General features: G+C 43.4%; 3 protein-coding genes and 1 pseudogene across 3 annotated transcripts; all 4 read left to right on the forward strand.

Annotated features, from left to right (window-relative positions):
* The first annotated feature begins 28,272 nt into the window (after window positions 1-28,272).
* On the forward strand, window positions 28,273-30,656 carry LOC123188339 (protein THYLAKOID ASSEMBLY 8-like, chloroplastic). The gene is made up of 2 exons (XM_044600390.1): window positions 28,273-28,707; window positions 30,024-30,656. Exons 1-2 carry the CDS (start codon window positions 28,342-28,344, stop codon window positions 30,411-30,413), a joined length of 756 nt encoding a protein of 251 aa, XP_044456325.1. The 5' UTR covers window positions 28,273-28,341; the 3' UTR covers window positions 30,414-30,656.
* Window positions 30,657-34,550: 3,894 nt separating this feature from the next.
* LOC123038361 (uncharacterized) lies at window positions 34,551-34,661 on the forward strand (annotated as a pseudogene).
* A 4,465-nt stretch (window positions 34,662-39,126) lies between these two features.
* LOC123185153 (uncharacterized) lies at window positions 39,127-39,655 on the forward strand. The gene has a single exon (XM_044597134.1). The coding sequence runs from the start codon at window positions 39,222-39,224 to the stop codon at window positions 39,567-39,569; it is 348 nt and encodes a 115-aa protein (XP_044453069.1). The 5' UTR covers window positions 39,127-39,221; the 3' UTR covers window positions 39,570-39,655.
* A 20,968-nt stretch (window positions 39,656-60,623) lies between these two features.
* On the forward strand, window positions 60,624-62,343 carry LOC123188340 (formin-like protein 3). The gene is made up of 2 exons (XM_044600391.1): window positions 60,624-61,355; window positions 61,669-62,343. Exons 1-2 carry the CDS (start codon window positions 60,686-60,688, stop codon window positions 62,073-62,075), a joined length of 1,077 nt encoding a protein of 358 aa, XP_044456326.1. The 5' UTR covers window positions 60,624-60,685; the 3' UTR covers window positions 62,076-62,343.
* Window positions 62,344-72,089: the final 9,746 nt, after the last annotated feature.

Here is a 72,089-nt window from a genome sequence, read left to right on the forward strand (position 1 = left end):
TTCCGCTGCATGATAATAGGTTTATTTCTATCGTTTGTCTTCGAAACTTACATGTTTTGAAGACTTCCATAAAAATCGCCTATTCACCCCCCTTTAGTCGATCACTAGCACTTTCAAATTTGAGCTGAATCGCCAGTTTATGGAGAATATTATGGCTCAGTTTCCTCACCCCAATATGAACCAGCAGCCAACCCAAGTGACTCTCCAGGATTTCATGCGTCTCAACACAACTGTGTACCGCAGCTCAACTCAGCCCCTGGATGCTGATGACTGGCTCCATGACATCACCTATGAGATGGAGTCTGCTGATGTAGCCCCTGCCAGCTATGTCACCTTTGCTTCCTTCTTCTTGAAGGGTCCCGCTGCTCAATGGTGGGACAGTCACAGGTGTACTCTGCCGGTTGGAACAATCATCACCTGGCCAGACTTCCAAGCTGCTTTCCGTGCTCGCTTCATTCCTCAGGGAGTCATGGACCGTAAGAAGCGTGAGTTCCGCAACCTCATCCAAGGCAACAAAACTGTGGAAGGTTATCAGCGGGAGTTTCTGGATTTGTCCCGCTATACTGAAGAAGACATTGCAACTGATGCACACAGACATGAGAAGTTCTGTGATGGCCTTCAAGCTGACATCAAGCTCGCACTTCTAGTGCATGACTTTGCTAATTTCGCCACCTTGGTGAACAAGGCCATCAATGTTGAAACTGGTCTGCGGGAACACCAGAGCTCTCACAGGAACAACCGTGACACAGGCTCATCTTCGGGCCCATCCACGCAGAAGCGTAGGATATGGATTCCCAACAGCATGTACCAGCCAACTGCACCTGCTCCAAGGCAGTCCTATGCTGTACCGCGTCTGCCTCCCCCACCAACCAGGCAGCCAAGGCTTCCAGCTCCACCACCCAAGCTCCTGTTCCCACTCCCAATAATGGTCTCTGCTACAAGTGTGGTCAACCAGGTCACCGTGCCAGAGTTGCAATCAGAATTAGAATCAACTGGCCCTCCCTACAGCTGGCCGTGGAAGCAACCAGCCTCGCAACAACAATGCCAGGTCTTATGGTCGTGTTCATGCCAACCACGTTGATCTCAGCGAAGCTCAAGACTAGCTTGCTACCGTGATGGGTACACTCCTCGTAAATTCAGTACCTGCATCTGTTTTATTCGATTCAGGAGCATCGCATTTATTCATGTCAGAAGATTTTGCATACAAGCATGACGTTAAATGTGAGGAGATGAACACTTCGGTATTGGTAAAAAACCCCGTGGGGGCAATGTGAAACCTCACTGGTTGGCATCGACGTCCCTGTGGAAATCAAAGGGCTGGAATTCTATGCCTCTCCCATTATCCTGAAGTCGTCTAACATCGACCTCATTCTGGGGATGGATTGGTTGAAAGCGCATACTGCTTCTATAGTTTGCGCCACTAAGACCGTCCATCTGCTACATCCTTCCGACAAAATAGTTACTTACCAGGCTCATCTAGTTCAGAATGACGAGGCACGACTTTATGCCTTGAATGCGTTGAACGCTGCACCACTCGAGGGCATTGAAAACATCCCCGTCGTTCGTGAATTCCAAGACGTCTTTCTGGAAGAACTTCCAGGGATTCCCCCTGCAAGAGTTGTTGAATTCATCATGGACTTGAAACCAGGCACCACTCCTATAGCCAAATGACCCTACAAGATGCCGCCACATGAACTCAATGAGCTTAAGGAGGAAATCGACAAATCTCTTGTCAAAGGTTTCATTCGCCCTAGTTTCTCTCCTTGGGGAGCACCTTCTCTCTTTGTTAAGAAGAAGGATGGGACGAACCGATTAGTCCAAGACTACCGTCCTATAAACCAAGCTGCCATTCAGAATAAATATCCTCTTCCTCGGATCAATGATCTTTATGACCAACTGGTTGGCTCATTAGTGTTCTCCAAACTCGACTTGAGGTTGGTTTACCACCAGATCCGTGTTCGTGAAGAGGATATCCCAAAAACTGCCTTCGTGACTCGGTATGGATCATACGAGTACACCGTCATGTCATTCGGCTTAACGAATGCTCCTGCCACTTTCTCTCGTCTGATGAACTATATATTCATGGATTACCTCAACAAGTTCATCGTGGTTTATTTGGATGATATCCTTGTATTTTCCAAGAACAAGGAAGAACATGCTGGACATCTTCGTCTTGTGCTGGAAAAGCTTCGAGAGCATCAACTCTACGCTAAGTATTCCAAGTGTGAATTATGGCTCCCTGAAGTAACCTATCTTGGGCACGTCATCTACAAGGATGGTATTGCCGTCAACCCTGAACGAGTTCAAGCTATTCACGATTGGACTCCTCCGAAGAATGTCAAGCAAGTCCAAAGTTTTCTCGGTCTCGCCAGCTATTGCCGTCGATTTGTCGAGAACTTCTCCAAGATTGCTAGGCCTCTGACTGATCTATTGCATAAGGGTGTCAAGTTCGAATGGACAGACAAGTGTCAGGAAAGTTTCCAGGCGCTCAAAGACAAGTTGACTTCTGCCCCAGTGCTTGCTCCACCTGATACTAAGAAGGACTTCGTCATTTACTGTGATGCTTCCCGTCAAGGGTTAGGTTGTGTCCTAATGCAAGAGCGTAGAGTGATTGCTTGTTGCTGTCATTCATGCTTTGAAGCAGTGGCGACATTACCTTCTCGGTAATCGTTGCGAGATCTTCACCGACCATCAAAGTCTAAAGTATCTGTTTACTCAGCCAGACCTGAACCTCCGTCAGTAGAGCTGGATGGAGACTGTTGCAGATTTTGACGTGGGTATATCCTGTACCCCAGGCAAGGCTAATGTAATGGCTGACGCCTTGAGCCGCAAGTCTTACTGCAACCACCTCCAGGTTCACAAAGTTCAGCCCTCGCTTGTTGAAGAATTCAAAAGGCCGAACCTTCATATTGTTCCCCCTGGTGCACTCGCTCCCCCTCCCCCAGAGTTCCAAAAGATGAATCTTCGTGTTGTTACTATGGGTTCTCTAAATACCCTGGCTGTCGTACCAGATCTCGTAGATGGTATAAAGACTATTCAAGGTTATGACTCTAAAGTCCATAAGATTAAACGCCATCTAGCAGAAGGAAAGCCCTCATTCCTCACTATCGCCAAAGATGGTGCCTTGTACTTCAAAGGCCGCCTAGTGGTGCCATGTTCGAGGAAAAACCTGGATAAGACTAAAAAGGTTATGAAAGAAGCTCATGATACGCCTCTGTCCATCCATCCTGGTAGTACAAAGATGTACCAGGATATTCGTCAAAGATTCTGGTGGTCTAATATGAAGCAGGACATTGCTTGTGATGTTGCTGAGTGTGACGTTTGCCGCCGTATCAAAGCAGAGCATCAAAGGCCTGCTGGAACTCTGCAACCTATCTCTATTCCTGAATGGAAATGGGACCATGTTGAAATGGATTTCGTCACTGGGTTTCCCAAATCGCAGAAAGGTAATGATGCTATTCTTGTCGTCATTGACCGGCTTTCTATAGTTGCACATTTTCTGGCGGTCAAAGAAACAATCATGGCTAGTCAGCTTGCAACTCTTTACATGTCCAGAATTGTTTCACTTCACGGTATTCCACTGGTTATCAGTTCAGACCGTGGCAGCTTATTCACTTAAAGATTCTAGGCAAGTTTCCAAGAAGCTATGGGAACTCATCCGTCATTCAGTATTGCGTTTCATCCTCAGTCGCAAGGACAAGTCGAACGTGTCAACTAAGTTCTCGAAGACATGCTTCGAGCTTGTGTAATTTCCTTCGGCAAGAAATGGGAGGAGTCTCTTCCGTATGCCGAGTTCTCTTATAATAATAGCTATCAAGCTAGTCTGAAGATGTCCCCCTTCGAAGTATTATATGGACGAAAGTGCCGAACCCCTCTGAACTGGTCAGAAACTGGGGAATGTCCACTCTTCGGTCCAGATATTATCCAACAGGCCCAAGAACAAGTCCACATTATTCGTGAGAATCTCAAGACTGCACAGTCACGTCAGAAAAGTCGGTATGATCGTCATCACAAGGACATGGTCTATCAACCTGGCGAGAAGGCTTATCTTCGAGTTACACCAATGAAGGGTGCTCACCGCTTCGGGATCAAGGGCAAGCTAGCTCCTCGCTATATCGGTCCCTTCACTATTCTCGAAAGGCGTGGAAAAGTGGCATATCAACTGGAGCTTCCGTCCAACCTTTCTCAGGTTCATGATGTGTTCCACGTGTCACAGCTCCGCTGTTGCTTCAAGACCCAATCTGAGCAGTGGATCATGAAGTGCTCGAATTGCAACAGGACCTCTCCTATAAGGAGCATCCAGTCCGCATTCTCGACCAAGCTAAACGCCGCACACGTCAGAAAATGATCAAGTTTCTCAAGGTCCAGTGGTCGCATCACTCTAAAGATGAAGCCACTTGGGAACGCGAGGACCGCCTGCGTGAGGATTATCCTGCATTGTTTCCTTCTACCTCCTAAAATCTCGGGATGAGATTTCTTGTAGTGGAGGAGTTTCGTAACGCCCGGGTAATCAAGCTACATTAAAACTCTGCTAATGATGACATGTCACTTCGTTTACTGTTGACAAACTCGCGTTGATTCGAAACCGATACAAATTCAAATTTAAAATCAAGTCGAACGATGAAAATTTTCAAACATTGACACAAAAATGTTCGGTGGGTGCCAAAAATTGCACTGGTAATTATGGTGGAGAAAACCCATTTTTAGGGGTTGCCTAAATATTTTAAAATGATTTAAAACAGAAAAGAAAATAAATAAAAGAAAAGGAATGAAAACAGAAAAACCAAAACTAAAAAAAAGGAAAACAGAACCCCCCCCCCCTGGGCCGAGTGGCCCAGCTAGTAGGCCGGCCCAACTGGGCCACAACCTAACAGGCCGGCCCACCCCACCGCCATAACCTCCCCCACTACCCACCGGCACTCCCCCACTCTCCAAAAATATCTCCCCCCTCTCCCCCGACTGGATCGGGGTCGAGGGAGGAGACTGCCGACTCCGCCGCCTCGTCCTCGCCTCGCCGCACGACGACCTCGCCGGCGCCTCCTCCTCGCCGGACTGCCCCTCTTTGCCGCATCGTCTCCGACCTCCACTCCGCGCCCCGCTGCCACTCCCCTACCGGCCCCGTGAGCACGCCCCGAGCCTCTCCTCTCCCACCTGCTCGCTGCTGCTCCGGCGCGGCTCTTCCCGCGCCACCGTGCAGCCACCACCCTCCTCCATCCCTAGCCGCGGCCACGTGCATGCGCGCCCGCCTCCCCACACGCCTCTGCTCGCGGCTCCACCGGCGTCCGCCACCGCTGCCCCTGACGCCGTTCTCCGGCCGCGCCCCGCAGTCGCCTCGCTCCCGCTCGGGCGACGCCGCGCTCGGGGCTCGCCCCTGTCGGGCGCCCGCACCCATGCCGCATGCCGCGCCTGGGCCGTGCTACGTTTTGAGCTTGCGTTGGTTTTCCCCGAAGAGGAAGGGATGATGCAGCAGAGTAGCGTAAGTATTTCCCTCAGTTTTTGAGAACCAAGGTATCAATCCAGTAGGAGCCCACGCTCAAGTCCCTCGTACCTGCACAAAGCTATAGCTACTCGCAACCAACGCGATTAGGGGTTGTCAATCCCTTCACGGTCACTTACGAGAGTGAGATCTGATAGATATAATATTTTTTGGTATTTTTGGTATAAAGATGCAAAGTAAAAAGTAAAGGCAAAGTAAAAAAGCAAAGCAAGATTAAAGTGATGGAGATTGATATGATGAGAATGGACCCGGGGGCCATAGGTTTCACTAGTGGCTTCTCTCAAGAGCATAAGTATTCTACGGTGGGTGAACAAATTACTGTTGAGCAATTGACAGAATTGAGCATAGTTATGAGAATATCTGGGCATGATCATTTATATAGGCATCACGTCCGTGACAAGTAGATCAAAATGATTCTGCATCTACTACTATTACTCCACTCATCGACCGCTATCCAGTATGCATCTAGAGTATTAAGTTAAAAACAAAGTAACGCCTTAAGCAAGATGACATGATGTAGAGAGATAAATTCATGCAATATGAAATAAAACCCATCTTGTTATCCTCGATGGCAACGATACAATGCGTGCCTTGTTGCCCCTTCTGTCACTGGGTAAGGACACCGCAAGATCGAACCCAAAGCTAAGCACTTCTCCCATGGCAAGAACTACCAATCTAGTTGGCCAAACCAAACAGATAATTCGAAGAGACTTGCAAAGATAACCAATCATACATAAAAGAATTCAGAGAAGATTCAAATATTATTCATAGATAAACTTGATCATAAACCCACAATTCATCGGTCTCAACAAACACACCGCAAAAAGAAGATTACATCGAATAGATCTCCACAATAGAGGGGGAGAACTTTGTATTGAGATTCAAAGAGAGAGAAGAAGCCATCTAGCTACTAACTATGGACCCAAAGGTCTGAGGTAAACTACTCACACTTCATCGGAGGGGCTAGGATGATGTAGAAGCCCTCCGTGATGACGGCCCTCTTCCGACGGAGCTCGGGAACATGCCCCAAGATGGGATCTCGTGGATACAGAAAGTTGCGGTGGTGGAATTAGTTTTTTGGCTCCTGTTCTGATTGTTTGGGGGTACGTGTGTATATATAGGAGGAAGAAGTATGCCGAAGGAGCAACGAGGGGCCCACGAGGCAGGGGGGCGCACCCTAGGGGGGGCGCCCCCACCCTCGTGACCGCCTCTTTTGTTCCTTGGAGCAGGGTCCAAGTCTCCTGGATCACGTTCGGTGAGAAAATCACGTTCCCGAAGATTTTATTCCGTTTGGACTCCGTTTGATATTCCGTTTCTTCAAAACACTGAAATAGGCAAAAAACAGCAATTCTGGGCTGGGCCTTCGGTTAATAGGTTAGTCCCAAAAATAATATAAAAGTGGAAAATAAAGCCCAATATAGTCCAAAACAGTAGATAATTTAGCATGGAGCAATCAAAAATTATAGATACGTTGGAGACGTATCAGGCATCCCCAAGCTTAATTCTTGCTCGCCCTCGAGTAGGTAAATGATGAAAAGAGAATTTTTGATGCGGAGTGCTACTTGGCATAATTTCAATGCAAATCTTCTTAATTGTGGTATGAATATTCAGATTAGAAAGATTCAAGACAAAAGTTTATATTGACATAAAAATAATAATACTTCAAGCATACTAATAAAGCAATTATGTCTTCTCAAAATAACATGGCCAAAGAAAGTTATCCCTACGAAATCATATAGTCTGGCTATGCTCCATCTTCACCACACAAAGTATTTAAATCATGCACAACCCTGATGACAAGCCAAGCAATTGTTTCATACTCTAACTTTTTCAAAACTTTTTCAATCTTCACGCAATACATGAGCGTGAGCCATGGATATAGCACTATAGGTGGAATAGAATGGTGGTTGTGGAGAAGACAAAAAGGAGAAGATGGTCTCACATCAACTAGGCGTATCAACGGGCTATGGAGATGCCCATCAATAGATATCAATGTGAGTGAGTAGGGATTGCCATGCAACGGATGCACTAGAGCTATAAGTATATGAGAGCTCAAAAAGAAACTAAGTGGGTGTGCATCCAACTTGCTTGCTCACGAAGACCTAGGGCAATTTTTGAGGAAGCCCATCATTGGAATATACAAGCCAAGTTCTATAATGTAAAATTCCCACTAGTATATGAAAGTGATAACATGAGAGACTCTCTACTATGAAGATCATGGTGCTACTTTGAAGCACAAGTGTGGTAAAAGGATAGTAACATTGTCCCTTCTCTCTTTTTCTCTCATCATTTTTTTATTTGGGCCTTTTTTTATGGCCTCCCTTTTTTTATTTGGGCTTCTTTGGCCTCTCTTTTTTCGTCCGGAGTCTCATCCCGACTTATGGGGGAATCATAGTCTCCATCATTCTTTCCTCACTGGGACAATGATCTAATAATGATGATCATCACACTTTTGTTTTTCTTATAACTCAACAATTACAACTCGATACTTAGAACAAAATATGACTCTATGTGAATGCATCCAGTGGTGTATCGGGATATGCAATATGACAATGATGAATGTGTCATGAACGGAACGGTGGAAAGTTGCATGGCAATATATCTCGGAATGGCTATGGAAATGCCATAATAGGTAGGTATGGTGGCTGTTTTGAGGAAGGTATATGGTAGGTGTATGATACCGGCGAAAGGTGCGCGGTATTAGAGAGGCTAGCAAAGGTGGAAGGGTGAGAGTGCGTATAATCCATGGACTCAACATTAGTCATAAAGAACTCATATACTTATTGCAAAAATATAGAAGTTATCAAAGCAAAGTATTACGCACATGCTCCTAGGGGGATAGATTGGTAGGAAAAGACCATCGCTCGTCCCCGACCGCCACTCATAAGGAAGACAATCAATAAACAAATCATGCTCTGACTTCATCACATAATAGTTCACCATATGTGCATGCTACGGGAATCACAAACTTTAACACAAGTATTCTTTAAATTCACAACTACTCAACTAGCATGACTTTAATATTATCACCTCCATATCTCAAAGCAATTATCATGCTTCAATCTTTTCTTAGTATTCAACACACTCAAAAGAAAGTTTCACAAATCTTGAATACCAAGCATATTATTATTAAGCAAATTACCGTGCTATTAAAAGACTCTCAAAATAATTTAAGTGAAGCATGAGAGATCAATAGTTTCTTTAAAGCGAATCCACCACCGTGCTCTAAAAGATCTAAGTGAAGCACATAGAGCAAAATTATAACGCTCGAAAGATATAAGTGAAGCACATAGAGCAAAATTATCTTAGCTCAAAAGATATAAGTGAAGCACATAGAGTATTCTATCAAATTTTAATTCATGTATGGCTCTCTCAAAAGGTGTGTACAGCAAGTATGATTGTGGCACTAAGACACAAAGACACAAATAATACAAGACTCTCCAAGCAAAACACATATCATGTTGGTGAATAAAAATATAGCTCCAAGTAAATTACCGATGGAAGTGGACGGAAGAGGGGATGCCTTCCGGGGCATCCCCAAGCTTTGACTTCTTGGTGTCCTTGGATTATCTTGGGGGTTCCATGGGCATCCCCAAGCTTAGGCTCTTTCCACTCCTTGTTCCATGATCCATCAAAAGAATTCACCCAAAACTTGAAAACTTCACAACACAAAACTCAAAATAGAAAACTCGTGAGCTCCGTTAGCGAAAGAAAACAAAAGGCCACTTCAAGGTACTGTAATGAACTCATTCTTTATTTATATTGGTGTTAAACCTACTGTATTCCAACTTCTCTATGGATTATAAACTATTTTACTGGCCATAGATTCATCAAAATAAGCAAACAACACACGAAAAACAGAATCTATCAAAAACAGAACAGTCTGTAGTAATCTGTAGCTAGTGCAATATCTAGAACCCCAAAAATTCTAAAGTAAATTGCTGGACGTGAGGAATTTATCTATTAATAATCTGAAAAAAGAATTAACTAAATAGCACTCTTCAAATAAAAATGACAGCAGTTTTCGTGAGCGCTAAAGTTTCTGTTTTTTTCAGCAAGTTCAACAAGACTTTTCCCAAGTCTTCCCAACGGTTCTACTTGGCACAAACACTAATTAAACACAAAAAACACAACCAAAACAGAGGCTAAATAATTTATTTATTAGATAACAGCAAGGATAAATATTGGGTTGGCTCCCAACAAGCGCTTTTCTTTAAAGCCTTATAGCTAGGCATACTATTTCAATGATGCTCACATGAAAGACAAGAATTGAAGCACAAAGAGAGCATCATAAAACACGTGACAAACACATCTAAGTCTAACATACTTCCTATGCATAGGCATCTTATAGGCAAACAAATTAGCAAGGCAAGCAAAAACTAGCATATGCAAGGAAACGGAAAGAAACAATAGCAATCTCAACATAACGAGAGGTAATTTAGTAACATGAAAATTTCTACCACCATATTTTCCTCTCTCATAATAATTACATGTAGGATCATAATCAAATTCAACAAAATAGCTATCACATAAAATATTTTCAACACGATCCTCATGCATGCAAAGTTGACACTCTTCCAAAATAGTGGGATCAACATTGACTAAAATCATGACCTTTCCAAACCCACTTTTATTTAAAACTTCATAAGATTGAACATTCTCCAAATATGTGGGATCTAAAGTTGACATTCTTCCAAACCCACTTTCACTATTATTGCAAACATTATAATCAATCTCATATTCATCATGGGGTTTAAATAAATTTTCAAGATCGAAAGAAGAATCACCCCAATCATGATCATTGCAACAAGTAGAGGACATAGCAAAACTAGCATCCCCAAGCTTAGGGTTTTGCATATTATTAGCACAATTGACATTAATAGAATTTATAATAGAATCATTGCAATCATGCTTTCTATTCAAAGATCTATCGTGAATCGCTTCATGAGGTAATTCATCACACTTTTCAGATTCACGAATTTCAAGCAAAACTTCATAAAGATAATCTAGTGCACAAAACTCACTAGCAATTGGTTTATCATAATTGGACCTCTTAACAAGATTAGCAAGTGGATGAGGATCCATAGATCTTAGGTTCTCTATTTAGTAATAAATAAACAACTATTCTAGCCATACGAGCAAACAAAAAGCAAATGGACAAAGAGAAGGAGAAGGAGATTGGGAAAGAGAGGGTGAATAAAACGGCAAGGGTGAAGTGGGGGAGAGGAAAACGAGAGGCAAATGGCAAATAATGTAATGCGAGAGATGGGGATTGTGATGGGTACTTGGTATGTTGACTTTTTGTGTAGACTCCCCGGCAACGGCGCCAGAAATCCTTCTTGCTATGTCTTGAGCTTGCGTTGGTTTTCCCCGAAGAGGAAGGGATGATGCAGCAGAGTAGCGTAAGTATTTCCCTCAGTTTTTGTGAACCAAGGTATCAATCCAGTAGGAGCCCACGCTCAAGTCCCTCATACCTGCACAAAGCGGTAGCTACTCGCAACCAACGCGATTAGGGGTTGTCAATCCCTTCACGGTCACTTACGAGAGTGAGATCTGATAGATATGGTATTTTTTGGTATTTTTGGTATAAAGATGCAAAGTAAAAAGTAAAGGCAAAGTAAAAAAGCAAAGCAAGATTAAAGTGATGGAGATTGATATGATGAGAATGGACCCGGGGGCCATAGGTCTCACTAGTGGCTTCTCTCAAGAGCATAAGTATTCTACGGTGGGTGAACAAATTACTGTCGAGCAATTGACAGAATTGAGCATAGTTATGAGAATATCTAGGCATGATCATGTATATAGGCATCACGTCCGTGACAAGTAGATCGAAATGATTCTGCATCTACTACTATTACTCCACTCATCGACCACTATCCAGCATGCATCTAGAGTATTAAGTTAAAAACAAAGTAACGCCTTAAGCAAGATGACATGATGTAGAGAGATAAATTCATGCAATATGAAATAAACCCCATCTTGTTATCCTCGATGGCAACGATATAATACGTGCCTTGCTGCCCCTTCTGTCACTGGGTAAGGACACCGCAAGATCGAACCCAAAGCTAAGCACTTCTCCCATGGCAAGAACTACCAATCTAGTTGGCCAAACCAAACGGATAATTCGAAGAGACTTGCAAAGATAACCAATCATACATAAAAGAATTCAGAGAAGATTCAAATATTATTCATAGATAGACTTGATCATAAATCCACAATTCATCGGTCTCAACAAACACACCGCAAAAAGAAGATTACATCGAATAGATCTCGACGAGAGAGGGGGAGAACTTTGTATTGAGATTCAAAGAGAGAGAAGAAGCCATCTAGCTACTAACTATGGACCCGAAGGTCTGAGGTAAACTACTCACACTTAATCGGAGGGGCTAGGATGATGTAAAAGCCCTCCGTGATGATGGCCCTCTTCCGGCGGAGCTCTGGAACAGGCCCCAAGATGGGATCTCGTGGATACAGAAAGTTGCGGCGGTGGAATTAGGTTTTTGGCTCCTGTTCTGATCGTTTGGGGGTACATGTGTATATATAGGAGGAAGAAGTACGCCGGAGGAGCAACGAGGGGCCCACGAGGCAGGGGGCGCGCCCCCCACCCTCGTGACCGCCTCTTTTGTTCCTTGGAGCAGGGTCCAAGTCTCCTGGATCACGTTCGGTGAGAAAGTCACGTTCCCGAAGATTTTATTCCGTTTGGACTCCGTTTGATATTCCGTTTCTTCGAAACACTAAAATAGGTAAAAAAACAGCAATTCTGGGCTGGGCCTCCGGTTAATAGGTTAGTCCCAAAAATAATATAAAAGTGGAAAATAAAGCCTAATATAGTCCAAAACAGTAGATAATATAGCATGGAGCAATCAAAAAGTATAGATACATTGGAGATGTATCAGCCCCCCCCCCCCCCCCGCTCCTCTGTCGCTGCTACCTCCTCCGTCGCGGCCCTGTCCGCCGCTCGCCTCGCCTGGCCACCGCACGCACACGCACGCGCACCACCTCCGCGCCCCTCCTCTTCTCGCCGCGCTCACCGCCCTACCGGGCTCCGGCATGCGCGCCCGCCGCTGAGCCCGCTCTGCCCATGCCGTTCGCTCGTCGCGCCTGTGCACCCACGCCTCCACGCGCCCGCCTGCGCTCGCTACCGTCCACTTGCGCCTGCAAGCTGCAGTCGTCGCCGCTCCGGTGGCTCGCCGGAGCCCCGCCTTCCCTTGCCCTGGCCACCGGCGCCGGCATGCGCCGTGCGCGCCTAGCACCCCTTGGGCTCGCCCGTTCGGGTGCCCCGCCCCGTTGCTCGCCCGTAACCGCTAAGGCCAGGGGGCCATAGACAACTGGGCCCGCCCCTGTACCTATGACAAACGGGGCCCAGCCCCTGAGAACGATTTAATAAAAAAAGAAAAAAAGAATTAAAATAAATAGTTAATTAATAATAAAAGTAATTAATTAATTAACTAAATAATTAACTTAATTAATTATGTTTAAATTAACTAATTATGATTAGTTAACCTAATGACTAATTAACCTAATTAACTACTGTTAATTATCAAAACAGTCAATGACATGTGGGACCCACACATCAGGTTGACCAGGTCAACTGCTGACGTCAAGATGTCGTTAGCAAATACTATTCTGGATAATGTTGATTTAAATAATTAAATAAATCCTAAAAATGATTTAAATCTTTTAAAATTAATATAAAATAAGCCGTAGCTCGGATCGAAAAACTTTGTACATGAAAGTTGCTCAGAACGACGAGACGAATCCGGATACATAGCCCGTTCGTCCGCCACGCATCCCTAGCATAATGAACACGCAACTTTCCCCCTCTGGTTCGTCTGTCCGAAAATGCGAAACCCCGGGAATATTTTCCCGGATGTTTCCCCCCTTCACCGGTACCACCTCATACCGCATTAGGGCACCCCTAGCACCGCTACTTGTCATGTCATGCATCGTTATGCATCTGTTTGCTTAATATTTATTGTTTCTTCCCCCTCTTCTCTTGCTAGACACGAAGACCGACGCCGCTGCTACCCAGTACGACTACGGTGTTGGCGACCCCTCTCTCTTGCCAGAGCAACCAGGCAAGCCCCCCCCCCTTGATCACCAGATATTGCCTACTCTTCTCTATACTGCTTGCATTAGAGTAGTGTAGCATGTTACTGCTTTCCGTTAATCCTACTCGGATGCATAGCCTGTCATTGTTGCTAAAACTGTTGATACCTTACCTGCAATCCTAAATGCTTAGTATAGGATGCTAGTTTACCATCAGTGGCCCTACATTCTTGTCCGTCTGCCATGCTATATTATCGGGTCATGATCACTCAGGAGGTGATCACGGGTATATACTTATATACATAATATATGATACTTATGGTGACTAAAGACGGGTCGGCTCGAAGAGTACCCGCAAGTGATTCACGGATTGGGTCAGAAAGGATGTTTGTCCAGATGGCCCTCTGAGTGGATCTTTGTGGCGGAGCGACAGGGTAGGTTGAGACCACCTAGGAGAGAGGTGGGCCTGGCCCTGGTCGGCGTCCGTGGTTATTTCGAAATAACATGCTTAACGAGATCTTGGTATTTGATCTGAGTCTGGCTACTGGCCTATACACACTAACCAACTATGCGGGAACAGTTATGGGCACTCGACGTCGTGGTATCAACCGAAGCCTTCGTGATGTCAGCGACTAAGTGGCGCGCGCCGCATTGGACCGTAAGCTCGCGCTTGTATTAAGGGGGCTAGGTCTGCTTCCGGCCGCGTATGCAATGTGCAGGTGTGCAATGGGCGATGGGCCCAGACCTCTGCGCCATAGGATTTAGACCGGCGTCCTGACCTCTCTGTTGTGCCTAGGTACAGCTGCGACGTGTTAATCTTCCGAGGCCAGGCATGACCCAGAAAAGTGTGTCCGGACAAAGGGGATCGAGCGTGTTGGGAAATGTGGTGCACCCCTGCAGGGAAGTTAATCTATTCGAATAGCCGTGATCTTCGGTAACAGGATGACTTGGAGTTGTACCTTGACCTTATGACAACTAGAACCGGATACTTAATATAACACGCTCTTCCAAGTGCCAGATACAACCGGTGATCGCTCTATCACAGGGCGACGAGGGGAGGATCATCGGTTAGGATTATGCTATGTGTTGCTACTTGGTGAACTTACCATCCACTATCTTCCTCTGCTGCAAGATGGAGGTTACCAGAAGCGTAGTCTTCGATAGTACTAGCTATCCCTCTATTATTCCGGCATACTGCAGTTCAGTCCACATATGTTACCCCTTTTTCCATTTGATACCAATGCATACATATGTAGTGTAGTTCCTTGCTTGTGAGTACTTTGGATGAGTACTCGCGGTTGCTTTACTTCCCCTTTTCCCCCTTTTCTATACTCGATTGTTGCGACCAAACGATGGAGTCCAGGAGCCAGACGCCACTGTCGATGACGACTACTACTACTCGGGAGGTGCCTACTACTACGTGCAGCCCGCTGACGACGACCAGGAGTAGTTTAGGAGGATCCCAGGCAGGAGGCCCGCGCCTCTTTTGATCTGTATCCCAGTTTGTGCTAGCCTTCTTAAGGCAAACTTGTTTAACTTATGTCTGTACTCAGATATTGTTGCTTCCGCTGACTCGTCTATGATCGAGCTCTTGTATTCGAGCCCTCGAGGCCCCTGGCTTGTAATATGATGCTTGTATGACTTATTTTATTTGTAGAGTTGTGTTGTGATATCTTCCCGTGAGTCCCTGATCTTGATCGTACACGTTTGCGTGTATGATTAGTGTACGATCAAATCGGGGGCGTCACAAAGATGTAATCAACACTACTAGTCACCCCCTAGCAACAATCTATAGTTTCGGTAACAAGATTGCATACAAAAGATGAACTAGGGTTTGAGATGAGATGGTGCTGGTGAAGATGTTGATGGAGATTGCCCTCCCCAAGATGGGAGAGTTGTTGGTGATGATGATGACGATGATTTCCCCCTCCAGGAGGGAAGTTCCCCTGACAAATCACTCTGCCGGAGGGCAAAAGTGCGCATGCCCAAGTTCCGCCTCGAGGCGGCGGCGCTTCATCCCGAAAGTCCTCTCCTAATTTTTTCTAGGTCAAAACCACTGATATACCAGAAGATGGGCACCGGAGGTGGGCTGAGGAGGCCACAACCCACCAGGGCGCGCTTGGGGTGCCTGGTGCACCCAGGTGGGTTGTGCCTACCTGGTGGCCCCCTCTGGTGTTTATTGGCTCCAATATTCCTCAAATAATTCATAAAAATTCTCCGTAAAGTTTCAGTTCATTTGGAATTGTGCAGAACAGGTGGCCCGACGTAGCTTTTCCAGGTCTAGATTTCCAGCTGCCATAGTTCTCCCTCTTGGTGTGTTCCTTGTAAATTATGAGAGAAAAGGCACTAGAATTACACCAAAAAGCATTATTGTGGATAAAAACATTATAAATAACAGTAAGAAAACATGATGCAAAATGGACGTATCAACTCCCCCAAGCTTAGACCTCGCTTGTCCTCAAGGGAAAACCGAAATTGAAAAACATGTCCACGTGCTTTGAGAGAGAGGTGACGATAAAAATAAAATATGGACATAGAAGCATCATGTTGAATATTATAACAGCAAAAAAATTAAACATAGGACTTTCATCATAGAACTTTTATCATATACTTCTCATGAATAAGTAATAGTTCATCACACAATCGAAGTATAAAGCAAAAACTCTATTAGAAACCAACAAACTATGTTCTCAGTCAACTTTGCAACTACAATTCATCATCTTTTCAGGAAGGGTCACGTGTCGGAGCCTTTAGGCAAGTCCGCATACTCAACCAACATATAGTCTTCTATGATTGCTAACACTCACCTCGTACCCATGAGCAAAACGTTTCAATCGGACACATAGAAAGATAGGGGCTTATGATTTTGCCTCCCAACATACTCACCTCAAGGGTGATGTCAACAATAATAACTCATGCTATCTATATTCAACTGGACATATGTGCCTAGATCTTTCCTCACCACATGATGCTTGCCAAAAGAGAAAAATAAAAGGAATAGAGAGAAAAACTTTGACTCTTTGCATAAAAGTAAAAGATAGTCCCTTCGCAGAGGGAAGCAGAGGTTGCCATGTGCTTATTTGTTTGTATGCTCAATCCCTTAGTGCAAGAAAACATCATGTTGTATTTCCCCTTAAGATGACAACCTTTATTATGTAGTCTGTCGCTTTTATTCTTTGTCATCCAAGTTCGTACAACACTCAGTTTTTGCTTACACTAAATGATCTCACACTTTTAGAAGCAATTTTTATTGCCTTTTTGCACCGATGACAACTTACTTGAGGGATCTTGCTCAATCCCTAGGTAGGTATGGTGGACTCTTGAAAAATATTTGGGTTTAAGGGTTTTTGGATGCACAAGTAGTATCACTACTTAGTACAGAATTTTTGGCTAGCAAAGATAGGGGGCAAGCATCACATGTTAAAGAATCTATGACAATATGACTTCTGTGTGAATATAAACAAACATAAACCATTAAGTTGTCTTCCTTGTCCAACGTCAACAATTTTGGCATATAATATTTTGATGAGGGCTCACAATCACAAAAGATTTCTAGGATAATATATCTATATGTGAATTTTCTCTTCCCTTATTAATTCTTTCATGAGTTGCATCATTGACTAATGCTATGTTTGTCAATTTCTAATATATTTTTCTACTTATACTTTTCCTTATGTAGTGCCATCACCTACCATAGGATTAGTATATAATCTTTTCTTTATTTATTTCCTTTCTTTTATTTGTTTCATGAAAGTAAAGAAAGCAAAAACTCATACTAAACTTTATTATATAACTTGCACACAATTACGAGGATAGATCACTAAGCAAACTCTCAAAATAAGAAAGGTTCGAACTAAAATTTATTTCATCTGAAAGCAAAAGATTGAACTAAGATAAATAAAAGCAAAAGATAGTGGGATGATACAATATCGGGGCACCTCCCCCAAGCTTGGCGGAAGCCAAGGGGAGTGCCCATATACCCGATACTCAATTCTCCTTTTGGTGGTGAAGGAGATGATGGTGGTGATGAAGGAGAGATCTTGTCCTTAGAGGAGCTTGAAGAGGCCATGGTAGATGGAATCGGACAGAAAACAACAAGGAAAAAGAGAACAGAGGGATTTCTTTGCAATACGGTGATCAACCGGTTCAGGAAGTATATATAGATTTTTTTTGTCTTGCAGGACAAGTATATGGTAGAAAAATGGAGTACGGGAGGTGTCCCAGGTGGGCACAACCCACCTGGGCGCGCCAAGCATGGCGTGCCCTGGTGTCTTGTGCCCACCAGGGTACGTTTCCTGAAAGTTTATTTATTTCCAAATTTTTAAAATATTCCAAAACTAATAAAAAATATTTTTGCAGATTTTTGGAGTCCGTTTACTTACCGTATCATGTACCTCCTTATTTTCATGATTCTGGAGTGTCCCGGAAGGATTCTTTTATGTGTTATTCTGGTGTCAAAGTTTGAATAATATTACTTTCAACATTAATAGGCGTACCTGAGATATAATTCTTTTCTTCGTTGCCCATTGACAACCTTCGGGTTAGTGCCTTCAAATTATTTATTTTGATGGCTCCAGACTGGTAAACCTCCTCGATGACATAGGGGCCTTCCCATTTCGAGAGAAGCTTCCTTGCAAAAAAAATCTAAAACGAGAGTTTTACAAAAGAACATATTCTCCAACTTTAAACTCGCGCTTTTGGATTCTTTTGTCATGCCATCTTTTAACTTTTTCTTTGAACAACTTTGCATTTTCATAAGCTTGGGTTCTCCATTCATCTAATGAGCTTATATCAAATAACCTCTTTTCACCAGCAAGTTTGAAATCATAATTGAGTTCTTTAACTGCCCAATAAGCTTTATGTTCTAACTCAAGAGGTAAATGTCAAGCTTTTCCATAAACCATGTTATAAGGACACATACCCATAGCATTTTTATAAGCTGTTCTATAGGCCCAAAGTGCATCATCTAATTTCTTAGACCAATTCTTCCTGGACCTATTGACAGTCTTTTGCAAAATTAATTTTATTTCTCTAGTTGCTAAGTTCAACTTAACCACTAGACTGAGGATGATAGGGTGATGCAATTCTATGGTTAACATCATACTTGGCAAGCATTTTATGGAAAGCACCATGAATAAAGTGTGAACCACCATCAGTCATTAAATATCTAGGGACTCCAAACCTTGGGAAAATAACTTCCTTAAGCATTTTAACAGAGGTGTTGTGATCAACACTACTAGTTGGAATAGCTTCTACCCATTTAGTAACATAATCAACAGCAACCAAGATATGTGTATACCCATTAGAGGAAGGAAAAGGTCCCATGTAATCAAATCCCCAAACATCAAATGGCTCAACAGTAAGTGAATAATTCATAGGCATTTCTTGACGCTTACCGATATTACCTATTCTTTGACATTCATCACAAGAAGAGACAAACTTACGGGCATCCTTGAAGAGAGTAGGCCAATAAAATCCAGATTGCAATACCTTGTGAGCAGTTCTATCTCTAGCATGATGCCCTCCATAAGCCTCGGAGTGACATTTACATAGGGTTTGTCCCTGTTCATGCTCAGGTACACAACGTCTAATAATACCATCTACTCCTTCTTTATAAATTTGTGGGTCATCCCAAAAGTAATGTCTTAAATCATAGAAGAATTTTTTCTTTTGCTGGTATGTAAATCTAGGTGGTAAATATTTAGTAACAATGTAATTAGCATAATCAGCATACCAAGGAGTACCATTAGCAACATTTATTGCAGCTAACTGCTCATCAGGAAAATTATCATCAATAGGAAGTGGGTCATCAAGCACATTTTCAAGCCTAGACAAGTTATCAGCTACGGGGTTCTCAGCTCCTTTTCTATCGATGATATGTAAATCAAATTCTTGTAACAAGAGAACCCAATGAATAAGTCTAGGTTTAGCATCTTTCTTTTTCATAAGATATTTAATAGCAGCATGGTCTGTGTGAATAGTTACTTTGGAATCAACAATATAAGGTCTAAATTTATCACAAGCAAACACCACCGCTAAGAATTCTTTTTCAGCAGTAGCATAGTTTCTTTGAGCACTGTCTAGAGTTTTACTAGCATAATGGATAACATTCAATTTCTTATCAACTCTTTGTCATAGAACAGCACCAATAACATAATCACTAGCATCACACATAATTTCAAAAGGCAAGTTCCAATCAGGTGGTTGAACAATAGGTGTAGATATTAAGGCTTTCTTGAGTGTTTCAAAGGCTTCTAAACAATCATCATCAAAAACAAAAGGAACATCCTTTTGCAAAAGACTAGTGAGAGGCCTAGAAATTTTAGAGAAGTCTTTAATAAACCTCCTATAGAAACCAGCATGACCTAGGAAACTATGAATACCTTTGATGTCCTTAGGACATGGCATTTTCTCAATTGTGTCAACCTTAGCTTGGTCCACTTCAATACCTCTTTTAGAAATTTTATGACCCAAGAAAATGCCTTCATTAACCATAAAGTGGCACTTCTCACAATTCAAGATAAGATTTGTTTGTTCACATATCTGCAAAACTCGCTCAAGGTTGCTTAAACAATCATCAAAAGACTTCCCATAAACAGAAAAGTCATCCATGAAAACCTTAACAATCTTTTCACAAAAGTTAGATAATATAGCCATCATGCATCTTTGAAAGGTAGAAGGTGCATTACATAAACCAAAAGGCATATATCTATAAGCATAGGTTCCAAATGGACAAGTAAAAGTGGTCTTTTCTTGATCAGGTTGAGAAACAGGTATTTGTGAAAAGCCAGAATATCCAAGGAAGCAAAGTGTGTGTGCTTAGATAATCTTTCAAGCATTTGATCAATAAAAGGCAAAGGGTAATGATCTTTTCTAGTTGCTTTATTTAATTTTTTAAAATCAATTACCATTCTATAGCCTGTAACAATTCTTTGTGGAATGAGTTAATTCTTATCATTAGGAACAAAAGTAATACCTCCTTTCTTAGGAACACAATGAACATGACTTACCCATCTACTATCAGCTATAGGATAAATTATACCTGCTTCCAGAAGTTTTAATATTTCCATTCTTACCACCTCTTTCATCTTTGGATTCAACGGTGATCAACAAATGGTTTAGCATCAGGTTCCATATTAATTTTGTGCTGACATAGAGTGGGACTAATGCCCTTTAAATCATCAAGAGTATATCCAATAGCATCTCGGTGCTTCCTTAGAACTTTCAATAATCTTTCCTCTTCATGTTCTGAAAGGTTAGCACTAATAATAACATGACATATCTTCTTTCATCAAGATAAGCATATTTCAAAGTGTCTGGCAGTTGTTTTAATTCAAACACATGATCACCTTTAGGTGGAGGAGGACCTCCCAGAGTTTCAATAGGCAAATTGTGTTTAAACAAAGGACATTGTTCAAAGAAAATCTTATCTATTTCATTTCTTTCATGCATATGTAAATCATTCTCATGGTCTAGCAAGTATTGTTCTAAAGGATCAATAGGCGGCACAACAATAGAAGCAAGACCAATTAATTCATCCTTACTAGGAAATTCTTTTTCATGATGATTTCTACTAAACTTGGAAAAATTAAACTCATGAGACTCATCACCAAAGCTAACACCCACAATTTGTTTCTTACAATCTATCTTAGCATTAACTGTGTTCAAGAAAGGTCTACCAAAGATAATGGGACAAAAGTCATCTTGTGGGGAACCAAGAACAAGAAAATCAGTAGGATATGTTATTTTCCCACGCAAGACTTCAACATCTCTTATAATCCCACAAGGTGATATGTGTCTCTATTTGCAAATTTAGTAGTAACATCTATGTCTTCTAACTCTGTAGGTGCTATGTCTTTCCTAATTTCTTGATACAAAGTGTAAGGGATAGCACTCACACTAGCACCCATGTCACATAAATCATGATAATAGTGATCTCCTATTTTAACTGAAATGACAGACAGGCCAACAAATGGTCTATTTTTATCCCTTTTTCGGGTTTAGCAATTCTAGCAGCTTCTGCACAGAAGTAAATAACATGCACATCTATATCTTCCTCCAAGAGATCTTTAACCATAGCAACATTAGGTTCTACCCTAATTTGTTCATCAAGTTTAGGTGTTCTAACATAGCTTTTGTTAACCACAGTTGAAAATTTAGCATGTTCCTTTATCCTAACGGGAAAAGGTGGTTTCTCTATATAAGCAGAAGGAACAACTGGATCAATATTATAAAGTATAGTTTCTTCTTTAACTGGTACCGGTTCTTTAGTTTCTTCTTTAATAAGTGGGTGATATTTAAACCACTTCTCTTTAGGGAGTTCAACATGAGTAGCAAATGATTCACAAAAGGAGGCTATCTTAGAGTCAAGTCCATATTTAGTGCTAAACTTTTCAAAAGCATCCGCATCCATAAAAGATTTAACACAATCATACTTAAGTTTAATACCTAACTCTTTACCTTCGTCGAGTTCCCAATCTTCAGAGTTGCGTTTAATTCTTTCGAAAAGATCCCACTAGAATTCAATAGTCTTCTTCATAAATGAACCAGCATAAGAAGTATCAAGCATGGTTTGATCATTACGGGAAAGCCGAGCATAAAAATTCTGGATAATAATTTCTCTTGAGAGCTCATGGTTGGGGCATGAATATAACATTGACTTAAGCCTCCCCCAAGCTAGAGCGATACTTTCTCCTTCACGAGGCCAAAAAATGTATATATAATTCCGATCATGATGAACTAGATGCATAGGATATTTTTTTTGGTGGAACTCCAATTTCAAACGATTCCAATTCCATGATCCAATATCAACGGATAGCCTATACCATGCCAATGCTTTTCCCTTCAAAGATAAAGGGAAAACCTTTCTCATCACCTCATCTCCGGGTAAACCTGCAAGTTTAAACACTCCACAAATTTGTTCCACATATATCAAGTGCATATCAGGATGTTCGGTTCCATCTCCTGCATAAGGATTAGCTTGTAGTTGTTCTATCATACCCGAAGGAATTTCATATTCAATATTTTCACTAGGTGCAGTAGGTTGAGGGGTGGCTAATTGTGGTTCCGGACGAGATGAAGATACCCCGAACAAACCCCTCAAAGGATTGTTTTCCATAGTAACAAGTAACAATAAATTTCAGCACACTATATAAATGTTCCCTTACCGAATTCCACTCACCAAAGGCGCTTCAATCCCCGGCAACGGCGCCAGAAAATAGCCTTGATGACCCACAAGTATAGGGGATCAATTGTAGCTTTTTTCGATAAGTAAGAGTGTCGAACCCAACGAGGAGCAAAAGGAAATGACAAGTAGTTTTCAGTAAGGTAATGTCTGCAAGTGCTTAAATTGTAAGTAGCGAGTAGTTTGATAGCAAGATAATTTGTAAAGAGCAAGTAACGATAATAGTAACAAGTATGCAGCAAGGTAGCCAATCCTTTTGAGGCAAAGGACAGGCCAAAATGGTCTCTTATAATAAGCAAAGCATTCTTGAGGGTACACGGGCATTTCATCTAGTTACTTTCATCATGTTGGCTTGATTTGTGTTCGCTACTTTGATAATTTGATGTATGGGTGGACCGGTGCTTAGGTGATGTTCTTACTTGAACAAACCTCCTACTTATGATTAACCCTCCCGCAAGCATCCGCAACTATGAGAAACGTATTAAGAATAAATTCTAACCATATTATTAAACTCTAGGACCCAATCGGTCCCTTACGGAATAGTGCATAAACTGGGGTTTAAGTTTCTGTCACTCTCGCAACCCACCATCTATTCACTACTCCACAATGCATTCCCTTAGGCCCAAATATAGTGAAGTGCCATGTAGTCTACGTTCACATGACACCACTAAGGGAATCACAACATACATACTATCAAAATATCGAACACATATCAAATTCACATGATTACTTGCAACATGATTTCTCTCGTGACCTCAAGAACAAAAGTAACTACTCACAAATAATAATCATGCTCAATATCAGAGGGGTATTAAATAGCATATTGGATCTGAACATATAATCTTCCACCAAATAAACCATATAGTAATCAACTACAAGATGTAATCAATACTACTAGTCACCCCCTAGCAACAATCTATAGTTTTGGTAACAAGATTCCATACAAGAGATGAACTAGGGTTCGAGATGAGATGGTGCTGGTGAAGATGTTGATGGAGATTGCCCTCCCCAAGATGGGAGAGTTGTTGGTGATGATGATGACGATGATTTCCCCCTCCAGGAGGGAAGTTCCCCTGACAAATCACTCTGCCGGAGGGCAAAAGTGCGCATGCCCAAGTTCCGCCTCGAGGCGGCGGCGCTTCATCCCGAAAGTCCTCTCCTAATTTTTTCTAGGTCAAAACCACTGATATACCAGAAGATGGGCACCGGAGGTGGGCTGAGGAGGCCACAACCCACCAGGGCGCGCTTGGGGGGCCTGGCGCGCCCAGGTGGGTTGTGCCCACCTGGTGGCCCCCTCTGGTGTTTATTGGCTCCAATATTCCTCAAATAATTCATAAAAATTCTTCCTAAAGTTTCAGCTCATTTGGAATTATGCAGAATAGGTGGCCTGACGTAGCTTTTCCAGGTCCAGATTTCCAGCTGCCAGAGTTCTCCCTCTTGGTGTGTTCCTTGTAAATTATGAGGGAAAAGGCATTATAATTACTCCAAAAAGCATTATTATGAATAAAAACATTATAAATAACAGTAAGAAAACATGATGCAAAATGGACGTATCAATATCCAAGAAGGATATAATAAAAACTTTCATGAAGATCATTGCACAAAATAAACTTGATTCTTAGTAATAGTTTTGAGATATGATGATGTGATATGTGAGTCATCTTGATGAGTAATTATGCTTTAGTAAGAATATTGGTGTTAAGGTTTGTGATTCTCTATGCAAGCACGAAAGTCAATAGTTATGCAATGAAATTATATCCTACTTGTGATGCATTATTCGGTGTTAGTTATGCTTAATGCTCGCTTATGAGAATTATTCGTTTCTTAGTTGGTCGCTTCCCAATATTTTGCTAGCCTTCATTTTGCACTAAGTATGATCACTACTTGTGCATCCAAAAACCTTTAACCCAGTTTTGCCACATGAGTCCACTATATCTACCTATATGTGGTATTCTTTTGCCGTTCTAAGCAAATTTGTATGTGTCATCTCTAATTTTCAAAAATAAACTTCTCTTTTGTGTGTTTGTGTCGCTCGCGGAGTGGTGAGGGGTGGCTAATATTTTCCATGCTAGATGTGTTATTCTCAAGATGAGTGTTTATTCACTTGTCATTGCACGAGAGTAAGGCAAAGGTATTAGGGGATGCCCAGTCCCGAAATGCAAAAAATGTATTTACTTTATGTTGTCAAATAATAAATTTCTTGGAAAGTGTTGGTATGGAGGGCACCCGTGGGTACGGTTAGCCATGGAAAGTGAAAATATGGTGGAAAAAGGAATAAACTTTATTTTCTGTTTGGGAACCGCCTATGATATATCTATGCATGGAAAGTGTTGGGAACTCTAAGTTGTTTTCGTTGGTGGGATGGATACACCCCCAAAATGTTTTTATCTCTAAGTTTTCGCTTTGAGCTCTGGCACCTCTACAAATCCCTACTTCCCTCCGCGAAGGGCCTTTCTTTTACTTTGTGCAATTTTATTTTGAATTTGAGTCTTCATCTTCTCTTATAAAAGCACCAACTAGGAGGCGATATGATCGTACTTGAGTATTGGATGTAGCTAATATGCGAGTGTGTTTCATGAATGGATCAATGGTTGAGCATGATGGGCTACAGATAACTTATTTTAGTGTTGATATTTTAAAAGACATGGTTGCTTGTTGATATGCTTGAGTATTTAAGTTATCATGTCAAAACTAGACTATTTCTTTGAACAATATAAAAGTCCAAATGTCCATGCTATAAAGAAAGAATATGATATGATATGTTAGGCAACATTCCACACCAATTTTTTTTATTTTTATCACTTCACTACTCGAGGACAAGTAGGAGTTAAGCTTGGGGATCCTGATACGTCTTCAACGTATCTATAATTTTTGATTGTTCCATGCTGTTATATTATCAATCTTGAATGTTTTATAATCATTTTATAGTCATTTTATATCATTTTTTGGTACTAACCTATTGACATAGGGCCAAGTACCAGTTGCTGTTTTTTCCATGTTTTTTACATCACAGAAAATCAATATCAAACGGTGTCCAAACGCAACGAAACTTTACGGGGATTTTTTGGGACCAAAAGGAACATAATGGGCCCTGGCTGCGCCTAGGGGGTGCTCCGAGGAGAGCACAACCATTAGGGCGCGCTAGGAGGGCCAGGCGCACCCTGGTGGGTTGTGCCCACCTCGGGTGTCCCCCGGACCGCCTCTTTGCTCTATAAATACCCTAATATTTCCAGAACCCTAGGGGAGTCGACAAAATATTCATTCAGTCGCCGCCGAGTCCAGAACCACCAGATCCAATCTAGACACCATCTCGGATGGGGTTCACCACCTCCATTGGTGCCTCTCCGATGATGCGTGAGTAGTTTTTTGTAGACCTTCAGGTCCGTAGTTAGTAGCTAGATGGCTTCATCTCTCTCTATCTATCTATCTATCTATCTCTTGATTCTCAATACAATGGTCTCTTGAAGATCCATATGATGTGACTCTTTTGTGATGTGTTTGTTGGGATCGATAAACTTTGAGTTTATGATCAGATCTATCTTTTTATATCCATAAAAGTATTTGAGTTTCTTTGATCTGTTTTATGCATGATCTCTTATAGCCTCGTATTTCTTCTCTAATATTTGGATTTTGTTTGGCCAACTTGATCTATTTATTTTGCAATGGGAAGAGGTGCTTTGTAGTGGATTCGATCTTACGGTGCTTGATCCCAGTGACAGAAAGGGAAACAACACGTATGTATCGTTGCTACTAAGGATAAAACGATGGGGGTCTATCTCTACATAGATAGATCTTGTCTACATCATGTCATCGTTCTTACTGCATTACTCGGTTTCTCCATGAACTTAATACACTAGATGTATGCTAGATAGCGGTCGATGTATGGAGTAATAGTAGTAGATGCAGGCAAGAGTCGGTCTACTAATCTTGGACGTGATGCCTATGTAATGATCATTGCCTGGATATCGTCATGAGTATTTGAAGTTCTATCAATTGCCCAACGGTAATTTGTTCATCCACCGTTTGCTATTTTTCTTGAGAGAAGCCACTAGTGAAACCTACGGCCCCCGGGTCTCTTTCTCATATTTTTTGCCTTTGCGATCTACTTTTATTTGCATTTATTTTCAGATCTACTAAACCAAAAACCCAAAAATACTTTGCTGCACTTTATCTTATTTGCGATCTATTTATTCAATCTATTACAACTTTCTCCCGTCACGCACCAATTTCTGGCACCGTTATCCGAAAGGGATTGACAACCCCTTTAACACGTCGGGTTGCGAGGATTTGTTATCTATGTGCAGGGGTTTGTTTACATTGTGTTGCTTGGTTCTCCTACTGGTTCGATAACCTTGCTTTCATATTTGAGGAAAATACCTACCGCCGTTGTGCTGCATCATCTCTTCCTCTTTGGGAAAATACCGACGTAGCTTCAAACGACATCAACAAGCCTGGTGACACACTGATGATGTAGAACCAAGCCGCCTGCTAGTCCTTCACGATTTTGTGAAGGGTGTAATCCAGATAATTCATATGGATGCCCGTCTTCTTATTCACATGATCTCCATGGACCTAGAAGATGCCAGCGGCGCAGACGTCGCTTTTGTCTCCTTAAGGGTTCAGATTTAATTAGAACAACACCCGTCACAAATTGAAGTGGGGAAATGCCGATAAAGGACTCACATAGCATGACAAAATCGCTATTTAGATGGGGGCTCATTTTTATTTATTTTGACCTGCTTTATAAAAGTTTTCTCATTAAAAAAACTCCACACATCTCTTTCCTCCTTCACAAGAAATGCTCTTCTCCTCCCATCGGCACCGCCGCTGGTCCGTCCCATCTCCGATGGCCTTTAGGCCATGGAGGTGCGGAGGATCTCGGCCCCCTGCCGGCGGGAGGGACCCCGTTCTCGTTCTTGTTAGAGTCAGCGTCTTGGTTGGGGCTATGTGGCGTAGTAGGAATAATGTCTCCCACGTTCTATCCCCGTCTCGATGGTGCGTCTAGCATCATCGAAGGGCGTGTGGAGGTTTGTCTCCGTCAGATCTTGTGGGATTCAGACAATGCTTGTCTTCGGTGGATCTATTTGGATCCACTCTCCGTTCTTCTTTGTTTAGGTGTTTACATGTTTAATCCTTCTGATCTACGACTTTTTTCATCAGCGATGATTGCTATTCTAGTGCGTTGGTCTTATGAGGCCTTAGTACGATGACTTTCCGACTGTCTACTACAACAAGGCTTGCCTAGCTCCAGTGAGGGAGGGGCAATGACGGCGGCGCGCCTTCGGCTCGCTCCAGTGCTTATAGTCGTCGCTAGGTGGTCCATGGACATGGTTGTAATTTTATTACCTCTGTTGTTCTTTGTACTTTCATGATTGAATATGAGTAGATTGGAAATTTCTCGCAAAAATAAATAAATGAAGTTTTCTCATTTTTTTTAACACAAAAGACTTTCTCGTTATTTTGTATTGATTCAGTCGTTTGGGCTTTATCTATCTATACAAAGCTAATATGATGTTTCGAGAGAGTGTTTTGGTAGTGTCGACGGCCTCCCAAACCCAACACCGACCCAAGCCGAGCCGAGGCAGGGTTTTGCTCTCGAGTTCCCCAAACCATGGCGGCCTCTCGATGTCTCCTCGCCCGCCGCCTTCTCCTCCTCCTCCGCCCCAAGATTCCGCCTCTCTCCCCACCCCACGGCCTATTCCGGGGAGAAGTCCCCGTGCGGCTGCTGCCGCCGCGGCCCTTCGGCGAGTGGCGGCGCGCGTTCCACGACGGGCGGCCGCGCGGGCCGCTGTGGCGGAGCAAAAAGCTGATTGGGAAGGAGGCCTTGTTTGCTATCCAGGGTCTGAAGCGGTTCAAGGGGGACGAGGAGAAGCTGCGGGAGTTCATCAAGAGGCACGTGGCGCGGCTGCTCAAGGCGGACAAGCTCTCCGTGCTCGGCGAGCTGGAGCGCCAGGAGGAGGTCGACCTTTCTGTCAAGGTAAGGAGGCATTTCTGCTCCCCCACCTATCTTTGGATTTGGTGATTTATCGAGTGGAGAGCAGCTGGATGCACGGTTGTGGTCGCTGAGGTGGTTGTCTAATGTAGGCGAACCAGGGGAACATTTCATACATTTAAATTGGACCTATGGTGTTGCCATATTGATAATTTGGTTGAAGTACCAAAAATGTTTGTTACTTTCTTGAGATTGATAGAAGTGAGATGTGTTGAATGAATTCGAGTGCTGATTGGGGGAAAAAATCAGTATTAGGATGTGAAGACAAAATTTATTTAGTCAGTGGGGCTACCAGTTGTGTTTAAGTAAATTTGTTGAAAATCTTGGCTGCAATTGCTCGATAGGGGTGAATTTATGCTTTGAGGAATGGGTTTGTACCCCTAAATTAGATTTCCTTCCCATGGCCAAGGTGGAATTAGTTATATTCTACTCCCTCCGTTCCTAAATATAATTCTTTGTAGGGATTCCACTAGATGGCTACATACGGAGCAAAATGAATGAATCTACACTTAAAATGCATCTATGTACATCCATATGTGGTTCATAGTGGAATCTCTACAAAGACTTATATTTAGGAACGGAGGGAGTAAAAGATGGGAAACTAGCTTATTGGTGGACAATTTTCGTGGACGGAAGGAATAAATTAAAATTATCCCTCTTATGGTTCAAGAGAAAGAGGCTGTTTTTGGTCCATTACGAGACAATTGCTATATATAGACTCCCTGATATTTTTGTTTTCCTTTCTTCACTGTCAATCACACTTTGCTTTAGTTTTTGTTTTATTTATTTTCATGGCGCTAGATAATTTTGTAAAACCTAGTAATACCTGATCTCTTTTTTCTTATGTTTGTGCATGTTTGGTTGTGCGAACATATCAGTCTGGTTGATTATGTAGGTGGATCCAAATTTGGAGTAGAGGCCGGTAGGCTTCGAGTGAGTAGTATAAATCTTATTGTTATTACCCTAAATTTTCTTTATTCTTATTTGCCCACCTGAGAGGTAGTGCACACTCTTAAGAAAATCATACACTGATGTTTGTGTAGTCAATTAAGTTTGGTAACTCCAGGGAAATGTTCGATTATTGTCCTTGATTGAATATTATTGATTGTGCTACTTATCATATCTATCAAAACTGAACAGAAAGAAAATAATTGTCACACGCTCAAAATGGATGGATAACTGCAATACCGAATGTAGCCGATGTACACTAAGCCTTATTCCTTCATGTTCAATTTGAAGATGATGTTTTCTGGTGCTTGCCTTTGTTGTACTTGGCCATTTTCTAAACATTGGTCTTGCAGATGTTCAGGATCATACAAAAGGAGGACTGGTATAAGCCAGATGTTTACATGTACAAGGACTTGATAATTGCTCTAGCCAAGTGTAAGAAGATGGATGAAGCAATGGATATCTGGGGGAACATGAAAGAGGAGAACCTGTTTCCCGACTCACAGACTTATGCTGAAGTCATTAGAGGGTTCTTGAGATATGGTTCTCCATCAGATGCAATGAACATTTATGAGGACATGAAAAGATCACCTGATCCACCAGAGGAGTTGCCTTTCAGGGTATTATTGAAGGGTCTTTTACCGCATCCACTATTAAGGAACAGGGTGAAGCAAGATTTTGAAGAGCTATTCCCAGAGAGGCATATCTATGACCCTCCAGACGAAATATTTGGAATGCACTAAGGTTGAAGTTTTTATGGCCACATGAACATGCATGATTTAATCAGACCAGCCAGTTTCCCAGGTTATTTGATTACCTGTATCACAAGAATTCAGAATTTGTCAGGTGATACACAGAGAAGTTGTGGATGGTAATGCTTCAAGGAGAAATAAAAAGATTTTTGTGTTGCTCGGATTAGTTGTGTCTATGGTTACACAAAGTACATTGTTCAGGCGATCTCCATTTATTCACTTTAACAACTGCCACTGCGTGTCTCGTAATCCAGGATCTTGTGAGGCAGCGTGAAGTAACATTCAACTGTTGGGTCCACTTGTATGATTAGGTTGTTAGAGTAGTACACTGCTCACTTTTCATGCTGTTCCTTCCCTAACCGCTTTAGAAACCAACTTTTGATGAACATGAGCACATCTTTTTGCTGGTTATTATGAACTTCTGATTATGGTCAAGTAAAGCACTGCATGACTAGAGGCTAACAGAATAAAAGAGAAGCAGATGTATTGAAATGACTAGCACAAAGTGCTCATACTAAAATGATGATGAAGCAAATGGAGTAGCTATGTGCACTAACTAGTGACCATTTGTACGTTAACTTTGTTCGGTTCTTCAGAACTAAAAAGATTTGTTCATTTACCCTTTTGGACGTTTGGTTTGTTTTGCAACCTACATGTTCCTCTTATCAAGTACTGTGTCAAACAAATATGGTTCTGTGGTCAGGTTTTGTGCTGTTGTCCCATCTGATTGATGTGCTAATTGTGCTGCAGAACCCTAACAATCATTCCTTCCCAACCATACTGATTATTGCCTAGCCAGCTGAGAATCTCTTCTTGCTAATCAGGATCATGTTAGCGCTGTTTAGCTGCTTAGAGTTTGATTGTGAGAACCCGGGAGTCTGAACTCTCTGTGAATTTTGAGTTTGCTAACCACATGTTCCACGCGGTTGGGAGTCTGAACTCTGTAGTGCCCAATGGTGGTGGAATCACTGTTTTCTCAGTAATGAAAAATGCACACCTTTCTGGCAAATAACACTTAATTATTGTTAGCAAAAGAAAAGATAAGCTGTTAATAAAGGTAGAGAAGAACTCTAGCTACTAGTGCTTCAAGTCTTCAGCATATTATGCCTCTTAATGATATTTGATGCTCAATATTTTCCTCTTCCCCTGCGTTTTTTATGTGATCAGCAGCAGCAACATTGCCGTTGTAAAATCCGACGTCCACTCACTGCAAGGAAGGTTCTTACCGGTCCGCAGACAGTACTGAACGTTGCCACGACATGGTACTGAACCTGTCGTCTCGAGATACGTCGAGTTCCCTTGCCTACCGTCGACATCAGAGATCAAGGCGGCCACTGGCAAACCAAGTTGTCAGTTTTTCTTTTTTGCGGGAAACCAAGTTGTCAGGTTGATCACATGATTCACACCAGCAGCGTCCTACAAATACAGTGAAAATAAGTCATTCATCTTGTGCCAGTTACATGCCAGCTGTAACTGACATCTTATCTCCGTGAGGACCGAGGAGTAGGTGGTAGGGCCTGTTTGGTTCATGGCTAACTTTGGCATAACTAAAGCTTAGGCAAAATATGGCTGTCACAAAAAGTGTGGCTCACAAAATGGCCACCACAAGTGTGACAAGATTTGGCAAAAAGTTTAGCCTATGACATGTGAACCAAGTGGCTAGAAAAGTGTGGCAAGCCACAAGTGTGGCAATAAACGAAACACATGCCTAAACTATTGTGGCACAACTAAGGTTGGGTGTGGCAAACTTAGGCTGCAAAACAGACAGGACTGTAGTACTATGGGGTGTCGGCGTGGTGAAGTGCAGCAACGACATGTGGCCGCGCTTATAAAACCACAGAAGAGCATCTACAACGGATACACCAAATCCGATCTCTCAAACACGTGCGGACATGCCCAGGCGCGGACAGGGACCAGTCACATCTTAAATAACCGTTTTCGTAACCGGATACTTCAATTACGAACCCTCAAATCCATACAATTACATCTACGTGAAACATAATATTAACCGGAGCCTGTTCGGCTCCGCCATGCCCATTTCCGAGCTGGTTGCGCTCCTGTAGTGTTCGTGCGGTCACTGGCAAGATAGAATAGAATATGGGACACGCACCGGCTCAAGGGACTTGGGGCGCCATCGTCTCTAATGCCCTGCTCTTCGTCGTTGGAGCATGTCGTTGGTCGATGTGCGGTCGATGATGGATCTGTCATGGTCGGAGGTCGACACATCCACCACGACGTGGTTGCGACGGCCGGGGTTGCAGACCATCCGTCTCGGCGTTGGAAAGTGCGACTCTGCTTCACGGACGTCTACCGCGAGGATTGCCGCGGCCTCTGCCTCGCACAGCAGGCACGTGCGCGCCATACCCTCAACAGACAGACCACGTATGGCCTCGTCGTCGGTGCACCAATAAAGGGGTTGCGCGTCCGCCACGAGCCAGACGGAGCGCACCACCTCTGGCGAGGCAACGACGACGAGCCTAGTGCCAGATCCACACGTCATTAGGGCGGACGCGATGGATTCCCGGCGGATCGAGTCCACCCATTGTCGGGCATTCTCCTCGCGGGCGCGGCGGAGCACGATGCGGACGCCCATCTCCTCCTCATGCCTTATTGGGATTAGGTTCCAGCTCGTAGATCGGCTGATGGAGGATTTGAATCCGCTGCTCGCCATGTCGGAGAAGGCCGGAGATTGTTGGAAGTGACCATAGGGACATAGTAGAATGGAGTGGCAAGGGTTTGGTCGAGGTAGATCAGCGTGGGCCGGATCCGATGTGACGGACGCGTCCAGGCCTCCCCATATTCGTTCTAGATTTGAACTGAATATGATGGGTGCCTGTCAGCCCGAATGTTTGAGGCCGGTTTAAGGAGCCTGGCTAGTTTTCATTGTTACTCCCTCTGTTCACTTTTGCAAGTCGTTTAGGACAGCTGAAATTGAACTGTTTTAGGAGTTGTCTTAAATATCTAAAATGTCTTATAAAAATGAACAGAGGGAGTATCAATCAATGAGTGGGTTGCCCGCCCAGAAATTTGAGACGAATATGAAGAATACCGGTCAGACCGAATGTTTAAGGCCGGTTTAAGAAGTCCGATTAATATTTTTTTTGTGACCAATCCTGGCCATGTTTAAGATGAATATGAGGCGTTGGACTGTCTAACCGACTATCCACGGTTAGAGCATCTCCAACGGCCGCAAAAAAATCTCGCGCCTAATAAAAGTTATAGCGCGTCACTGTAGTTTAATGCGCCGGGACCAACATTGCTTTAGCAGACGCCCAAAGATACACACCCAAAAAATAGACAGTGTAAATTGTGAAGCGCGCACAATCCAGAGCTCAAAATATGCTGCACGCGATAACGTTTTTCAGCGCACGCCCAAAACTTTTTAACGCTACAGTATCTGCTGGAGCTGTTGGGCGCCTAAAAAAATAAATTTTTAATGCACGAAGCTCTTTTTGGGCGCCTGTTAGAGATGCTCTTACTACCCCGTGAGGCCTTGTACAATGGAAGATGCTTATGGAGGTGCTTAGAGAAATAAACCAGATTTTTCTTAAGCACCGGTGCTTATTTGTATAGGATAGACGCTTAACTAAGCGTCTCTCTTGTAGAAATAGGCACCGGTGCTTCAAAAAATCCCGGTTTATTTTTCTAAGCATCTCTCTAAGCATCTCCCATTCTACAAGGCCTGAGAAGTAGCGGCAGGAGGTCTTGTAGCTTGCCCACGTGGGGGCTCCAACCATATTTGCTAGCCTGCACCGGGCACCGGCCAGAAGTTTACACCAACGTTTGGTCTAAGAACCCATATTTTCTGCAAGATGGGTGCATGGTTTCTATACTTTCTTCATCTCCATAGTCGCGACTCACGAACAAAGGTGAGACGAGTCTCCAGAAAAAAAAAGGTGATATGAAGCGACCATGCGCACAAATCAGATCCAACCATACGAAAGGAAAGCCCAGCGTTACTTTACTTGGGCCATGGCGTCCCTGTTGTGGGCTTTACTGGTGCGGTCGGGGGAGGAGGCACCACAGGAAGCGGAACGCTTGGATTAGTCCCACCTCGCCTGGGCAAGGTAAGGAGGGCAGCGAGCGGGGCTACATAAGAGCTCGGGTGGTGAGCTTGGAGAGGCACGCAGCTGCGTGGTGAGCACAAAGCGAACTATTCTTTCGCCTTTTACTAAAGAATACCGTGTGCACGCCACACTAAGCAGCATACCCTAATTTTTGAAGGGTGTCTTCTCCCTGTGAGAAGGCCCCAACAATTCTGAATTTCGAAAGTTCCTGATATTTGGACTTCTTTGCTGAATGTTTTCAGTCTGTTTAATTTGGACGAAGCAGTCTAGGCCACTGGAGGAATGCCTTTCTGCTTTCTCTATGTGAGAATGACTCGGCTCTTCTAGTTCTCCAGCTGATTGAGTTGATCTTCTCCTCTGGCACTCCTGAATGATATTCATCATCAACGTGAAGGCTGAGGGGTAATACTAGAGTGCGACATCCCTACACGTTAATGCCCATTTAAGCCGCAAAGGGTCAATGGCTTCAGTTTTATGCTTTCGGTTTCCGTCGTTTACATCTAATGGCTTCAGTTTTATGCTTTTGTCTTCGGTTGGTCGTTCGGTTTGTTCTCAAAATTACATGTTCCTATTGCCGAGTACTATGCCAAACAAATATGGTTTTCTGGCTAGGTTTTCTGCTGTTGTACCATCTGGTTGCTGTGCTAATTATGCTGCAGAACCCTGACGATCATTCCCAACCATACTGATTATTGCCTAGCCAGCAGTGACTTATTATCATTTGCTAATCAGGATCATGTTAACACTGTTTAGCTGTGTAGAGTTTGACGCTGAGAACCTGGGAGTCTGAACTATGAAGTGCTTAGCATAATCAATTGTGTCTTTAAATGAATACGAAGTTTAGTGCAAGGAAGGTTCTTATCAATCTGCAGACGGACAGTACTGAACGTTGCCACGACATGTTTTCATCTGATACTGAACCTGTCGTCTCGAGATACGTCGAGCTCCTTCCCCACCGTTGACATGGGAGTTCCAAGGCGGCAACTGGCAAGCCAAGTTGCCAAGTTGGTCACGTGATTCACAGCAGCATGCAGCGTCCTACAAATACAGTGAAAACAAGTACATTCATCTTGCGGCCACTTGTAATATCTTACTGCATGTCTCAGCGCCTAATCGTGGAATCTGTCTCAGATCACCAAGATGAGAGACACGATCGGCTTCTCATGGAGATCTTAACAGACGCCAGCACCTTGACGGGCCAAGTCGCCTGCCCTAAAACACGCCATTTTTTTTTTGTCGTGATAAGCAGGTTAATCACGCCCAAACAAGATCGCTCATATTCAAACGAGAGATCGTTGATTTCAAACGAATGACAGCTGACTCTCGCTGTCCGGGTGTGAAATCAATCTGAGCAATCTCAACTGGACGACGACGCCGCCGCATCGGGACGGGAGACCTCCGCGGCTTTAGTTTTGGTTGCACGAGGGGGTTGGCTGTCGGTCGCGAGCTGGTCGGTCGGTCCAGTTTAATCGTGGCACAGGGAAGCTTCATCTGTTTTGCAGGTTCATCGTGTCTTGATAGGTTACTCCGTGGTGCCATTCGATTCGCCCACACATTCGTCTTGTCCTGCTGTCCACAGCTAAATCTCGCTGACCTTTGAGCTCCCATAATTCGATCCACAAACCAGAACGGGGGCACTATCATCATGAATGATTGTAAGAACATTATTACTTAAGTAATGAATTGCTTTTACCCCGCAAAAAAAAACCTTCTTTTGTTTTGTTTTGTTTTGTAAAACCGCACCCCGCCTTGACTAGATTCTTGCTGCAATCTAACTATGGGACATCTGAAATACCAAAAGCCTACGTAACATGCATGGTTCAGAGTTGGGCACATTCAGATTATGTTGCCATATTTTCCGCTTCGTTTTCTTCTTCCAGGAACAATGACTACTGTAGTAGTCTAGTAGACATACTATGTAAGAGCATCGAATTCGAGACAATTTGGTACCGGGTCAGTGAAACTACCTGGCCGTGGCATTGGAGACAATCTGGTTACCAGGCGAAAATGTCGGCCGGAAGAGGAGGGGAAGTGGTTTGTGCTTTGTTTTAACTTGCCTTCTTCAGACACAGCAGTCAGAACCCAGAAGCTTCTACCCTACCTCTCATCCTATCTTCACTACTACAACGAACCTTCTTCAGACACAGCAGTCAGAAACCAGAAGCTTCGACCTCTCATCCTGTGTTCACCGCAACGAGCAGAATGGCATCTTTGGAGACCAGATGGGCCGACGAATTCAACACCTGTATCCATGGTTTATCTCCTGCTGCTGCTTCACGCCAACACGTAGGAATGGGAAGAATTCTGAAAGACGTATTAAAATTGGGAGCTTGTCTAAGCTCTGTCCGGTGTCGCGCTGCACATGGAGTGTCATGCTGAGGAGATACACCATAAACAATTAACGGGAGCATCTGAACTGAAATGTTCGCATATATGGCCAGAGGTTCCTGAGCATAGTTATACTCCGTGGAAATCATTAGTTCGTGTTTCCATCATACTCTTGTTGTTTTGGGGGTTGCACAAATATTCTCTCGCTCCATGATTTCTTCCGCATAAATGAGGGAATCCAACATGTATTTTCGATGCTACCGTATTCCAGCATTGCATAGTGTTTAGACCTCCCATCATGGATGCATTGAACATTCTAAAGTGCAGACCGAAACCCTAACTATCGAAACAAATGTTACTCCCTCAGATAAATTGTACTAAAGCAGCGTCAATTAATAATTTAATATGGATCAGAGGGAGTAGCATAGTTTCGCTGCTATTCCATCCGTTCCAAAATAAATGACTCAATTTTATACTAACTTTAGTACAAAGTTGGGTCATCTATTTTAGAACGGAGGGAATAGTTTCTATCTCCCATCCTCTAATATTCGCTGTGGCAATAGAAAGAGGGCCAGACGATTATCCCAACTATGGTCAGTCAGAGAAGGGGGACACAAACCTCACAGCTTCCCCCACGAAGCCGTATCTGGCTAAATTTCGTTAAACAAAGATGTAACCGGTGAAAAAGAAAAACGTCGCAATGCCATTCCCTCTGCACGTAGAAATGATGTTGTTTATAACAACGAAATCTCTTCTCCCATGCAGGTTATTTATTGTTGTACACAATGGCTTCATATGTGGTTTTGCACTGCAACAAACAGAGTATCGACTGTTGTTTATGGTAATGTGTATGTGGTTAGAGTGGATGACGAAGGAGCTTATTACCCAACATGAGTGACAACATAATCTCTAGATCGGACCGGACCACCACCTTCATCAACATATGCATAGTGCCGGTCTTGTATGACTTTACTCTCGTTACCGTGTCCTTATTTTGAGTTGTCAGATTGTTGGTTTTGGCTTTGTGCATTCTTATTTTGCGTTACTTTGTATAGCTTGATGCTACATTATAAGTTAATAAAAAAATAACATTTTCATAATTTCCTAGGATAGGCTCAGCCCAACTTTCAGCAACCTCATTCCAAACTGAGATTTGTACATATCTCCCTACCAATGGTACCACTCGGAGTAGGGCGTGGCTAGAAATCAGTCAGCTAAATTTTTTGTTTGAGTTCAGTCGATTCTTAAACAGTTGGATGCAAAATCATGGTTCACGATCTTTCTTCAACCTCCCGATGCATCTCCTTCCTTGAGCCGCCATCCACCATTGGCCTAACCGCCGGCTCCCGCCGCCCGCGTCCGGCGGCGCACCCGCGCCGCCTCGCCACCCTGCCCTCCCCGAAACCACTCCCCACTGTCGGTCCTCTGCCGCCCCAGCCATCCCTCTAGCCCCCCTTCCCCCGCCCCGCTCCCTGTGCTGAGCTTTTTCTTCGGTGAGTCCCCACACCACCGCCTCACCGCCGCCCCCATCACCGCCGTCCACCACCGCCCTCACTCTGAACCCTAAGATAGATTCTTGGGTGGTGACGGCGAGCCCCTTCCTTCTCTCCGGCGAGGCCCTCCCTTCTCCTTCCTTCATTCAAAAATCAAATTTGAATCGGCTGACTGATGTGTAGCTAAACTGCTCGGAGTACATGGGTAAGCAACACATTGTACACTTCCTCGGAGATGCAGCAGCAACGTCATGCTCCCTTTGAGTTTACTTTTGTACCCAATCAAGAAATACCTTTAAACGGCATTTGCCCCCTATTTAGCAGCCATGTCAGAGCTCCAGGTCTGCGAGCTGGGGTTTCAGATCACCTTCCAAGAACCTGCCCCCAAAACCATGTCAACAAACTGCGGAACACAAGGCCCTGCACCTGCATGCTGCTCCGTCCAAGACCTGGACTCCCCTTCTCTTCTCCCTGGATGCAGCTGTAAGCTGACTTGCCCGCATGCTGACTTTTTCTGCAACATTCAGAGAGATTCTCCATCCAGAATTCCAGATGTCAGTTGCTCATCGCACCCACGCCCAATGATTCCTAGAACACCAGAACTCACCACCCTCCAATCATTTTCTAAGAGCCACCAGCCACGCGACTGACATTTCCCCCCAGCAAATCAAGATCCGTTAAGAGTGGGCGCGCGCATGCACGCGAGTCGTCACAAATATCGAACTGAACTGAACTTAACCGGAGAACGGCACAGCCAGGCCGTCTCCTATATAAGAGCCCCTCCTGTCCGTCATCTTCTGCACACCAACACCAAGGCAAGCATCAAGTCCACTCCTCCACAGCTAAGCTCTAGTTCTAGCTTCTTCCGTCTCCTACATACAGATCCATTCCGTGGATCGATCTGTCCAACGATGCCTCGGCTGCTCCTCTTGTGCCTGGTGTCTAGCCATTTCGCGGTGACCGCCGTCATGGCGCGGCAGTTCCCCGTCTTCCTCGTCGGTGGCGGCGCCATGGCAGCGGACGCCCCTTCTGCTTCTGCTTTCGATGCTTCGCGTCTGCATAGGCACTCCCTTTTGGAGTCCAGATTTGCAGCATCGCCGATGGGCTCGTCTGACCACGGACTACGGCACGGCCCCTTCGACAGGCACTTCGCCGGGGGCAAGATCATACTCGGCGGCCTCGCGGTGGCGATCATCGCCGCGGTCTTCTGCTACATCCGCATCACCAGGGCCAAGAAGATCGTCGAGCCAAAAACTTAGACTTCTCTCTCTTCCCTGGTTAATATCATACCTTGAACACTTCTTTTTCGTCTTTCTTTGTAGCGAGGACACGGGGAAAAAACAAATGTAACCCACGTAGATTTCGTTGTAACATGCAAAGAACAGTTAATTACTGGCGATGACTGATGACACAGTGTGATTCGTCTCCTTTCTTGCAGGTCCAGTGTGCTGTGTATGCCTTGCTGAGGAAATCCTATTTTCATACGTATCTCTGATGTCTGAAATCATGGTGTGCTTGGATTAAATGCATGAGTGAATGATGCATGTCAAGTTCTTACCATTGGATGGTTAAGTCGTACTCTTTGGGTTGAGTACTTTATAAAGGGCCTATAGTTGGACGGTGATGAGTTGCCGTCCTAGAACCTAAAAGATATGTTGCTTCTGATCTAGGAGTTAATGCAGGCATGTGATCTTTTTATCAGTTGCTCCTGAAAAATTAGCTATCTATTAGAGAACCCTAAACTTCAGCTAAACCAGGTTTAAATATTAATACTAGTAATTTGAACTCCATTTATCAGAAGCATTTGGAGTATTTGTCTAAGAAACTAGCAAATCAGATTTGTGTCTGCTATTATATATCTAACTTTGCTCCATTATAGGCTGATAGCACCACTTAATTATCAGTAAGGAAAAGGTGGCACCAGAGGTGCAGGATCTGGATGGAGTACCACACATCGATCTCTTCAGCTACAACATGTGCAATAGTTCTAGAGAACTAACCTACCTAGCTAGTTCTGCTTTCTGGTAATGAGGAGAAGATGAACTGACTCGATCAAAATGCTAGCACGGTTGCTTTTTAGTATCTTCTTAACCATCATTAATTCAACATTAGCCTTTCTGCTGGGTCACTAGGTCGACCTTTGTCGAGGCCGGCGAGTAGCACCCCAATTTGATTCGCAGTGATATTCCAACGTGCTTTATGCCGTGTTAGAGAGTTAGGCCCAACTCAATTTCTGGTTGTTGAACTGCACGTCTCACAATGAAATAATAGGGGGGAATTACAAAATTAACGCTTAGTGACAAGTTTAACATGAAATGACCCTAGTCGAAAATCCTTTCATGATTTGACCATTTTTACCACCGCCGGTGAAGTTTGGGTACATGGGCTAACATCATAGTCTTGGCCGATTTTGGGAATTTCTTGGCTGTTTTAGGAAACTTCATGGTAAATTCAAGAAGGTTCCATCTTTTCTTCTTCTTTTTCTCTCTATATTCTACTGAATTTTCAGTTTTCTTCCGGTTTTTCATTTCTTTTTGTCTATTTATTTTTCCATTTTATTTGTTCTTTACCTTTTATATTTATAATTCATGAACATTTTACAATTTTTTAATAGCTTCCAATTCATTTTTCAAATTGGTGAACTCTTTTCAAATTCATGAATACTTTATAAGATTTTTGAATAATTTTTAAATTCTTGAACATTTTTTCATATTCATATACCTTTTTTTTTCAAATCCATACACATTTTAAGATCATGACCGATTTCAAATTTATGATTGTTTTTTGGGAAGGCTTTGTTATTTCATGAAATATTTTTCAAATTGGTGACCATCTTTTAAATTCAAGGACATTTTCTTAATTCAAGTTTTTTTTAATGTGCAGACATTTCCTCGTGGATATTTTAAAACTCTTAAATAAATAAAAAACCAATAATATAAAAAACGATCAAAATAAAAACCGTTCACACTTTTTTTAGTACACACATGCACGCTTGCGTTAATAAACAGATGTACTTTTTGAAAAAGGAGCAGATCGGAATGAGGGCCTAGAAGTTTAGCGTGAAAAGTTTTTATTTCTCGCCTTCAGAGGGTCCAGCTTCGGGCGTCCCAAATGGAGCCTAGAGGTTTGGCGCGACAAGTTTTTATTTCTCGCTTTCAGCCAGGGTCAGAATGAGGGCCTAGATGATTTATGGACCGGCCCAAATGGAGCGACGCGGGCGTCCCTATGTCCCGCCTTCAGCTTCGGACTCGGGAGCTCCTATTGGACGCGCTTTGCGTCAAAATGTCGTCGCCGCGCACAGGGGCGCAGCTTGACTGGGCCAGCCCATCGTGCTGTACCGGTGGTAAGAAAAGAAAGCAAAAAGGGGGAAGGGAAACGCGATGGAAACTCGAACCTGCGACTTACAGATTCGAAGCGCATGCTCCCAGCCACTCCACTTGACTAGCATTCCTTCTACTAGCAAACAAACGCGCACTTATAATAACTTAGTACAACCGTACAACCAGAATTACACACTGTGTTGAACATCTTAAAAGAAATTGTAGTTTTTTCCTGAAAGTGTATATTTTGAAAAAGTGCGACCATTTTTTTCATTTCTAAACATACTTTGTACACAGGAACATATTCTGTACAAAAAAGTGTATATTTTTTGTACACAATGTTCTGAATCTTGAAGACAAATTTGAAGCACAAACATTTTTTGAATCTTCAGAACAAATTTAGAAATGGAGAACAAATTTGGAAGCGTGAACAATTTTTAAAGCACGAACATTTTTTGAATCTTGAGAACAAATTTTGAAAACTCCCGAACAAATTTGGAAGCGCGAACAATTTTTTAAAGCACAAACTTTTTTAAACTCGAGAATTTTTTTTGAAATAGAGAACAATTTTGAAAAATCCTGAACAAATTTGGAAGCATGAAATTTTTTTGGAAAATGTGAACAAAATTGGAAGTCCGAACAATTTTTTAAAGCACGAACATTTTTTGAATCTTGAAAACATATTTTGAAACGGAGAGAAATATTTAAAAATCCCGAACAAATTGGAAGCGCGAACATTTTTTGAATATGTGAACAAAAATTTAAATTCAGTACATTTTCTGAATTTTAGAAGTTTTGTACTTTTTTGTGCAACGAGAACAAATTTTGAATTTTGAGAACATTTTTTCAAAACTGAACATTTTTTGGAAACACGAACAAAATTTAAATTTTTGATTTTTTTAAAGGAAGAGAAGAAAAGGAAAGGAAATAAAAAAGAAATCATAAACATTTTGTAAAACCAAGAACATATTCTGAAAAAAAGTAAACTTGAAAAAGAAAGTGAAACAAGAAACAAAAACGAAAAAATGAAAAAGAAACAGAAACGAAAAAAAGAGAAATAAAAAAACAATAGAAAGCCGAAAAAGAACCGGATAAAAACGATACAGGAAAAAAACCCGGTTCAGGGATCCTTCTGAAAGGTTCCCAAAACCGGTTTGGACGCATTATGTGTGGGCCGGCCTATTTCTGTCGCTCGCTGCGCTACCCCTGTGCGATCGCTCGACAGTTTGCCGCAGCGAGCGGCGAATAGGATTTTCCTTCGGACTCGCTGAAGGGGCGACCGAGATGGGGCAGCCCACACGGGCGGCAGGTAACAGGCTCTTTTTTCTGTTTTATTTTTCTGGTTTTTTTTGTATTTTTGTTTATACTTTAAAATGTTATAAATATATATATGTTACAAAAATCACTCTACAAAAAACATTTGAATAAATGTCGAACAAGTATTTGAATTTTTTTGAACAAGTATTTGAAAAATGTTAATCAATCATTTGGAAAAATGTTGAATGTAAATAGAAAAAATTATTGATCATGTATATAAAAATGTTAATCAAGCATTTTGAAATAAAAATGTTTAAAAAGTATATGAAAAACGTTAATCAAGCATTTGAGAAATGTTAAAATATGTATAGAAAAAATGTTGATCATATAATAAAAATTGATTAAATTTTTCGATCGTGTATATACAAATGTTAATCAAGCATTTGAAAAAATATTGAACAAGTATTTAGAAAATGTTAATCGAGCATTTGGAAAATGTTAAATGTGTATAGAAAAAATATTGTTCAATGATGAAAAAAATTAATCATGTATATAAAATGTTAATCAAGTATTTAAAAAAATGTTGAACAAGTGTTTGAATTTTTTTAATCAAGCGTCTAAAAAATATTAAATTTGTCTGTTTCCCTTCGTAACGTTTCGGTCTCACCGAGATGAGCGGTCGGTCCCACCGAGATTACAATGTAAACTCTCTGTTTCTCTTTCGTAACATTTCGGTCTCACCGAAATGAGCGAATCGGTCCCACCGAGTTTACCTGACCAACTCTCCGGTTAGCTTATTACTAAAACCGGTCTCATCGAGTTTGTGTAATCGGTCTCACCGAGATTACGTTATGTCCTAAACCTAACCATATCGGTCCTACCGAGTTGCATGTTGGTCCCACCGAAAATCCTAATGGTCACTAGATTTGCTGAATCGGTCCGATCGAGTTTATCAATTCGGTCCCACCAAGATTGGCAAGTTGTGTGTAACGGTTAGATTTGGTGTGGAGGCTATATATACCCCTCCACCTCCTCTTCATTCGTGGAGAGAGCCATCAGAACGAACCTACACTTCCAACTTACCTTTTTCTGAGAGAGAACCACATACACTTGTGTTGAGGCCAAGATATTCCATTCCTACCATATGAATCTTGATCTATAGCCTTCCCCAAGTTGCTTTCCACTCAAATCTTCTTTCCACCAAATCCATATCCTATGAGAGAGAGTTGAGTGTTGGGGAGACTATCATTTGAAGCACAAGAGCAAGGAGTTTATCATCAACACACCATTTGTTACTTCTTGGAGAGTGGTGTCTCCTAGATTGGCTAGGTGTCACTTGAGAGCCTCCGACAAAATTGTGGAGTTGAACCAAGGAGTTTGTAAGGGCAAGGAGATCGCCTACTTCGTGAAGATCTACCCTAGTGAGCCAAGTCCTTCGTGGGTGGCAGCCATGATGGGATAGACAAGGTTGCTTCTTCGTGGATCCTTTGTGGGTGGAGCCCTCCGTGGACTCGTGCAGCCGTTACCCTTCGTGGGTTGAAGTCTCCATCAACGTGGATGCACGATAGCACCACCTATCGGAACCACGACAAAAACATCCGTGTCTCCTATTGCGTTTGAATACTCCAAACTATTCCCTTTACATTCTTGCAAGTTGCATGCTTTACATTCCGCTGCTCATATACTCTTTGCATGCTTGCTTGAATTGTGTTAAGATTGCTTGACTTGTCCAAAGTTGCTAAAATCTGCCAAGAACTAAAATTGGGAATAGGATAAGTCTTATTTGATCAAGTAGTCTAATCACCCCCTCTAGACATACGTTCGATCCTACACCTTGCTTTTTGCTCTTGTTTAGTAATAAATAATTTATCTATCCTCTTTTTTGGTTGTGTTTTTTGTGTTTAATTAGTGTTTGTGCCAAATAGAACCGTTGAGAAGACTTGGGGAAAGTCTTTTTAATCTTGCTGTAAAAAACAGAAACTTTAGCGCTCACGAGAACTGCTGTCATTTTTATTTGGAAAGTGCTATTTAGTTAATTCTTTTTGCAGATGATTAATAGATAAATTCCTCACGTCCAGCAATTTATTTTAGAACTTTTGGGGTTCCAGATCTTGCGTTAGCTACAGATTACTACAGACTATTTTTTTTTACAGATTCTGTTTTCTGTGTGTTGTTTGGTTATTTTGATGAATCTATGGCTATGGCTAGTAAAATAATTTATAAACCATAGAGAAGTTGAAATACAGTAGGTTTAACACCAATATAAATAAAGAATGAGTTCATTACATTACCTTGAAGTGGTGTTTTGTTTTCTTTCGCTAACAGAGCTCACGAGATTTTCTACTTTAAGTTTTGTGTTGTGAAGTTTTTAAGTTTTGGGTAAAGATTTGATGGATTATGGAACAAGGAGTGGCAAGAGCCTAATCTTGGGGATGCCCATGGCACCCCCAAGATAATCTAAGGACACCTAAAAGCCAAAGCTTGGGATGCCCCGGAAGGCATCCCCTCTTTCGTCTACTTCTATCGGTAACTTTACTTGGAGCTATATTTTTATTTACCACATGATATGTGTTTTGCTTGGAGCGTCTTGTATTATTTGAGTCTTTATTTGTTAGTTTTCCACAATCATCCTTGCTGCACACACCTTTTTGAGAGAGACACTCATGATTCGAAAATTGTTAGAATACTCTATGTGCTTCACTTATATCTTTTGAGTTATATAGTTTTTGCTCTAGTGCTTCACTTATATCTTTTAGAGCACGATGGTGGAATTTTTTATAGAAACTTTTGTTCTCTCATGCTTCACTTAGATTATTTTGAGAGTCCTACAAAACAGCATGGTAATTTGCTTTAATTATGTTAGGCATTCAAGATTAATAATAAAATTTTCTTATGAGTGTGTTGAATACTATGAGAAGTTTGAAACTTGATAATTGTTTTGAGATATGGAGATGGTGATATTAGAGTCGTGCTAGTTGAGTAGTTGTGAATTTGAGAAATTCTTGTGTTGAAGTTTGTGATTCTCGTAGCATGCACGTATGGTGAACCGTTATGTTAAGAAGTCCGAGCATGATGTATTTATTGATTGTCCTCCTTATGAGTGGCGGCCGGGGACGAGCGATGATATTTTCCTACCAATCTATCCCCCTAGGAGCATATGCGTAGTACTTTGCTTCGATAACTAATAGATTTTTGCAATAAATATGTGAGTTCTTTATGACTAATGTTGAGTCCATGGATTATATACACTCTCACCCTTCCATCAGTGCTAGCCTCTCTAATACCGCGCACCTTTCGCCGGTATCATACACCCACCATATACCTTTCTCAAAACAGCCACCATACCTACCTATCATGGCATTTCCATAGCCATTCCGAGATATATTACCATGCAACTTTCCACCGTTTCGTTTACTATGACACGCTCCATCATTGTCATATTGCTTCGCATGACCATGTAGTTGACATTTTAGTTGTGGCAAAGCCACCGTTCATAATTCTTTCATATAAGTCACTCATGCATCATTGCTATCCCGGTACACCGTCGGAGGCATTCATATAGAGTCATATTTTGTTCTAGTATCGAGTTGTAATCATTGAGTTGTAAATAAATAGAAGTGTGATGATCATCATCATAGAGTATTGTCCCAATAAAAAAAGAAAGGCCCAAAAAAAAAGAAGGCCCCCCAAAAAAGGGGCAACACTACTATCCTTTTTTCCACACTTGTGCTTCAAAGTAGCACCATGATCTTCATGATAGAGAGTCTCCTATGTTATCACTTTCATATACTAGTGAGAATTTTTCATTATAGAACTTGGCTTGTATATTCCAACGATGGGCTTCCTCAAAATGCCCTAGGTCTTCGTGAGCAAGCAAGTTGGATGCACACCCACTCAGTTTCTTTTTGTTGAGCTTTCATATACTTATAGCTCTAATGCATCCGTTGCATGACAATCCCTACTCACTCACATTAATATCTATTGATGGGCATCTCCATAGCCCGTTGATACACCTAGTTGATGTGAGACTATCTTCTCCCTTTTTGTCTTCTCCACAACCACCATTCTATTCCACCTATAGTGCTATGTCCATGGCTCACGCTCATGTATTGCGTGAAGATTGAAAAAGTTTGTGAACACCAAAAGTATGAAACAATTGCTTGGCTTGTCATCGGGGTTGTGCATGATTTGAATACTTTGTGTGGTGAAAATGGAGCATAGACAGACTATATGATTTTGTAGGGATAACTTTCTTTGGCCATGTTATTTTGAAGAGACAAAATTGCTTAGTTAGTATGCTTGAAGTATTATTATTTCTATGTCAATATTAAACTTTTGTCTTGAATCTTTCGGATCTGAATATTCATACCACAATTAAGAGAATTACATTGAAATTATGCCAAGTAGGATTCCACATCAAAAATTCTGTTTTTATTATTTACCTACTCGAGGACGAGCAGAAATTAAGCTTGGGGATGCTTGATACGTCTCCAATGTATTTATAATTTTTTATTGTTCCATGCTATATTATATCCTGTTTTGGACATTATTGGGCTTTATTATACACTTTTATATTATTTTTGGGACTAACCTATTAACCAAAGGCCCAGCCCAGAATTGCTGTTTTTTTGCCTATTTTAGGGTTTCGCAGAAAAAGAATATCAAACGGAGTCCAAACGGAATGAAACCTTCGGGAACGTGATTTTCGAAACGAACATGATCCAGAGGACTTGGACTCTACGTCAAGCAATCAACGAGGAAGGCACGAGGTAGGGGCGCGCCTACCCCCCCAGGCGCGCCCTCCACCCTTGTGGGGCCCATGTTGCTCCACCGACGTACTCCTTCCTCCTTATATACCTACGTACCCCCAAACTACCAGATACGGAGCCAAAACCCTAATTCCACCGCCGTAACTTTCTGTATCCACGAGATCCCATCTTGGGGCCTTTTCCAAAGCTCCGCCGGAGGGGGTATCGATCACGGAGGGCTTCTACATCAACACCATAGCCTCTCCGATGAAGTGTGAGTAGTTTACTTCAGACCTATGGGTCCATAGTTATTAGCTAGATGACTTCTTCTCTCTTTTTGGATCTCAATACAAAGTTCTCCCCCTCTCTTGTGGAGATCTATTCGATGTAATCTTCTTTTCCGGTGTGTTTGTTGAGACCGATGAATTGTGGGTTTATGATCAAGTTTATCTATGAACAATATTTGAATCTTCTATGAATTCTTTTATGTATGATTGGTTATCTTTGCAAGTCTCTTCAAATTATCAGTTTGATTTGGCCTACTAGATTGATCTTTCTTGCAATGGGAGAAGTGCTTAGCTTTGGGTTCAATCTTGCGGTGTCCTTTCCCAGTGACAGTAGGGGCAGCAAGGCACGTATTGTATTGTTGCCATCGAGGATAACAAGATGGGATTTATATCATGTTGCATGAGTTTATCCCTCTACATCATGTCATCTTGCTTAAAGCGATACTCTGTTCTCTTAAACTTAATACTCTAGATGCATGCTGGATAGCGGTTGATGTGTGGAGTAATAGTAGTAGATGCAGGCAGGAGTCGGTCTACTTGTCTTGGATGTGATGCCTATATACATGATCATACCTAGATATTCTCATAGCTATGCTCAATTTTGTCAATTGCTCAACATTAATTTGTTCACCCACTGTAATACTTATGCTCTTGAGAGAAGCCTCTAGTGAAACCTATGGCCCCCGGGTCTACTTTCCATCATATTAATCTTCCAATACTTAGTTATTTCCTTTGCCATTTATTTTACTTGCATCTTTATTTCTCTTTATCATAAAAATACCAAAAATCTTATCTTATCATATCTATCAGATCTCACTCTCGTAGGTGACCGTGAAGGGATTGACAACCCCTTTATCACGTTGGTTGCGAGGAGTTTATTTGTTTGTGTAGGTTCAAGGGACTCGTGCGTGGCCTCCTACTGGATTGATACCTTGGTTCTAAAAAACCGAGGGAAATACTTACACTGCTCTACTGCATCACCCTTTCCTCTTGAAGGGAAAACCAATGCAGTGCTCAAGAGGTAGCACCCCTCCCTCGTATATAAAGGAGGGGAGGAGGAGGGCCAGCCACAAGGGGCGCGCCCAAGGAGGAATCCTAGTCCTAGTAGGAGTAGGTTTCCCCCTTTCCTAGTCCAAGTAGGAGAAGAAGGAAGGAGAGGAAGAAGAGAAGGAAAGGGGGGGGGGGCTAGCCCTAGTCCAATTCGGTTTTGCCTAGGGGGGTGTGCGCCACCTCTTGGCCTGCCTCCTCTCTTCCACCACTAGGCCCATAAGTCCCAATAACTTCCCAGAGGGGGTTCCGGTAACCCCCGGTACTCCCAAAATTATCCGAAACAACCCGAACCATTCCGGTGTCCGAATGTAGCATTCCAATATATGAATCTTTATGTATTGACCATTTCGAGACTCCTCGTCATGTCCGTGATCACATTCGGGACTCCGCACAACCTTCGGTACATCAAATCACATAACTCATAATACATATTATCATCGAACGTTAAGCGTGCGGACCCTACGAGTTCGAGAACTATGTAGACATGACCGAGACTCATCTCCGGTCAATAAGCAATAGCGGAACCTGGATTCTCATATTGGTTCCTACATATTCTACGAAGATCTTTATCAGTCAAACCGCACAACAACATAAGTTGTTCCCTTTGTCATCGGTATGTTACTTGCCCGAGATTCGATCGTCGGTATCATCATACCTAGTTCAATCTCGTTACCGGCAAGTCTTACTCGTTCCGCAATGCATCATCCCATGACTAACTCATTAGTCATATTGCTTGCAAGGCTCATAGTGATGTGCATTACCGAGAGGGCCCAGAGATACCTCTCCGAAAATCGGAGTGACAAATCCTAATCTCGATCTATGCCAACTCAACAAACACCATCGGAGACACCTGTAGAGAATCTTTATAATCACCCAGTTACGTTGTGACATTTGATAGCACACTAAGTGTTCCTCTGGTATTCGGGAGTTGCATAATCTCATAGTTATAGGAACATGTATAAGTCATGAAGAAAGTAATAACAATAAACTAAACGATCATAGTGCTAAGCTAACAGATGGGTCTAGTCCATCGCATCATTCTCTAATGATGTGATCACGTTCATCAAATGACAACACATGTCTATGGCTAGGAAACTTAACCATCTTTGATTAACGAGCTAGTCAAGTAGAGGCATACTAGGGACACTCTGTTTGTCTATGTATTCACACATGTACTAAGTTTCCGGTTAATACAATTCTAGCATGAATAATAAACATCTATCATGCTATAAGGAAATATAAATAACAACTTTATTATTGCCTCTAGGGCATATTTCCTTCACATGTACCCTCGTAGACCGAAAGCGGAAGCGTTTGACAACGCGGTTGATGTAGTCGAACTTCTTCTCGTTCCGACCGCTCAAGCACCGAACGTACGACACCTCCGAGTTCTGCACACATTCAGCTTGATGATGTCCCTTGAACTCTTGATCTAGCAAAGTGTCGAGGGAGTGTTCCGTCAGCACGACGGTGTGGTGACGGTGATGGTGAAGTGATCCGTGCAGGGCTTCGCCTAAGCACTACGAAGATATGACCGAGGCGTAAACTGTGGAGGGGGGCGCCGCACACGGCTAACAATTGTTGGTGTGTGTTCTCGGTGCCCCCCTTCATACGTATAGGTTGGAGGGGAGAATAGGCAGCCAAGGGGGCGCCCCAAGTAGGAGGAATCCTACTTGGGGTCCTCCCAATTTGGCCTCCCCCCTTTCCTATTCCTATTCGGAGTAGGAAGGGAAGATGGGGAAGGGGGGATCCTATTCCCTTTTTCTTTTCCTCCTTCCCCTTTTCTACTCCAATTTGGCCAGCCCATATGGGAGGGGAGCACCAGCCTCTTAGGGGCTGGTTTTTCCCCCTCTTGGCCCATTAAGGCCCATGTAGTTGCCGGGGGGATGCCCGGAACCCCTTCCGGTGACCCGATACGCACCCGGTACCCCCGGAACACTTCTGGTGTCCCAATATCATCGTCCAATATATGAATCTTCACCTCTCGACCATTTAGAGACTCCTCGTCTTGTCCGTGATCTCATCCGGGACTCCAAACAACATTTGGTCACCAAATCACATAACTCATATAATACAAAATCGTCATCGAACGTTAAGCGTGCGGACCCTACGGGTTCGAGAACTATGTAGACATGACCGACACACCTCTCCGGTCAATAACCAACAGCGGAACCTGGATGCTCATTTTGCTTCCCACATATTCTATGAAGATCTTTATCGGTCGTACCGTAATCGTTATTCCCTTTGTCATCGGTATGTTACTTACCCGAGATTCAATCATCGGTATCTTCATACCTAGTTTAATCTCGTTACCGGCAAATCTCTTTACTCGTTCCGTAATGCATCATCCCGTAACTAACTCATTAGTCACATTGCTTGCATGGCTTATTATGATGTGCATTACCGGGAGGGCCCAGAGATACCTCTCTGATACTCGGAGTGACAAATCCTATTCTCGATCCATGCCAACCCAACAAACACCTTCAGAGATACCTGTAGAGCATCTGTATAATCACCCAGTTATGTTGTGACGTTTGATGGCACACAAGGTATTCCTGCAGTATTCGGGAGTTGCATAATCTCATAGTAAAAGGAATATGTAGAAGTCATGAAGAAAGCAATATCAATAAAACTTAACGATCATTATGCTAAGCTAATGGATGGGTCTTGTCCATCACATCAGTCTCCTAATGATGTGATTCCATTCATCAAATGACAACACATGTCTATGGTTAGGAAACTTAACCATCTTTGATTAACGAGCTAGTCTAGTAGAGGCTTACTAGGGACACTATGTTTTGTCTATGTATCCACACATGTATAAATTTTCCGGTTAATACAATTCTAGCATGAATAATAAACATTTATCATGATATAAGGAAATATAAATAACAACTTTATTATTGCCTCTAGGGCATATTTCCTTCAGTCTTCACATAGACGTATGCACATTGAGACCCTTACAGGCATGCCGATCGTTTCCAAAGGGCCACCCGAGGTACAACTCCCTGCAGCCAAGTTATTAGCCCGAAGAAGCTGGCAGGCAGCGCCTCGGCGGGCCATAGATTAATATAGAGGTCTTGGAGCGCCGGCCTCACGATGCGGAGAAGCTCCACCAACTGCTTCATTCGATGATTCAGCATCTCTGGACCCAGCGACGCCTGGAATTGTTGACACAACGCCTTCTCCGCTGCATGGCCCTCCAGTTCGCCGAAGTGGTGGGCGACATCCAGCGCACTCTTCAGGAGATCCTCGAAGGCCTCTGTGGAGCGCCACAACTGGGTGAGCTCGACAAACCCTTTTCTGCCAAACACACATTAACGTAAATATGGCTTACTCGCGGCAATCTGCTCCACTTGCTGGTGAACCTCGTGGTCGGCCCTGGGCTAGGTCTGGAGCTCAGAGTGTGCAAGACAGAGCTTCTTGATCTCTTCCTTTCTCTTCTTCTGCTGGGCCTGAAGGGTATCGCATGCCTCAAACATACCCTTCAGGGTCTCCTCAACCTCCAGGACCCTCGCCTAGTCCTTGCCCCTAGCCACCTTTTCCGTCGCTAGGTCCTTCTCCACCTTTGCGGCCGCAGCCTTCTGCTGCTTGGCTTCTTGCTGAGCTTTCACAAGCTCGGCCTTGAGCCCCTCAAGCTTGAATAAAGCCACTGTCATTAAAACACCTCTGCATTAGTTTCTCTTGCACTAAGCTATTCTCGCATAGAGTACAATCAACAACGTTCTGGATTTTATCTTGGGATTGCTCGATCTATTTGTTCATTAGATCAAGGTCCTTCTTGGACCTCTCGCGCTTCTGGTTCATCTTGTCAGAGGTGGAGCTCGGAGCCGAGGTAGAAACCTGTGAACAAGTAGTTTAAAATTAGCCCCTGTACCAGTCATCAAAATTTTGAATATGTAGGCCATAGCCTTGGGGGCTGCTCATTGGCAAGCTTGTCGTGTAGTGCTTCGATCCCAAGGCCGTTTTTTTCAAAACTAGCCTTGGGCTCGGGGGCTACACACTGGCTACACTGTCTAGATACCGTGACCGCAATACAAGCAAAAATGTTCTCAGACAGCTACACATAAACCTAAGCATGGAGGTTATTCTCAATAAGACTACAAAAGAATACCTCAAAGCTCGTGACAAGGCCCTTGAAGGCCTCATGCATTCCAGCCTCAGCAGGCCAGAAGCCCTGAAGCGCCACGCCGATTAACATGTTGTACTCTTCCTTAAGGGAGGAGCCCGTTAAGGCTGCCTCTATCTCTTCAGCCCACCCCACGATAGCCTGCTGATGACCCACAAGTATAGGGGATCTATCGTAGTCCTTTTGATAAGTAAGAGTGTAGAACACAATGAGGAGCAGAAGGAAATGACAAGTGGTTTTCAGCAAGGTATTCTCTGCAAGCACTGCAATTATCGGTAACAAATAGTTGTGTGATAAGATAATTGGTAACGGGTAACAAGTAACAAAAGGAACTAAGGTGCAGCAAGGTGGCCCAATCCTTTTTGTAGCAAAGGACAAGCCTGGTCGAACTCTTATACAAAGCAAAGCGCTCCCGAGCACACATGGGAATTATTGTCAAGCTAGTTTTCATCATGCTCATATGATTCGCGCTCGTTGCTTTGATAATTTGATATGTGGGTGGACCGGTGCTTGGGTACTGTCCTTCCTTGGACAAAACTCCCACTTATGATTAACCTCTCTCGCAAGCATCCGCAACGAAGAAAGAAGAATTAAGATAAATCTAACCATAACATGAAACATATGGATCCAAATCAGCCCCTTACGAAGCAACGCACAAACTAGGGTTTAAGCTTCTGTCACTCTAACAACCCATCATCTACTTATTACTTCCCAATGCCCTCCCCTAGGCCCAAATAATGGTGAAGTGTTATGTAGTCAACGTTCACATAACACCACTAGAGGAGAGACAACATACATCTCATCAAAATATCGAAGGAATACCAAATTCACATGATTACTTATAACAAGACTTCTCTCATGTCCTCAGGAACAAACTTAACTACTCACAAAGCATATTCTTGTTCATAATCAGAGGAGTATTAATTATCATTAAGGATCTGAACATATAATCTTCCACAAAATAAACCAGCTAGCATCAACTACAAGGAGTAATCAACACTACTAGCAACCCACATGTGTCAATCTGAGGTTTTGAGACAAAGATCGGATACAAGAGATGAAATAGGGTTTGAGAGGAGATGGTGCTGGTGAAGATGTTGATGGAGATTGACCCCCTCTCGATGAGAGGATCCTTGGTGATAACGATGGCTTTGATTTCCCCCTCCGGGAGGGAAGTTTCCCCGACAAAATAGCTCCGCTAGAGCCCTAGATTGGTTCTGCCCAAGTTCTGCCTCGAAACGGCGGCGCTTCATCCCGAAAGCTTCCTTCCGATGTTTCCTGGTCAAAACACACCATAGAGCAGAAGATGGGCATCGGGGGCCTGCCAGGTGGCCCACAAGGCAGGAGGGCGCACCTAGGGGGGTAGGGCGTGCCCCTACCCTTGTGGATGGCTGGTGCCCCCCTCTGGCGCTTTCTTCGCCCAATATTTTTATATATTACAAAATAATTCTCCCCGAAGTTTCAGGACTTTTGGAGTTGTACAGAATAGGTCTCTCAGATTTGCTCCTTTTCCAGTCCAGAATTCCAGCTGCCGTCATTCTCCCTCTTCTTGTAAACCTTGTAAAATAAGGGAGAAAAGGCATAAGTATTGTACCATAATGTGTACCAACAGCCCATAATGCAATAAATATCAATATAAAAGTATGATGCAAAATGGACGTATCACCTGCCTTGGGGCAGGAGGTGGGGGCGGCAGAACCTCAGAACCCAGCACTAAAGTGTTGGGCATAAGGGTCTCCAGCTGCAATGCCAGCGTCGGAGTCGATTTTGTCTAGGCCTATGTCTGGCCCAGCCCTTCTTGAACGACCTCGGGGACTCCGCCCCCGTGGTCCTGTTGGACCAAGGTCTCAACCTCGGCCATAATGACCACCCCGCAGCCTCCATTGTATCGGCAAGAGGGGCCGGAGTGACGTATCCTCCCCAACTCCTCTTGAGCGGGAGGGGGAGTGACGGTGTCGAACGTCTCACTGGGCAGTGGCATCTCGTTTGAGGAGTCGCCACTGAGGCGTACCTTCGACGAACTGAACAAAAAACATTTATATGAATTATATCTCGACGGCTAAGTTACTGGTAGTTTTAGTAAGTGACAATGACGTGCCTCTGGGGTGCGTACTTCTCCCTCCCCATAATGAGGGCATCATCGTCATTGTTTGAATTGTCGGGGAAGGTGAACTTCCCCAACAAGGTCGGCTTGTCGGCAGGCTCAACGGAGGCTTTGCGTGGCCTCTTTAGACCCTGTGGCCATACCTCGGCCTCAGTGTCCTCGAACGCCGCTCTCTTTCCCTTGAGAAAAGGGTTCTCACCCCCGTCCTCCTCTGCATCGTCGTCGTGGGTGTCCTCGAACCGGGTGACTGAGGTCTCGATCCGATCAAACCTGCAAACCTAAATAATCCAAAAACTTCATCCACATAGATTAGATGCATTTCAGGATGTAATGTTCCATCTCCTGCATAAGGATTAGCTAGCAGTTTCTCTATCATACTCGAAGGAATTTCATAATAAATATTTTCAGTAGGTGCAGTAGGTTGTGGGGCAACTCTTTGCTCTTCCGGTCGGGGTGAAGATACCCCGAACAAACCCGTAAAGGATTATTTTCTATAGTAACAAGTGACAGTAAATTTCAACACAATATATAAATGTTTCCTTACCAAATTCCACTCACCAAAGGCGCTTCACTCCCCAGCAACGGTGCCATAAAAGAGTCTTGATGACCCACAAGTATAGGGGATCTATCGTAGTCCTTTCGATAAGTAAGATTGTCGAACCCAACGAGGAGCAGAAGGAAATGACAAGAGATTTTTAGCAAGGTATTCTCTGCAAGCACTGAAATTGTCGGTAACAGATAGTTTTGTGATAAGATAATTCATAACGGGTAGCAAGTAACAAAAGTAACTAAGGTGTAGCAAGGTGGCCCAATCCTTTTTGTAGCAAAGGACAAGCCTGGATGAACTCTTATATAAAGCAAAGCGCTCCCGATGACACATGACAATTATTATTGTCAAGCCAGTTTTCATCATGCTCATATGATTCGCGTTTGTTACTTTGATAATTTGATATGTGGGTGGACCGGTGCTTGGGTGCTATCCTTACTTGGACAAGCCTCCCTCTTATTGTTAACCCCTCTCGCAAGCATCCGCAACTACGAAAGAAGAATTAAGATAAATCTAACCATAACATGAAACATGTGGATCCAAATCAGCCCCTTATGAAGCAAGGGTTTAAGCTTCTGTCACTCTAGCAACCCATCATCTACTTATTACTTCCCAGTGCCTTACCCTAGGCCTAAACAATGGTGAAGTGTCATGTAGTCGACGTTCACATAACACCACTAGAGGAAAGACAACATACATCTCATCAAAATATCGAAAGAATACCAAATTCACATGATTACTTGTAACAAGACTTCTCTCATGTCCTCAGGAACAAACGTAACTACACACAAAGCATATTCATGTTCAAAATCAGAGGAGTGTTAATTATCATTTAGGATCTAAACATATGATCTTCCACCAAATAAACCAACTAGCATCAACTACAAGGAATAATCAACACTACTAGCAACCCACAGGTACCAATCTGAGGTTTTGAGACAAAGATCGGATACAAGAGATGAACTAGGGTTTGAGAGGAGATGGTGCTGGTGAAGATATTTATGGAGATTGACCCCCTCTCGATGAGAGGATCGTTGGTGATGACAACGACCATGATTTTCCCCTCCGAGAGGGAAGTTTCCCCCGCAGAACAGCTCCGCCGGACCCCTAGATTGGTTCTGCCCAAGTTCCACCTCGAGACAGCGGCGCTTCCTCCCGAAAACTTCTCCTTGATTTTTTTATAGGTCAAAACCCTTCATATAACAGAAGATGGGCACCGGCGGCCTGCCAGGTGGCCCACAAGGCAAGGGGCGCGCCTAGGGGGGTAGGGCGTGCCCCCACCCTTGTGGCTACCGGGTGGGTCCCCTAAGGTGCTTTTTCGCCCAATATTTTTTATATATTTCAAAATAATTCTCCATAAATTTTCAAGACTTTTGGAGTTGTGCAGAATAGGTCTCTTAGATTTGCTCCTTTTCCAGTCCAGAATTCCAGCTGCTGGCATTCTCCCTCTTCATGTAAACCTTATAAAATAAGAGAGAAAAGGCATAAGTATTGTACCAAAATATGTAATAACGGCCCATAATGCAATAAATATCAGTATGAAAGCATGATGCAAAATGGACGTATCATATACCTAGTTCAATCTCGTTATCGGCAAGTCTCTTTACTCATTCCGTGATACATCATCTTGCAACTAACTTGTTAGTCACTTTACTTGCAATCTTCTTGTGATGTGTATTACCAAGAGGGCCCAGAGATACCTCTCCGATATACGGAGTGACAAATCCCAATCTTGATTCACGCCAACTCAACAGACACCTTCGGAGATACCTGTAGAGCATCTTTATGACCACCCGCTTACATTGTAACGTTTGATAGCACACAAGGTATTCTTTCGGTATCCGGGAGTTGCATGATCTCATGGTCGAAGAAACATGTATTTGACATTAAGAAAGCAGTAGTAATAAACTAAACGATCATATGCTATTCTAATGGTTGGGTCTTGTCCATCACATCATTCTCCTAATGATGTGATCCCGTTATCAAATGACAACTCATGTCTATGGTTAGGAAACCTTAACCATCTTTGATCAATGAGCTAGTCTAGTAGAGGCTCACTAGGGACACAGTATTTGTTTATGTATCCACACATGTATTTAAGTTTCCGGTCAATACAATTCTAGCATGAATAATAAACCTTTATCATGATTTAGGAAATATAATAATAACCATTTTATTATTGCCTCTAGGGCATATTTCCATCATAAACATCGTCTCCCTCATTCCTGTTACCATCGATCCGAGATCCACGGCTTAGGACCCCCCCTACCCCGAGGTCTGCCGGATTTCACACCGACACTCGGCTTAGAGCAAAGCCTATCGACCAATTAGGCTGGGCAAGATAATTATGTTCTTCCTCCTTCCTACTACTGGCTCTAGATATAAAATAAGATGTTAGATCAAAAATGGAAAAATAATTTCAACACAATAATTTATCTCTTACCAAATCAAAGAAAAACATGCCCTCTCTACCCTCAAGCAAAATCTTGGAGCTCTAATCATCCATGTCTTATATAGGACGATTAATGAAAATGTTACTTATTGACAACAAATAGGTAAAGTTAAATTTGCGATCAAATTTGATGAAAATACATGATAATTCCACGCTACCATCTCACTGGTTCCGTAAAAACCAAATCTTGCCCCTTCTACACAATGGCACTAAATTCTTCTTGCTCGATGCTAAATTGGAAATCCTAACTAGCTATTACACCTCTCTCCTGGGCACTTCTCACACCTGTTTTGGAACTTCTCTATAGCGGAGAATTACCTCCAAACTACCCCACAACTACATTATTGATGAACCCTCCTCCCACCAAGAAATCTTTGATGTCTTCAGATCAATGAATAATAACGCAAGCCCGAGACCAAATGGATTTGGCTCTATATAGCTTCTACCCTAAATTACGAAACATTATTAAAGAAATGATCTACCACCTTTTCGATGAATTTTCCAAGAGGCACCCATCGCATTACTCCAAGAAATTGCCATATCCTTGCAAAACTGCCCCATTTAGGCCATTGCAAAAATTTCTAACAAATCAACTAAAACCTCTCATCCCGCTTCTAGTCCATTGTGATCAAATTGGTTTCCTATCTTAAAAATGCATCTCAGAGAATTTCCTCTATGATGCTGGCATAATCCGTTGCTGCCAGAAAACAAAAGCACTAACCATGGTTATAAAACAAGATTCCCAATTTTTTATTTGGTTTGTTGGGCCTCTCGCATTGATATTCTTCGAGTTAGAGGCTTCCCCAAAAAATGGTGTTGACGGCCTACTCATCATTGGAAAGATTACCATTCTACTAAAGGGATGTCCTGATCCTTGGATCACTTACAAAAATGGTCTTCGCTAGGAGAATCATTCCCGCCTATCTTTTCATCGTCATAGTAGACCTTTTGCAACGACTCACGCACCCACAAATGACCTTCTCCTTCATCCTCTAAATCCATTGTTACAACCACTGTGCTTTAATGCAATGATGATACCCTTATTGCAATCAAGGCCACAACATCTGCAATATCATGTCCTTTGTTTTAGTTATCTTGAGTAATGAAGAAGCAAGTACCTACTAAATCTTTGTAATGTGCTATTGTAGAAGTATCTATTAATGGAGGAAATCTTTGCTGACTCCCACCGAGGGCTTTCTCTTATGCAATACATGAGGACATGTCCGCCCGAGATTTCTTGGGCATGATGACACTTGGTGAAGCATTTCACCTTCCCCTGTCCATGCAAGCTCATAACAAAGTACGTCAAATCCAAAATCTTATTGCACACATGGGTAATGGCTCTCATCCCGAGGACAAAGATATATAGGCGTATATTTAGGGATCTAGTAAATAGACGCCACGGCGATACTAACTACAAATGTTTCTTCAGAGATATTAAAGCACACAAGACATACCTGTGATTGTGAAAATCCAAATCAAGCATGAAAATTAAAGTTTTTGGTGGGCTTCTCCTCTCGGATCGTCTCAACATCAGAAACAATCTCAACGCCGTCACTACAATATTGGAGATGACCATGACTGCTTATTGTGTGGGCAACCGATTGAGGAAACTATACATCATATGATATTCAAATGCCAATTCAGTGCAGGCTGCTAGTCGAAGCTGGGCCTTCTTTGACTACAAACGTTTTAAATTATGTTGTTACGTACAGAAGTAATTATAAGTTATCAGAATACATTTCATGAATTTTTTTGTGATATCAAATCGAGTCGATGTTGGTGTTTTTTTGTATAATGATGACAAAATGTATAAATACATGGCTAATGACTCTAAAATGGCGCCCAATATCAATTAGAGGGACCAGTTTCCAAGGCTTTGTTTGTGGTTCATGAATCATCGTTTGCTAAATTTTTTTGGAAGTCAGCCGAACTTAGTTTATAAGAAAAAAAGGTTGGCCATATAAATGGAAAAATATGCGAAGTCTTAGTGGACAAAAAGGATTATTGCAATACACACGCCAAACACAATTTAATTATCCTATGGAAATTTTGTTAATCTACATACAAAATAGGTCATTTCTCTATAATCATTTGGTTAATGCAATCAAACCCGGGTTGCTGGAGCTAAGGGGTGAAAGGAAAAGAGCACAGTTTAGGGATGGTGGAGCTGTGCAAAATGCGTGACTGATGCCTAGCTAGGAAATTACCAAAACTAAGCTGTGGGTCGAACAAATTCACCAAATGCATTCATGCGCGACGCATGAGAAGCTGGCGCGAGCAAATTAAGCATGGAGGTACGTAGTTGCCGGACGCGTGCTGCATCTCCAGGTCGCGCGCTAACTGATTCAGTTTGTATGTCGCGTGCACTCGATCTGCGCGCGAGAACATGTACGCTCAATCTGCCCATATATACCACCTTTCTTCTGCAAAGCCAGCCACACCATCGATCTCCATCTCCACAAATTTCACCGGAGAAGCATGGCCTCCATGGCGGTGGCCAGGATCGCCGCCGTCTTGACCGTGGCGGCGCTCTTCGCCGCGGCGGGGGCAGCGGATCCCCAACCCGCAAAGGGAGCACATTGCTGGCGGTACTACTCTTCCTGCATGCACAAGTGCGACGGCTACCGTGATGCCGCCGCCCGCTCCGTCAATCGTACTCAGCCCGCCGTCCACACAACCGTCGACGATGGTGCAGCAGCCGCCTCCATCCCCGTCAACTCTATCGATGGCACTGCAGCAATCACACACTCCACCGATGGCACTCTAGCCGCTGTCGACAAAACCGATGGTGCAGTCGCCCATATCGCCGACGGCTACGACGACAGGGACGACGATGACAAGGGCGACAAAAAGGATGACGATGACTACGGTGATAAGAATGACAAGGACGACGATGATAAGGATGACAAGGATGACGACGATGATGATAAGGACAACAAGGACGACGACGACAACGACGATGATAAGGACGACGATGATGAGAATGATGATAACGATGACGACGACGACGACGACCACGACGACAGCCGCAGCGACTGGCGGAAGTACTTCAAATGCAAGAAGATGTGCATCGTGGACTGCTACAGGAGCCTGCCGCCGGTGTGCTACAAGATGTGCATCTCGGAGACCTGCCTCAATCACCCACCCTGTACGTACTCCAAAAAAGCAACATGCGTCTTACCTGGCCTGTTTATTTGGGCTTTTACTTATTCTTTTATAGTTTTTCCACTTTACCAAAAAAGTCACTAAAGCTTCTAAATAGGGTTTTTTTTTGCTTCGGCTCTTGTCTTATGAGTATATACCAAAAGCCGAAGCAAAAAAAAACACCTATTTAGGAACTTTTTTGGTTTTTTACCAAAGTGAAAAAGCTAAAAAAGTAGAAGCAAAAACCCAACCAAAGAAGGTCATAAATTGCGCGTACATATAAGAATCACTCCATTTACCATGCCTTTGATTTACAGATAAACAGGCGGATTGCTACAAATCATGCGGGCACAAATGCTTGGACCACCACCACCACCACCACCATCACCATCACCACCACCACCCAAGCCCGGGTCCAAAGCCCCCGAGTCCGAAGCCACCAAAGCCGGAGCCAAAGCCGACGCCACCAAAGCCCACACCTCCAAAGCCCGCTCCACCGAAGCCCATGCCGCCACCGTCGCCCATATCGCCGCCGTCGCCCATGCCGCCGAAACCAACCCCGCCGAAGCCGCTGCTAAAGCGGCCGTGCCATCCTAATGCACGGAAGCCAAGGCTACCGTGTCCGTCGAAGACTAACTCGAAACCGAAGGCAAAGTCGAAGCCGAAGCCACCGTGCCCGTCGTCGGCCACTGTATCTGTGTCGACCAACACTAGCAACAACTGATGGTTATACACCATGACGTCTATGCGCACATATTTGAAACAGAGCTTGTCATATATATAGCACAAAGCCATTATGAGTATATATAGATTATTGTATAAGGTTACTCTATAGATGAAGAACTAATTCATCAGCTCTAGCTAAGCTGGGTACAGAGCTAATTCATCAGCTCACCAGTGATCATGCGTGTTGCTGAATATCTCATCTATGTGCGTGTTGTGTAATGAGATTAATGTGGGAATACATCATGGGCGGAGTCAGGATTTGAACATAGGGGGGCTAAGAGGACAATGCACATGCAAAAAATGCAGCACCAACGTATATATCATTTCTTTATTTCTTTAATATAGTGTCGATATCAAACAAATAATGACAACATTTGTTTTGCAGTTACATTGAAATAGCTACATTTTTTTATCAGCTTAGATGTATATCTACGCACAACAGGCCCATCAAACCATCAAACGTCGAGCTTTGTAGTAATCCACTCCTAAAATATATACAAGTAGCTATGCATTCTCATCAGTGAAGTGGGTGGTTAAAACAAATGGCTTCAATTTTTTGTTACAGTTTTGCTAAAGCACATCTAGATGTGTCATAAGTATTGCACATCTAAGTCTTATGTCATTGATCTTACGTTGAGATCCGTGTGGATATTTTCTTTTTCTTTTTTTCTTTTCCGCTTTATGCTTGATTCACTCACTTAGATATGCAATAACTAGAGCACATCTAAATGTGCCCTAAACACACCCGTAAAGTTAATATATCGATGTACCATACAATAGGTTCAGCTTAGACAAACCCACAAGCCGTGTTGTGAAAGCCGAGAGGGGGAGATGTTTGCCAATTAGTAGACCAGCTTGCGGAGTTGTGGTAGATTCATACCGGGCGTGCGGGATCCTTCGTCAGTCAGGTCGTTGCTGATGCTCATGAGGTCTGCCGCTCAATTAAGCCCTAGCTCGGTGGCGATGGCAGCTGAAACGGTTGAGGATTGTGGAGAAGTGGAGTTGGGCAATAGCGATGTATTGTGGCAATGCTCTGTATTGGTCCAATCAACGAGTACGTAGACCAGCAGATCGACCAGATTGCAGTACGTGCCCTGTGGGCTATCAATTATGGGCTTGGGCTTCTCAAAACTAGATACATAGAGGTCAGGTCAAACGTGTACGTTAATGGTCTGAATCACTAATTAAAGAGTATTCCTATCAAAGATCACTCCTACCATTTTAGATTGCGACAACTGACGCATTGCATGTGCGTCACTTGTCGCAACTTGAGATTTTTTTTCGTACATCCGGTTATTCAAAAAAATTTATCTCTTAAACCGTGCGTTCAAATCTCGACTCTTTTTCATCATTGGATTTCTCGCATCGAGATCTATAAAATTAGATCACATGTTGATAGGTTTTGACAAACTTTTTATCACGAAAAAATCAGACGAAAAAACTGAACCTGGAGCACGTTTTTTTCCCTTTCCAAAAGAGGCATGGCCGTGCCTCTCACGAAAGCATAATCGTGTCTCTCCCGAAAGCAAGGTCGTCCCTCTTGTGGAAGAAAAAGAAAAATGTTTTTTTCGTTTCCGAGAGGCACGGCCATGCCCCTCGTGAAAGTACAACCGTGCCTCTTTTGGAAGGAAAAGTACAGAAAACTTATTTTTTTCGTTTTCGAGAGTCATGGTCGTGCCTCTCGCGGAAAAAAAACGCGGTTTTTTTCCGTTTACGAGAGGCATGGCCGTGCCTCTCACGAAAGCAAAACCGTGCCTCACGCGAAAACAAAAACCGTGCCTCTCGCGGAAGAAAAAAAACAGAAAACATGTTTTTTTTCGTTTTCGAGAGGCACGGCCGTGCCTTTTGTGAAAGAAAAATCGTGCCTCTCGCGAAAGGAAAAAACAAAAACATGTTTTTTTTCGTTTCTGAGAGGCATGGCCATGCCTCTCATGGAATCAAAAAAAGAACGTGTTTTTTGGTGTAATTTTTTTGAAAAAAATGGTTCAAAGGCTAAGGAAGACTAGTGGAAAACGAAAAAGTCAAAAAATCAGAAAAAACCATTTAAAAAGCCAAAAAAGCATGCGAAAAAAATAAAAAATCAAATCAAAGAAAGTGCCCAGAGCGTGACATGTGGCAACGGCTAAGCGCACCCCGAAGTGATCCTCGGGAGGCTCCCGAAGGAGCGCTCTCCAATTAGTTGCTCGCCTAATGGCCAGATACTTATAATCTCTATTTTGTCTACTAAAAAGAGATAATATCAGTGGGAGTCATACAACTCGTGTTCGATATTCAGTTTGGTTACAAGACTTGTCAAATACGAAATTGTGGTCACATAACTTGTCATTTCATGCAAATACGGTCATTTCGTCAGTATCCCGTGCTTATGTGACATGCCAGTGGGGCTATGGCCTAATATTAGTGACTGAAACAAATTGGTGCAAGAAATGAGAAATAAAAAGGGTGCCCACTGTCATTGACCAAAACAAAATTGGTGCAAGAAATGAGAAATACAGAAGGCTTGGTCAGGGTTTAAGCTCACGACTTCATATACATCAACGCACTAGCGAACCACTTCACCAAGCACAATTTCATGCCTTTGTGGAGATACATTTACTTTTATACCGAACTCACATTATTTTTATTGATTCTGTTTGGCCAGAAAAATAGGTTTCTGAAAAATCACTTTCCGCCAGAAATTTTCAAATGAAATTCGTTTTTAAAGAAGGGTCGGAATGTATAATGTTTAACCCAAAACTACACAAACTTGTTCATGAGCAAGATTTCTTTTGATTCTGTTTTTTTTTGAAGGAGCTGCAAAATCCGGTTTTCGAAATATTTCGGCAATTCCGGGTTTTTTTCGCCTGAAATTTTGAAATACATTTTGAGTTCAATTTTTAATGTCTAAATATATTTAGTTTAACACATCTACTATATCTAAATAGCTAGCCCCCACTACTAGATTTCTCTCAACATGCATGCTTCCACATCACTTTAATTATTTATAGCCATCCGATCAAAATTGTGTGACCTTAGAAGTCATCCATGTATTCACAACTTACACTTCTTGCATTAATCTATCCATGCAAACCATGCCACTTCATTAGGTCTTGCATGTCCTTTTTTCTGGGAAATAAAGTCATGCATGTTAGTCACAGTTTAAATTTTTGCGTTAATTTTTGTGTTGTCAGGAACGCTATATGTGTGGGACCCTTGAGGCAAAAATATATTGTTTGTGCTTCACATTTTTGTTAAAATATGGTGTCACATTATGTCAAATCCAAAATATCTTTTTTATACCTTATTCTGTCACATACTTTGCATGTTTTATTCCTTTTTAAATGTAAACATACAACATCTTTCGTATTTTCATTAGTTTTAGTTGCTCTTAAGCACTTACTAATGCATTTGTCTTAACATGCATGTTTCCCACGGCAACGTGCGGGGGCATCATCTAGTTCCTTTAAATAAGTGCTTCCTGTACAGTGGTCAGCCCGACTCCTTTCCTATTGGAAGTCGCGAGTCCAATTCATTGTTGCAGCACGCAAAACAATATTTTAAATAATGTATTTTTTTAAATGAGGGTGAATAACACAATTTTTCCTCAAAACAGGGTCTGATATTGTATGCCCATACGAGGATTTAAGTTACGTTAATGTATTGTTAGACTAGTTTCTCTCGTTTAAATTCAAAACTTTTGGGCGCTCAATTTTCTCTCTTAATGGAAATTTGGTTAGAGAAAAATTATTTGCATATGAGTAGTCATCATTGCAAATAAATAAATTTTCAGTGTTTCTCTTTATGGACACAAATAGGTACTTGTGTGTGTTATTAGGTGCTCGTGGGTTCGCCTTTGTTGGTAACTAAATAAATTCGAGGGCTCCTGTGCAAAAAGAAAACACAGGTGCATTGCCCTGAAGCGATATCTGTCACTGACAGCGGGCACGTGCCTGTGTGGCATGCCAGAGAGCTGCTATGCACACGACGCTGTCGGCCGATTTGTGCACGACATCACATATCAGCCCGTCCATGCTTACCATCCAGCGCATGTGAGCGGCTGGATTGCGCATCGTGTCGCTGTCGTCCGGGCATGCGTCGTCCACACAGTAGTTTCGGGCATGCCACGCCTGCTGCATATACGAGCGCAAACAGCCGGAGTGAGTGTATTTGCACCTAAACACAATTTAGATGATAAGAAAACCATATTTCTAAAATTTGAGCACCAAACTGCACATCCAACACAAGTTCTATAACTAGCAGTGATATTACCTCTAAAAAAAACTTATAACCTCTACTACATATTACCTTAAAAAATGTAAGGTTCTTTACCCGTCTTTCGTTAAAATTTCGTCCTTCCCTCACCGGTTGAAATCTTTTCCTCCCAACACGAACGTTGGATGAATCCTGTCACGAAACTAAAACCAATTAAGACTAATTACTCCTGCATGGCCTCCATGGCACGTTTCCGCTAGTCTCTCTTGCCTTTTGTCCTCTTCGCATGCGGGAATGTATCCGGTGCACTCACACTTGTGATGCTACCGGTGCACTGGATGCCATAGAATGTTTTTAAAATTTTAAAAAAAATCTAGCACATTGACACAATATCAATGTATGATGTCACAAAAATTCGTATAAAATTTTGAAATATTTTTTGAGATACAAAAATGATAAATTAGACTTCAGTGTGATAATGGGCCAAATCTAAAGCCCCAGTTATGTTGTGTACTATTCTGTTTTGAATTTGTTATTTTTGTTTTTCAAGTTATGTTTTGAATTTTGACTTGAAATTTTGTGACAAACTACATTGATGTTATGTGCGTGTACTAATTTTTTCGGAATTTTTTGAACATTTTAAAAGCACAATATGAACTCGGTGCATCGGTAGCACCACAAGCTCCGATGTACCAGATATTTTCCCCCTCGCATGCAGATACAGTCTGCTCCTTTTCTCTTGTCTTTCATTTGTGGGGAGTTTTTTTTGGAAAAGAAGGATTATCCGGTCTCTGCATCAAAATGATGCATACAATATTTTTATTAATTTATTTATCTGAGTCTGACAAAACACATACAAAGATCAACCCAAAGTCATCTTTGAGGCAAAGAAAATTGCTACACCTATAGGTACAAAGAAGTGCCCTGACTGCATCAACGGACACCCTCTAATTCAGTGGCCTCAAGAAGCCGCCCGCCTGGCAAGCTGAAAGTAGCAACCAGTCTAGGCGTCCCACAACACGCACCGCATGTGCATGCTCTCTGATCCGCCGCCGCCATCTTCCACCGTCCCTTCTTCAGGAGGGGTCATTGCATAGATCTTGCCAGTCCCCTTTGCCGTCGGCGTTACCACGACGCCAAACAACGCAACCCCCCTATGCTCTTTCATCCAGACGCATCCGTCACTAAGACTCAACTGCACCATGCCGCCAAGACCCGTTGTCGTTGATGCGGTAGATGCCATGCCGCTCCACCTACAGGCCATCTCACGCCGACTCCAAACCACTAGCAACTCCACCACCATGAGAAGTCCCCGGCCGACGCCTTCAGGAAGGAACACGGCACGCATGTATCATCGTCACCCAAAGCAGAGGACTAGAGGCTTTCGCATGCGCTCATGAAGGAGATGAGAGGGACATAATCCACACCGAAGCCTCGAGGAAGGGGACCGGCGCCGCAGGGCATCGACTTTGGTGAGGCCGCCGCGACGACCTAGAGCTTTTCCGGATCCATGCCCACCGCTAGATCCATCCAGTTGGCACCGGAAGATGACAACTTCAGTCGCCAAGGACCGGAGCCAGCACGAACCGGAGTAGCTTGAGTTGGAGCCGACTTTTCCCATGTAACTCCGGCAGGCCAGCGAGGAACCATCGGCGCCACCGCACCCAGATCAACAGCCACGCCGCCGCCGCCTGGCTGGCTGCTGCCACCACCACACAATCACGCGGTAGCAGGCAACCACCGCCGCGCCGCCAGCTGCTACAACTGGTGCTCCACAGGACTTCCCAAGCCCATCGGCTCAGAAAACGTGGTTGCAGCAACCACATCATCCCAGCCAAGAGTGCTGGATCCCTCCGTCCGTCGCCGAGGGTGCAAAATCGCCCTGGCGCATCCCGTAACCCACATGCCGCCGCTGAAGGACGTACCCGTCGTTGCCACGGAGGGAGGACACCTTGTCGCCGCCGTCCCTAGACGGGTTTTGCCCAATTAGGGATGGCAATGGGTAGGGTATGGGCGGGTACAACCTCCTTCTACCCAAACCAATACCCATAGAAACTTTTTATACCCACCCACTTCAATACCCATGGGTATAAACTGACACTCATGCCCATACCCACCGGGTATCCTATACCCAATGGGTATCCATTGGGTACAATATATAGCATTCAAATTCTTAAGAGGTAGAGAAATGGGTTCAAAATTCAAGTGATCATGGTAGAGTAGTATAGCACGTATGTGGCCTCCTCCAGTGGGTGGCCTCTTGGAGGCATTAGGGGAGTATGAGCAGCGGTTGGTGATGAAGCTATGTACCTAGGGTAGGGTTGTGGATCTGTTCAAGATACCCTCCCCAAGGACATCCCTAAAGGTGCCAGGAGCATTCGAAGAAAAATCATCATCCACTCGACCATGAAGTTATGTTCCACTCGACAATCCTGAAGACACTCGACTGTATAGATAATCACTCGACTACCAGAAGATCTAGAGCCACTCCACTCTGCAACGGTCAAGAATTAAGTCATAGCTTTAATGGTCATTATGTATCTTTATTGCAGGCGTTACCAGTAACGCCCCCATCTTTTATGTACCTTAAACCCTCTGTGACGTGGGCTGGCTGGGGTCCTGGCGCACTCTATATAAGCCACCCCCTCCACAGGCACAAGGGTTCACACTTTCTGTAACACACACGCATATAATCCAGTCGACCGCCTCCGGGCTCCGAGACGTAGGGCTGTTACTTCCTCCGAGAAGGGCCTGAACTCGTAAAACTCCTGAGTACAACCCCTCCATAGCTAAGATCTTGCCTCTACATTCCTACCCTCCATTCTACTGTCAGACTTAGAACCACGACAGTTGGCGCCCACCGTGGGGCAGGTGTCTTAGCAACTTGTTGGAGAAGTTGCAATTTTTCCGACCTCCTTCATCATGGTTTCAGGCGGAGGTTTGACTGAGGGCCGCGAGATCCGTCTCGGTGCACTCGTGTTTGTCGCCGACAACTCCGCTTGGCTTCAGGAGGCTCCACTCGACGTCGACGCATCCCTCGTCCGCAGGGCAACGCACTTTTGCGCGTGCGTCCGCGGAGTCCTCCTGCGACAGCCGTCGACCTAGTATCGGTCGGTCGCTCCTGTAGCTTCCCCCTCCCTGCGGCCCGCCGGAGCAAACATTCCGGTCGATCGAGGCTTCAGCGGTGGGTGAAGCATGCGGTGGCTCGCTAGTCGGCCACCCCCAAGTCACGGCAATCGAGCCCGATGAAACCCTCTACGGCCTGTTCGATCTGTCGACTGGCTCCGTAGAGACTGCATCCGAGTGCGACAGCAGCGACCCTAAGGCGGAAGTTTTGATGGTCAATGGACCACACAGTCCTCCTGGCTTCACCCATGAAGACGGAGGCGATGGGGGCGGTGATCCGTCACGTGTTCATGAAGAGTACCGCCCCGAACCCCTCTCTTCGCGGCGGAGAGAAGAACTTCGCCGCCGGAACATGGATGCACTTCACACTCCTATCGTTGGAGAATCCAGTCGACGTCAACTTTTTCCGCCTCCGACTCAGGTATACCGAACTCCAATCCAGAATTTGCAGCTGCGGCCCGAATAGCAGAGTCAATTCAACCTTCCCAGTCAGAAGTTGGTCGGGGTTTGGTGCAGATCCGGGCCTTGCTCCAAGCCGCGGGTGAGCAGAACACAGTAGTATCTCAGTCGCGGAACAGGATTCACAGCAGATTCGTGGTTGCAGACACAGTCCAGTCGGCTCACAGCCCAAGATTGCCCCCAAGGCGTGAGGGACGTGGAGATCGACGAGATCAGTACAGAAACCGTGAGCAGTATGATCACCAAATCGACCGCGATGATCGTCGTCGAGTGCACACACCTCCCCAAGGAGTGGGTCATACATGCCTCGGCAACATGATGACAGGCGCCCTCACAGTGTTGGGCGAGGGATTCCAGTCGACCCCAGAGAGTCAGGCTTTGATGCGAGATCTATTCTCGTTCAGGGCTTGGTCGACAGAAACAGAGCTCACCGAGAAGGTCATGACAGAGATCTACCAACCAGCAGCAGAGTGCATGTCTCAGGTCCGGAGTGCTTCAGCAGAGCCATCAGGGCTGCAGTGATTCCCCCCAACTTCAGGTTGGCGACTAGAGTCAGTAAGTTCACTGGTGAATCCAAGCCTGACACTTGGCTTGAAGACTACTGAGTGGCTATTCAGATTGGTGGCGGCAATGATGAAGTGGCCATGAAACACCTTCCTCTGATGCTGGAGGGCTCGGCCAGAGCATGGCTGAATCAGTTAGCACCTGGTAGTATTTATACTTGGGAAGATCTTGCTCGAGTATTTGTTAGAACATTTGAAGGTACTTGCAAGCGGCCAGTAGGGTTGACAGAATTACAATGTTGCGTTCAGAAACCGAATGCAACTTTGAGGGATTATATCCAGAGATGGATCACATTGCACCTCACGGTGGAGAATGTGTCTGATCATCAGGCAATTTGTGCCTTTAAAGAAGGCGTCAAATATCGGGAGTTGAATTTGAAATTCGGTCATACAGGAGATATGACTCTGACTCGGATGATGGAAATTGCCACCAAGTACGCCAACGGTGAAGAAGAAGACCGACTCCAGGGTGGCAAGCACAAAACAATCGCCCACGAAACCGGAGGAGGAAACTCCAGTCAGAAGCAGAAGCGCAAAGCCGAGCCAGCCGCTCCTGGTGAAGCCTTAGCCGTGACTCAAGGAAAGTTCAAGGGGAAGCCCAAAGGGTCGTGGAACCCCAAGAAAGTAAAAGATCAAGATGGAAATGATGTGCTGGATTTACCATGCCACATTCACACCAAAAAAGATGAAGAGGGTAATTTCATTTACCCGAAGCATACCACTCGACAGTGTCGACTCCTAATCCAGCAATTCCGAGAGAAACAACCCAAGGAAAAGGAGAAAGAAGCAGACAAGGTTGAGGATGATGAAGAGGATGATGATGGTTATCCCCACGTGAATTCCACTCTGATGATTTTCGCTGACGTTGAGAGTAAGAGTCGATTGAAAGTCAACAACAGAGAAGTGAACATGGTCGCTCCGGTGACACCCAGTTATTTGAAGTGGTCCCAGACTGCCATTACATTCGACCAGTCCGATCACCCAGCACACATAGCCACCCCTGGAAGGCAAGCGTTGGTGGTCGACCCAGTAGTCGAAGGCACCCGACTGACTAAGGTTCTGATGGATGGTGGCAGTGGCCTGAATATACTGTATGCGGAGACATTGAAAGGAATGGGCATTCCGATGTACAGACTCAGTGAAAGTAATATGAGTTTCCATGGGGTCATTCCTGGCAAGAAGGCTGCATCAGTCGGCCAGATTGCTCTCGACGTGGTTTTCGGTGATTCCAAGAATTACCACAAAGAAAAGTTGACATTTGAAGTTGTGGATTTCCAGAGTGCCTATCATGCTATTCTGGGCAGGCCAGCTTATGCACGTTTTATGGCTCGACCATGTTACGTGTACCTCAAATTGAAGATGCCTGGTCCCAAAGGGGTGATCACTATCACTGGTAGTCGGAAGAAGGCGGAAGAGTGCTTCCAGAAGGGCTCAAAGATCACCGATGCACAAATGGCCGTAGTAGAATTGCAGGACTATCAAAAAAATGCAGATCCGAGTGATTTGTTGCGAGACAAGAAGCCTGCCACGGATTCAGCATTCCAGTCGTCTGGCGAAACAAAGTCGATTCACATTCACCCGACGGATCCCAATGCTGCTCCGACTCACATTTCAACAACACTCGACTCCAAATAGGAAGAAGCGCTCATCCAGTTCCTCCGTGAGAACTGGGA

The sequence above is a fragment of the Triticum aestivum genome, chromosome 2A, assembly GCF_018294505.1.
Source record: "Triticum aestivum cultivar Chinese Spring chromosome 2A, IWGSC CS RefSeq v2.1, whole genome shotgun sequence".
NCBI lineage: Eukaryota > Viridiplantae > Streptophyta > Magnoliopsida > Poales > Poaceae > Triticum > Triticum aestivum.

What these genes read in the sequence shown, in the direction of transcription:
- LOC123188340 (XM_044600391.1), top strand. Translation starts at nt 60,686, where the DNA reads ATGGCCTCCATGGCGGTGGCCAGGATCGCCGCCGTCTTGACCGTGGCG. An exon ending in CTGCCTCAATCACCCACCCT is followed by an intron (nt 61,356 to 61,668) that starts GTACGTACTCCA and finishes TTTGATTTACAG; the next exon opens with ATAAACAGGCGGATTGCTAC.
- LOC123185153 (XM_044597134.1), top strand. Translation starts at nt 39,222, where the DNA reads ATGCCTCGGCTGCTCCTCTTGTGCCTGGTGTCTAGCCATTTCGCGGTG.
- LOC123188339 (XM_044600390.1), top strand. Translation starts at nt 28,342, where the DNA reads ATGGCGGCCTCTCGATGTCTCCTCGCCCGCCGCCTTCTCCTCCTCCTC. An exon ending in AGGTCGACCTTTCTGTCAAG is followed by an intron (nt 28,708 to 30,023) that starts GTAAGGAGGCAT and finishes TTGGTCTTGCAG; the next exon opens with ATGTTCAGGATCATACAAAA.